The 60,948-nt window shown below is 40.2% G+C and overlaps 1 protein-coding gene across 1 annotated transcript; it reads right to left on the bottom strand.

Annotated features, from left to right (window-relative positions):
• Positions 1 to 301: 301 nt before the first annotated feature.
• On the bottom strand, positions 302 to 40,923 carry LOC121525251 (inactive tyrosine-protein kinase PRAG1-like). Its single transcript, XM_041811136.1, has 6 exons — positions 40,668 to 40,923; positions 30,914 to 31,259; positions 29,069 to 30,816; positions 10,401 to 10,546; positions 7,123 to 7,889; positions 302 to 5,059 (listed from the first exon to the last, which is right to left on the bottom strand). The coding sequence occupies exons 2-6, from the start codon at positions 31,181 to 31,183 to the stop codon at positions 3,905 to 3,907; spliced, it is 4,086 nt and encodes a 1,361-aa protein (XP_041667070.1). The 5' UTR covers positions 31,184 to 31,259; positions 40,668 to 40,923; the 3' UTR covers positions 302 to 3,904.
• Positions 40,924 to 60,948: the final 20,025 nt, after the last annotated feature.

The raw sequence follows: 60,948 nt of genomic DNA, 5'->3' as shown, positions 1-60,948 counted from the left end.
GTTCCAATTTTTTCACATAAAATTTCGCATGAAGCCATAAAATAAAATATTTTAAAAAATCAGTATATTTGCATGCTCATTTGCACATGACATTTTATTTATAGATCTGTTGTTGTTGATCTCCTTGATTTCTCACGCCTTAATGTACTGATATCTTAATTCCATTGTTTTGTTGGGTAGCCTGTCACTGCTATGACAATAAAGCTTCATACTTTTATATGCATTATTATTTAACTGGGGCAATTTGAAGTTCATAAATAAATAAATAATGAGAAACAGAAATAACCAAAACACCAGATTGTACTGTGAGAAAATATATGCACAGTTTATTGATAGATGCAAATAGGTGAGGCACACAAAATAAATCAAATCAATGTATTAGCTGTGAGTCTGATCATGTTTTTTTTTCCTTTTCTCTTCAATATTAGACACAACAGTCAGTCATGGACAGAAACCTGCATACATGCTGGTCATTCCTGCTACAGAGGGCTTTATTAAGAATTTATTTTGGGTAAAAAACCCATACTATAAAGTTTACTCTGCAGCCGACACAGGAGGCAAAATTCAAACAGGCCCAGCTGCAGCTGTGCCAAAACAACACAGAACTCCATAATATGGAAATAAAGAGAAGGAAATCCAGTGACTACTACAGGATAACAAATTATATCATAAATATTTTAACCACTACTCATTTTCATGGCTTTATAAGACCTGCTTGGGCTCATTTTTCTTTTATCATCTACAAATCACTGTACAAAACTGTTTCCAGAACATTCTGTGAAAGGCCAGTTTCACAAAGGACGAATGATCAGTTATATATTTACATTTGGCTTCGGAGTCACTGTAACACATCGGTATGCACACGAGAACAAAAGGCACTATGACAAATGTCAAAACATGACAAAAATGGAGTCAAAGAAAGCACAAGGACTAAGATGAGCGTCTATTCAGTGGAATTAATCACAGCTGTTGTCAAATGTTTGCTAGATCCCATTACTGCTGAGCTGTGTGAGATTGCAAGATCATCAAACTAACCTTTCAGTAAGACACTTCCTCAAAAGTTCTCATAAAATCTGTAAAAAAAAATTGGGGAAATTTAATCAGATTTTTAAAAATCTCTTGTTAAGAAGCTTTTGCACATGCAATAATTTTTTTTCAAGCTTTCATAGAAAATGTCTGAATATTTTCAGAATTTTCACTCGTAAATTTCTGAAACTTTTGTTAAAGTTTTGACAAACGTTTACTGGCCAAAAAAACTGTTGAAAATGTTCACAACTATATTTTCTTAACAATTTGTCAATTTGGGATGAGAAACCTTAGAATAAAAAATAAATCCTCTATAATTTCAGAAACCTTTGCCAAAGTTTTCAAAACTTTCCTCTACAGTTTTGGGAAAACTTTAGGAAACTTAACTTTGGGAAAAGATTTTGGAAACTTACAAAAAATACAGGAACATCACTGAATATGTTCAAAACATTCATTAGTAAACTTCTAAAACTTTTGTCAAAAGTTTTGAAAAGCTTGCACTGGCCCTTGTTAAAAGTCTTGTTGAAAATTTTCTCAACTATACTCTTTTGGAAATTTTTCAACAATTTTTTAAGAAGTGTGATGGTGTTGAGGATGAAAACTACATCCTCTAACATTTCAGAAACTTTTGTCAAAATTTTCAAAACTGTCATCTAAAGGTTTGAGAAACTTTTAGGGAAATAAAAATTTTCATCAGAAATTTTCAGAAACTTGGGGGAGAAGGTTTTGGAATATTTAAAAAAAATCCAGAAACTTCCACTGATTATCTTCAGAATGGCTTTAGTACATTTTTGCAAATTTTGGCAAAAGTTAAAAAGAAAAAGAAAAAACAAACAAACAAAAACCCTTAAAACAATCTTTTTTGATGAAAACTCTCCTCAACTGATGTTTTGGAAATTATCATCAGTTTTTTAAAATTACAGAAACTTTTGTCAAAATGTTCAAAACTTAATTCAGAAGTCTTGAGAAACCTTCAGGAATATTGCTGCAAAAATTTCATCAGACGTTTTCAGAAAACTATGGCAAGAGATTCTGTTATCTTTTCAGAAAAAAAATTGAGACTTCCACTGAAAATATTCAAAACTTTCATTTGCAACTTTCTAAAACTTTTGACAAAAGTTTAGAAAAATTTTCATCTGCTTTTTAAAAAAAGAATGATGAAATTTTCCACAACTACAGTTTTGTATATTTCTGTTAACTTTTATCAACTGTTTTTCAAACAGTATGAAAGAGCCCTCTGAAATTTCAGAAACTTTAAACTTATGTTGAACTTTTGAAAGATTTTATCAGATATTTTCAAAAAATTGGTAAGACTCTGATACCTGTTATTAAAAAAATTCAGAAACTTGTGTTGATTTTTTTGGTGAAATCTTTCATTTGAAAATTTCTGAAACTTTTGTCAAAAAGTTTTGAAAAACTTTTTCAAAACTTTTCTTAAGATTTAGAAGGAACATCAAACTTTTATGAAAAGATATTCAAAACGCATAAGAAATGATGGGAAACTTTCTGAGGAAAAAATAAATAAAAGCGGGAATTCTATCATTTTTTTCTAAATTTGATCCCAAACTGTTGGAAACTTTATCTAACAAATTTGGAATCTTTTCTTGAATATTTTCAAATCTTTTAAATTTCTGAAACTTTTGTAAAAAAGTTTTGAAAACTTAGTCAAATCATTTCTGTTGCAGCAAACTCATCAAAAGATCCTCAAAACTTGCTTAAGAGTTAAATAAAAAACATTCTTCCATAATTTTCAGAAACCTTTGCCAAAACCTTTATCGGAAATTACTGGAAACTTTCATTTTCTGATTTTCAAAAAATCTGATTTTTTTTCTGAATTTAGTCCAAAAGCTTTAAAAACTCAAAACTGTTGTCAAATGATTTGGAACTTTCAAAAGAAAATTTCTGAAACTTTTGTCAAAAATGTTGTCCAAATTGTTCTGAAAGTACTGGAAATAGTTGTGCACTTAATCAAAAGTTCTTTTAAACTTACACTGGATTAAAAAAACCCTCATCTTACATTTTCTGAAATTCAATGAAAAATTTGTCATTACATTTTGTCAGCATTCCTGACACTTATTTTAAATTTTGTTTTTTTTTTACTTTGCCTGAAAATATTCAGAAACTTCTAGTAAGTTCTGAAATCTTTCTCCAGCAACAAAAAAGAAAAAACATTTGTCAAAAATGTTCAGAAAAAAACTTGAAAACTGGTCAGAAAAGTTCGGACACTTCCTGGAATAAGGAAGCCTTTACTGTTCTTTCTATCTAGAGCACTGGTAGCTGCTTGCTGCTTTCTTAATCGTTCTGTAGATTTGAATTGTGTTGTTAACTGTTTACAGCATTTCTCTGTGAAAAAACAAGAGAGAAAAGGTGAAATAGTGAGAGCCTATGAGTGACTTTGTATTTCTAATAACATATCAGACAAAATAAAAGTTAGCTGCACATTTGAATACAACACAGCGTTACTTTAGCTGTCACAGAATGAGGTTATGCTTCTTTTTAGCCTGTTCTGAGTGGGTAAATGCCTTAACTGTTATTTAATAAATACACACAATACACTGTCAGACATGAAACTTTGGTAATTGTGTTAAAGAATTATGAATACTGTCCATGGTTTCCTTTTTTGAACTGCAGTATCAGTAGTCTGTAAGTGAACATTTTAGTGATTTTGTCCATGACGTCTAAAAACAGCTGAATTTTCACAGATCACTATGACGTAAGCTTGACAGTCTGTGGAAGGACACTGATAGTGGATGGCTAGCTTGATGCTAGGCTCTCATGCATGCTGCAGGTAGGTTCACAGTATCTCCATCCCTCATGTCTAGGTATTGATTTTCTACATACAACTACACATCCTCGGCTTCGCTCACACGTTTGGTGGTCACTTCAGCGAGTAGAGCAGTTCAGCCGTGTGGCAGAGTGACAGAGGGTGAGCCGTGGAAAAGTACTGACAACACAACCAGTCCTCCAGCTCTGCGTTCCTCTCCGGCTCCAGCGAACGCTCGGCGAACTTCATCATCAGCAACGCCCGTTTCACGTCCAGCCAGTTGAGCAGCCCCTCGTGTCGGGCTCCGCCGGCAAAGCCTCCTCCCCCGTGTCCGTGTCTCTCCCACTGCTGCTCCATCAGGTCCTTCCTGGGGCCCCACAGCAGGCTCTGCAGGATGCGCTTGGCCTCCTGGATGTGGATGCGTTTGATGGGGTCAGGTTGGAGCAGCAGCTGGGCGAGCCTCTGGAGTCCGGCTGAATAAAGGGACACAGAAGGAATTGGCGGTAAATCCTCGCAGCGGTAGTCTTGTTCCCTTAGAGCTGGTCTGACCTCAAATGGATTTGGCTGGTGGAGAAGCTCGTAGATCAAGATTCCAGTCTGGAATTCGTCAAATTTGCGGTACTGGGCTGCCGAGACGATCTCAGGTGCCAGTCTTGCGTGGTCACGTTTGATACGAGGATCCACGGTGGTTGCTGCAGCATCCTCTGCGGAGCGGCGTTTAGCTTTAGCGAAGTTGCTGATGAGGAGCCGGGGAAGGTGACGCTGGTTATCTGCACTGCTGGATCCATTACTGGTGCTACTGTCAGTGGTTTGTTGGGGGAACTGGGACGGCTTTCGCTGATGGGGCACCAACAAAAGGTTCTCTAAGCAAAGGTCTCGATGTGTGACTCCGTGTTCCTTCAGGTGCTCCAGACCGTTGCAGAGCTGCAGGAGAAGGAAGCAAACGCGGCGTTCGTACACCTCCGGCTGGGTTTTGTGAAACGCCTGCCACTCCTTGACAAAGTCAGCCGCCGTCTGTTGAGGGATCTCTGATGTGATGACCACCACCCGCTCTCTGTCTGCCTGGTGTCCGGATGCAGGCGTAGGAGGCTGAGGCAGCGACGAAGCCGGCGCATTGGAGACTTCTTCAGTTGGCAGCATGCTCTGGGGGACACAAGCGAGGAAGTGGCCGCAGTCCTGCTGCAGGTTGAAGTGAGGCGGCATGCTCTGCTGCACCGACAGGCTGTAGAGGTGGCTCTGTTTGGCCTCCATGGACGGGCTCTTACAGATCTGGGGAGGTAGGACAGAGGGAGGAGGAGGAGGAGGAGGATGAAGTAAAGGAGAAGAAAGGGACAGATGGCAGGGGGAAGAAGAATTCCACACAGAGAGGCAGGAAGGGAAAAGAGCCAAGAAACACAAGAAAGAGATTTTTTGTTAGTAGGACTCCAAGGTAATGCCAGAACAGTTCCTGCTTTTATTCAAGAGAAATCAGTGCTTTAGATGTGTTTTAAAGACAACCTTCAGCTGAAAAACAAAGAGTGAAAAACACGTTTTAAGACACTTGACTTGCTATAACGCAGTAATACTCAACATGTGGCTGTTTTGTGACGATTTGTGGCTCTTTTATGGCTTAATCTGAAATATTATTCCCCCAGAAAACCTTAAAAAAGGGAAACTTTGACCTCAGAAATAATCCATTGCAAGTCACATTAATCAGTTTGTTTCCTACACTTGGATTTAATTGTCAACCTTTATTATTTGTCTTTATATTTCCATTGCCCTTATTTGTAATTTTTGGCCACTTCTAATCTATTTTTACTGCTTTAAGGCTACTTTTGTCACTTCTTTTTACCACTTTTTGCCTATTCTTGCCACTATTATCCAATTTTTGCCCAATTTTCTCCAGTTTTTGACTCTTCTATCCTGCTTTTTCATATTTTTTACCACTCTTCACTCATTTAAGCTGTCTTTTGCCATTAAATGCCACTTTTCCCCCCAATTTTTTCCACTCTTTGCAGGTTTTTGCCCATTCTCCCACCTTTTGCTGCCTTTTACCCATTTAAGTAACTTTTCACTCATTTTTTTGTCGTATATTTGCCACTTTTTGACCATTTTTGTGTCACTTCTCACCCAAATCTGGCCAGTTTCTGTCTTTCTTGCCATCTTTTCTCCTCATTTTTTGTCACTTTTCATCCAGTTTTTGGCATTTTATGCTTTCTTTAGCCTTTTTATCTGCTTTTTGTCCCATTTAATTCATTTTTATTGCCCTTAACCCATTCTTGCCACTTTTCACCACTTATATTGTGGCTCTTTCAAGGTATTATTCAACAATTTGACTCTTTGGTTGTCCAGGGTTGACTAACGCTGCTCTAAAGTAAAGTACATGGTCCTCAAGTGTTTTTCAGAATCAAACATCAGTTTAAAAAATTGATCAGAAATACAACAGTTTCTAGTTGTATTAGGGTTTGCTCTCATCGGGTTTACAAATAAAACCTCTTAATTGTGATTAATTGTGTACTTTCATGAGGTTTCATGGTCTTGTTAGCGGTGTAAAGGAATTCTAAATTAAAAACTGTAGAAAATTAAACTGCACTTCCTTCTATGAAATCTTGAAAAAAGAATGAACTTCTCCTATTTTGCTGAAAAGTTCTTAGCATGTTAAGTATAAATAATACATGTAAACTTCTTTAAAGTAAGCACTGCATAAAAAGCCCTATCTTCAACTGTCTTGGTATTTCCTTGATCCCCTGGGTGTATTTTGTTAGGTGTGAATGTGCGTGTGGCCTTGCAGCGGGTGTTTGTCTGACTGTAAATCCTGCCTGGAATCTGAAGATTAATTGGGTCTTGAGATATTACACAAGAGTGTGGGCACACACGCTGTGGCACAACACTCACTGTGCAAACAGTGGCTGGTTTGTACAGCACATGACTTTTGGACAAAGGTCAATGAGACTGAATTCACGCCCTTCTTCCTGGTTGTTTACACAACATTCCCCGAAGGTTTGTACTGTAATGGGGCCATCCCATGTCTATCCTAAGAACAAGCAAGGCCTACGCCCTGTTTTAATCTCCTAATTCAATACTTAAACTGTCAAATCCTGGCTTAAAGATCAATTTACAACACTGACTGTAGAAATATTCCTTAAACAATGACACAGATGGTCTGAAGACAGCTTAAGCTACTCATTTGTCCAGCGGATAAATCCTTTTCTTCACTCAACTAGAATCTACCACCATAATAATCTAATACTGTCTTCTGTAGCTTGTTTATAAAATCACAGCTCACTAAAACTGTGTAGACTGAGTGCGATGTTTTAAAAGGTTAAAAAGGAGCCTATTATTTAGCAGCGTACCTTGACAGCGTAGGAGTTGCTGGGGTCTGAAGCGCAGGCAGCAGAGTAGTAAACAGCATCTCCAGAGTTACAGCTGGGCTTGTTAGAGGTGAGCCTGAACAGAGACCAGTTACTCTCCTCGAACCTCAGTGGATTCTTCTGCGATCGAGTGAAGTGGTCCTCACATTTTAACGCCAATCGCCGCAGGGACTCGGCGTACAGGCCTCCCAGTTTGGAGTACACCCCCTCTCTACTGTCTATGTTACTCAGAAGAGTCTGAAGCTGCAGGCTGGAGCCCAGATTTGGTGCTAGACCTGGTTCTGAGGCTGGAAATGGCGCACTGAGCTGCGGAGAAGAGGAGCAAGTGATGCTACTACGACAGTGGACGCCCAGACGCCCATGAGTCTTCAGAGGCTCATCCAGAGTACGGGACCTGGAGGATCGGCCTTGCACAGCATGGCACCGCTCCAGAGACTCATTGGAAGAGAATATAGGACGGGGATCAACAGGGCTGGATGGTAAACTGGACCGGGAGCTGCCATCGGCAGGTCGGCACACGTTGCTCTCAGAGCCAGTGAACGGGAGACGTGGGTAGGCTCGGACGAAGGGTTTTCCGTTTGTACTGTCTGGAGCAGACGAGGTGCGATTGACCAACTTCTTCTCCGGGAGTGGAGGTGGTTGGACGCTTAAGCTGTTGGAGGAAGGCGGGTGAGGAGACGCAGGAGCTGAGGCAGCTGGGCTCCTGGGGAATGGAGAGGAGCAAGACATCCGAGAAGCATCCCGGGATCCTGGAAAATAAAGAACAATGTCATCAGCATATCAGCACATCAGCCACTGAAAGAAGAATGATAATACAGTTCAATCTTAGTTTCAGTCAGTTTATTACTAAAATAAGGGACATGAAGTTTGTAAAACCATCCCTTAGTTGAAAAATGATTCTACTTTTTATTTTAAAGTTCCTTTGACACAATTTAAACAAAAAAAAAAAAAAATCCATTCGTGGAATGCTGGAATAACCTACCGCCTACTGATTAAGGTGGAAAGGGCACCAGCTGTCTTGGAGTGAGGCTAAAAGATCGGGAGCTCCCCTACTGACTGGTAGCAGTATAGACCATAAAGCCTGCCAGCTCCATGTTAACAGATGGGACATGTGGGCGGCTGGATATTGGATTTATTCAGATAGACATATAATAACAAATTAATTTTAGCCAATACCGATATTGATACTGATAAATAAAAGTGGTTTAGACCTAAAAATTCTGTCTTAAAAACATACTTTAAAACTTAAGGACTGAGGATGGGTAAAAACTTTAGCTGGTGTAGTTTATTTGTCCTGCCCAAAACTCTACCAAAACTCATTTTTACATATGGCTGATATGTACAGTGGATATAGGCAGATTTTTACAGGCTGATATATAAGTTGTAAAAATCAGCAAAAATGTGCATATCTGCTGATACCCTTGCTTAACATTTTAGGCTAATACCTGCCGATAAAAGTCCTGCTTTGGAAGGATGACCCACGAAATATTCAGCTACGATAGAAAACATATTTAAATAATTTTGCAGTTACAGCCATGAGTAAAAATAAACATTTTTTTATTGATAATCATTCTGATTAAGATCAAGTGTTCCTCTTATGATTAGCATTGTCAAAATAAGCCTTTTGATGTACAAAAAAGCGGGAAAAATCATAGTGAGCAATAGCTCAGTTAACTAATTAAGGCATTCTCAATGTGATTAGCATAGTAGAGGCAAAATGAGAGAAAAGGTAACAAAATTTAAGAACAGAGTCATTAAGACTTCCATACAAACGAATGTCTGCGCCAAACTTGGACAAGAATCAGATCTCTTATGGGCTGTACAGACATGGGGGAACTTTGGTGCTTTATTGGTAGCCAATAAATGCATGGCAAAAATTCCCTAGTTCCTTTAGCCAGATCACATTTACACAGCCTTACTAAAATGATGTCACCAGTGCAATGTTAGATATGTCACATGGTTACTTTGGCTTCACTTTTGTGCAACAGAAGGATGTAATGGCTTAGTATAGCCTCAGAAGAGGCAAGAAAACATTAAAGACTCTAGCATAGCTTCACCCTAATTAACAAAAATCGTCATAGTACTCTCTTTTCTTAACTTTTACTTCAAAGTAAGACAAATGTGTTAACGACTTAACAGTAAAGATGATGTAGGCCTATGTGCTAGGCTATGCTAACTGGCTGGTTGCTGTCACTTTCAATGTATGCCATAAATAATAGTAATCTGATTGGTTTCAAAATAAACTGTAGAGTCCAAACACTACTAAGAGGTTTTTCTTTTACTAAAATCACTCTATATATCTTTTGTTTCTCACTGGTATGAGTTAATTTCTTCCCTCAAAGAGCCCACCCGCTCATAAACCCTCGTGTGACAGCTGCGTCTGTGATTTATTCACTACAACCCGTCTGTCACCGTCTACCGCTCCGCCTGTCTTGAAAAACATACCTCGTATCCTCCTAAGAGCTGGAAATTTCCACAATCCAGGATTCAAGCTGACACTGAAAACATCTTCCATCCAATTATTATCCATTTGTCAATTAAAGACTAAAAGTTGGAGCTTACATCGCTCCAGAGGAGACAGATACTGAGATAATTGAGCGGTGCAGTCTTCAATAACTGCTCTCTCAGAACTAGGAAGACTGTAAAGAAAAAAATACTCTGTAGGATGTAGCCAAGCCCTTTTTCCCTCGTTATCAGAGTCCATAATTATCTCTTCAAACAACATTGGCCAGGAAGTTTGAGTGATTACAAACGTCTGAGTGCCACCAGGGTTTAAAGCGACATTCATTTCTAAACCAAGAGCGCATGCCACTCATTCCCAAACACGTCTTGGGTTTTGATAATTGCAGAAATCATGAGCTCAGTCATGAAATGAACACAGGGTCAAAACAAACCAAAAAAAGAGGAAGGTATGAAGATCAACAGCTGCTTGAAAACTTTGCTGTTTCCTTTCCTCTTCTCACTGATGTTGCACAGTTTCACCCTGGACAAAGTTCATCTTCAGACTTAAAACTGATAAAAACAGCCAGAGGAGTCATCAAACATGACAAACAAATCTCAACTAATGCTAATGCCATGTTGATATAATCTGCAGAAAAGAGGCAAACTGTTTGCATTTATTTAATCTCTTTTGCCTTCTCTATTCCTTTATAAGCCAGCAATGAACATTGCACCCTTTATGCATGTTTTTATTTGGATCTTGCACCTCTAAACTCTTCAAATAAAGCTTTAAACAGCCTGAGTTTTAGTGAAGTACCTACCAGCGTCTGCAGACAGGTTGTCAGAGGAGGCAGTGGGCAAACTGGCACTTCCCAGCCCCCGTAGAGATGAAGTCGGACTCTCCACTGACCCTTGCTGACTGCAGCGATCCAGCTCCATGTTGCTGCCGCTCATCATGCCACACCCTCTGTAACACAGATAAGGGAAAAATTAATATTACAGCACAAAAATGTGGATTTCTATGTCTGTATTCCAGTCTACCTGTGTGCATCTTTTCAGAAACATTAGCCTAACTCAAGCTTATCTTTTTTGAGAGACTGTTTGTGGATGTGGAAGCACTACATTTCCTCTTGACGCTCTCTTATCGCTGCTATGTGCTACCAAATTGTTCATGTGAAAGAGCACACATGTTTTTAGATGACGACAAGTTCTGTCAGGAGTAGTTTCACTTCCTTGTCAGAGTGGCGAGCTTCTTTATTTAGGGTCGATTTCTAACTGCTAGAAACAAATTGTACTGTAGAAGATTTTGGATAAATGACCTTTAAAGTGAGATGTTAACTTTTTTTTAACAGTAGCCACTGTATGGTACTAACAATGTTATTGTGTTAAATTAAATTCCCAGAGATTTCCATAGTAGTTCAATGGGGGTGTCTCAAATTTGCACAATGTCAGTTCATAGAGCATGACTACTTCTACATTTTTTTACTAAAGTGGTCCAAAGCTTTTGAAAATTGTCTCAAATGATGTTACTTGAGTCACTGGCAGCTTGGAGCGGGGATGTAACCAGAGAGGCAGCCAGGGGTAGCATGGACCCCCCTTCAAATTTAGACCCACAAAAAACCTAAACTATGTTTGTCTATTTGCCTTGTAAGAGGTAGAACCTATGTTAAAACTCAATATCCAGACTGTGCCAAGAGGATCTGGCTGCGGACCTCTAAGGTGGGGTGTTTTGGGCTCATATGTTGCACACCTCTATAATGGGGCGACCTCGACTGTGGGGCAGGAAGTGACTTACATTACCCAAGCCAGAACCAAAATGTACTGGATGAAGTACATTCCACGTTCCACTTTCTGTCAGAGGTTGTGGTAAGTGGCTATTTTTCACAATAGCAGAATTTTATGAAAAAAAAAACAAGGCACCTGAACCCTAAAGGTCAAGGTTAGGGTAAGGGGGAATAAAATAAAAAGTAACACACTAAAAACTAAGGAAAAACATGAACAATGAACCCAGAACGCCCCACCTTAGAGGTCTGCAGCCAGATGTGTCTCAACTCTGATGGAATAGGCTGGTCATACATTTTTCCAAGTGTCAATGTAGCATCTTTTACAATGTGTTAATTTTGCAGCATAATAATTTATTTGCATATCTGTTTAATCAGATAGGTGTTGTCGTTGAGTATTCTAGCTTACACTTGCTCTCTGTGTCACTGTGATTTATCTATGTTTTCATATAAAAGCTGCTCTGAAACCAATTGGCCCTTGAGAGATTAATAAAGTTGTTGAACTGAAGTGAACTGAAGAAAGGAGTCCCCCTGCAAAGACTTGCAAACTCAGTCACACTGTTGTGAACCCTGTTTAGTCCTAAGATTTGTGATGTGACGAGACGGTCACTGGCGATGGTCACAGATGTCTGAATCGAGCTTGAATCATGCCGTCTAATGGCGCTGCCCACCATTCAGCTTGCCAAGTAGCAGAGAGCTGGTTTCAGGGTGATGCAAGCGAAAATGTGAAAACAGAAATAGAAAATCTTGGTTTGAAAGGCTGTAATTGCCAACAAGCAGAACATGCCATTAGATAAAATCTGGCTGTGAATTTTGGAAATGATCATATCTCTCTTTCATTTTATTTTTTTACTGCTCACACAGAAACCTCAGTCTGATAAACATTCCCATCCCCTCCATAAGCAGCACACACAAGCAGGATGTGCAGGGCTATACAAGCCAATATGGGAGAAGATTCAAGGATGTGGAAGACAAAATTGTCTTTGGAAAACAATTATTCTCAGCAGCATATTTTGGTAATAACAAGACTGAGCTAGCAAAGCATTTTTGTGTTTATATGTGCCTTAAAATTTTGCTGCAAACCTATGATGGTGATGACTAATGAATTAAGAATGAGCGGGACTGTTAAGGAAACAATCAGTTGTCTTCTTCAATACCAGCAGAATTAACTGGGATGTGTTTAGGATGTCATAAAGTGGCCTGTTACAAGCAGTTGCGAGTTTCATCTTGCTTTGAATCTTTGGTCTGAACTTGGATGTGCATGCTATGAATTAGCCAATAAATGCGCATTTACAAATTAGACAGAGTCCTCAAGCTCACATAGAGCATTTTTTAGGACTCCATAATGTGATCTAGAACATTATCCTCTTTTGTTAGTTTAAAGTAGATGTGACAGAAAGGGTAAATAAGTCAAATTCATTCAGTTACGTGCATACAACCTTTATGCCATAACAGCATGAGTTTGTGTCCCATTTGGGTCACTCCTTTCAAAAAGGTTTGGTCACACCCCTGACTAAGAAGCTACATGTTTTAAATTTTGCAGTTAAAACTCCATGCTTAAGGCTTACTGGCTTGAGATTAGACTGGCACAATAAACCTTGAACACTCACTGACCAAAACAACCCGCCTCCTTCTCCCTGTGTCAGAGATGCTGTCAAATGTTTACAGGCATCTGTGTGAGAGTAGTTCTCCACTCTACTAAAGGTGTGTCTGAACTAATGTTTTGCTTGTCACAAGACCAAAAAAGTCAAACAAAGCCTAAATTTTGGTTTGAGACAGCAGAAAGTGAGCAAAAAATCCAAGCAAGTCCAAAACTTAGAATTCAGGAGTGTGCCTTTAAAATTACAGTGCTCCACTATAGGAATCACAATAAACGTTTGTTTGGCCAAGTACAGGGTAAATTGGTTAAAAAATAAGAGACATTTTGGATTATTTGTGCAACAACTCCCTCTTATTAAATAAAAAATAGCTTGATTACTATAAGCCTTGATTTATATATCATAACTGATTAAATAATGCTGCTTGTTAAAATAGAGCAGCTTGCAAAAAAAGTCTGTGGCTGGTTGGTATTTGAATCCATCCTCTACAGTGGTGGATAGATGAAAAAAGTAAATCCAACCATGATGCATAAACTGTAATAATACTGAATGCTTTATTGTCCTTATCAGCACACTTTAGTTAAGCTACTGCAGAATCTCCCTGCAGCCACAGTGATGTCAAATAAGTCCACCACTGCTCCTTAATGTCTCATTTCATCTAAAAACTCACAGCCAGCTCAGAGGACAAGTCAAAACTCAAGTGTACCTTGTGTTTTTAACCATTGCATTTTCTATACTTCCTGTATTATTTTTCTTACAATCCATAACAACTTCCTTTTCCCAATGAAAACACCATAATCTTCAATCTAACTGGAGCTCCTCATTTCTTTCAAATAAAAGCATATCTGTATCCAAACAGACAGTTAACCACCGACAGTACAAATAAGTGAATTTACAAAAATTGAAAAAGGGGAGATTAACTACATTTAACTACAGAAATTCTGAGATTAATCACAATTTAGATCTTTTGACAGCCCTAGTAATTTAGTTGTGAAGATTTAAGAGCAAAAGATATGCATTAATATCAGGGCTGAAGGATTTGCAAAAATAGTCGAATTGTGATTTTTTTCCCCAATATATCGATTTTAATATGCAGTTATTTTTAGGTTCCTCATCTTATGTGTTGTTCAACGAACACAAGCAATAAATCATTCTAGATTATAACCTACACAATATTAGGCCTAGATCAAATTAACTGGGGATAAACAATTTTTTTAAAAAGTATTGCAATTTTTGCTCTAATTGCTATCAGTTGTCATATTAAAGGGGATTTTTATGTTGTTGCTTGTTTTGATTAAGAAAGCACAGACAAACAAGTTATTAAACTGGTATTTTAACACATTTCAGGCTAAAGAAATATTGCATTGTCTGCAATTTGAAAATTGCAGCAGGCTATATTGTGATTTAATCTAATTTGCAATTAACTGCCCAGCCCTAATTAATACAGAAGATAAAGATGTATTGACTCTAGCCCACTTGCTTTAAAGAGTGAGTAGATTTAGAGCTAAAACAGGAAAAAAAACACATAATCTCCTTCAAAATAATCTTAATTTGTAGCCAAATGGAGAACAGTGACAACCAGTCAACTCAAACCCAAATCTATGCAGAGTCAGTCTTATAATCAAGTCTCATAATGAAACAATTATGTTTTGCAAAATTCATCCCTGGTACAGGTTTTATCAATAAACAAATGCATTGTTTAGACCAAAACCAGTCTCTAGACATGTTTACTACTCCTGTAAATAGAGCATTTACATATGTGACAGAGGATTCTTTGTGTTTTGCAGCCATTCTCAAATGGACACTAGAGGAACGGCATTTTTGCATTCAAGCATTGAGGTTGCCTCCTGGTTTAATGTCAGCTATTAGCTCACATTAATCACATTTATGTTAGCTAGTCATAAAAGACTAAGTGAGGCTTTAGCATCTAATGTCATGTCTTTCTAACACCTGGGTCTTCTTGTTTCATGTCGTGCCTCTAATACAGGCTGAAAATAAAGGCTCTAACCCCACAAAAACAAACTGAAACTACTCTACCTTTTACTTCTAAAAGGAAGGTTAAGATTCATTTTTTATTCACAAGAACAGAGCTTTGTCTTCCATCTTGATCAGTTGGCCGTGATGGCCGCTTATACTGCCAGTGAAAAATGCATGAGCGGACTCCCTAATCAAGGTGACCAATTAGCTTGACTGACAGCCTTTCACTTGTCTCATTATACTCGCTAATGGCTCGGGGAAACAGGGTCCAACCCCATCCCTTCATCTCTCTTTCCTCCCTTCCATCACAAAATGACTCCTCTCCCCATTCATCTGCCGGCCCCTGACTTCCATTCGGCCATAAATCAGCACAACAAACAGATGAGGAGGAGAAAAGGAGAGGGGAGACAAAGGGTTAGGTATTCTCTTTGGGCACTTAGCTAAAGGATCATTTTACAGACCAAAGAGCAGTGATGAAAGGCAGTGGAAATGCTGAGGCAGAGGAGAAAGTGTAATGGCAGCAGGGATTATGAGTACATGTGGATGTGTGCACGTCTCACTCTAGATCTCACAGAGTTGTACCCAAAACATGAGATTTTCCTTCCTTGGTGAAAGAATGTTATAGCTGATGTCCTGGAGGAGGACGTACATGGGGGGGGGGGGGGCCTCAGAGCAAGGGCGAGCTACAAAAAAGACCTTGACTTTGATTAGGACAGCATGCATGACCCTAAAGGCATTTAAGACTGCAGTTAATCATTACCCTCATTACCTATTCATTGGCGGATTATTTTCATGATTAACTGATACAGAATAGGCTATTTAAATAGAGATGTAGCAAGACCTCTTAATATAATTAAGAATTGGTACAAATATGGACAATCTGAGAGAAAAAGAAACTCCAAGACTCTTCTGTTTCACATGCTGAGGACTTTATCTGCTTTGGCTTCTTTATGGTAACAAATGGTGACCCAACTTTAAAAAAATGATGCAGTTTGGACCTAAGATAGTACAAAACATCCCTGTATATCTTCACGATGATTGTTTTTAATTATGGGACTTAATTATAACACTATAAATGTGCAAAAATTGATAGTTTGGAAAGATGAAATATCCCCTAAATATTTGCTTTTGAGTAAGTTACTAAAATATTTACCTTGATGTGAAATCAGACAAAAGAAAAGCACAAAAATCCCTGTTTCTCAGTATTTAACCACTCTCCATGGAATGCCTGGTTTTAGCCTAATCACCCATTAATAAACATCTTAGTTACTAATTACCTCAAAGCAGACTTAATCTGTTCCTCCACTGATACAAAGCCTGCATGAGATATCATAGTCGACCCAGTAAACTGGTTGGACAAAGTTTGTGCTCTGCAATCAACCTCGGCAACGACAGCAACCCAGATTTAGAATGTAAACAATCACGCTACAGCAGATCTGTTGACATGCATGCTCGCCTGACATGTGTACAGTATTAATAAAGCCGTGTGGGTCAGTTTTTAAAAGGGATCAGACTGGGGTTACAGCTAAATAGCTACGGATAGCAGTGTGACAGCGTAAAACGAGACCTGAAATAAACTGCAGTGTTGTTGTTGTTGTGGTGGATCAAGTTCACCAAACTGGTTTCACTTCCTGACTCTTATTCAAAGCCTAAATATATAAGAATGTGACATCGGAGAGTACTGAGTGTCCATTTTGTGGTGAGGTCAAATACAAAGACATGCCAAATGCACAATGTGTAAATTCTGTTTCCATGGGGTGCTTAATCAAAACAAAAACAAAAGATGAGGAGAGGAGACGCTGCTCAGCTTTAACGCCTCTGTTGCTTATGTCTCACATTGAACTGATGACTACGAAAAAATCTACTCAACATAAGATGCATTTACTGGACAGGAAACCACAGTTTAAGTTTCATGGATTAATTTTTACAAAGGGAGAAAAGCAGTTAAAAGTGTCATTTCTGGTTAAAATCACAAGAGAGCTCTAAGAAGCTTTTGTGAAATTCATCCACAAAACAAAAACATTGAAGCACTATTCTAATACATAATCCTTAACTGCAAACTCCACATGCTCTGCAGTGTTGTGTATATGCAGTGGATATGGTCTAATCATGCATGACCCTTGTCCTCTGGATGCATTTCTGAAGTGCAGCTTTCAGCAGCTGGAGATGAGAGACCACAAGATCATGCAAAAGCATGGGAATTGCATGATAGTATGATAATAAAGTCCAGTATGAAAGAAGCATGTAAACAAGAAATTACTTTGCATCTTTGAGGCTGCTTCTAGGGATGCGTAGATACTTGCACAAGACCTGGGTATTGGTGCCAGTGCCAAGCCTAAGTTCTCAAACTCAGAAACATTGCAGATTTTGTATTTGACATCATTGCTGATGTCAGCCTTTTATCATGTGAGTATGTAGTCAATGTCGGAGCGTCTCCAGTTTGTAGATATTTTAACATAAATGAGGATGACAAAGAGGAGGATTTTCTCATGATAATAAAAACTATCAAAATAATTTCAAGAACAGTTATGGCATTAAGTACTCATATATAGACCTGGTGTTGGTGAGTACCAAATGTAAGTACTTGTACTCGTACTTGTTCTGGAAAAAAGTGGCATCCTAGGCGTCTCCTAGCCTGTAAATATATAGTGAATATATCAAGTTAAAAGGTTTAAAGCAGGGGTCATCAACTACATTTGTACAAGGGCCATCTTTTTTCTTGGAAGATGTTAAAGCATCTGGACTTCACAAAAACTGAAATTGAAGAAATATTTTGGTTCAGTTAGCATATTTTTTTTCTTCAAAAACACAATACATTTTTTGCTTTGGCAGTGAGATCAGTCCCATTCACAACAACTGCATCTGCCACTAGGGGGCGTTTACATATATCTGAAGCTGGCATGATGTCCATAACTGCTTGATGCTAAAATGCTGAGTTGTGATGGGTGGGAAAATGGGCAGGAAGCCGGTCTATTGTTGACTCTTTAGCAGGAAAAATTAAACTCTCAAAGTGCCTGAAGTGGAGAGTTGATGTGGAAAATGACTTTATGCTTTAGTCAAGAACGGTCTAATGAGTTTGTGTTTATCATGCATCATGTTCACTACTAATGACTGATGGATGGATCTCTGTAAAATGGATCAAACATTAAGCTGATGTTTTAGAGTCTATGGGGATATTTTCAAACAACATACCCTAAATAGCACAAAATATTTTCCTCTGCACATGGGGAGTTGTGGCGGGCCTGATGTGGCCCCCAGGACGCTAATTGATGATCACTGGTTTAAAGAATGGTGTCAACATAAAATCCTCTAAAATTTTTTGTTCATAGCATCATATTACCTCTGTGACCCTAAGACCCACTGATGACCTGTGGCTTGTACAAACACAATGAGACGTAAAGCTGATGTAGCAGTGAGATTAAAAAGCAGAAGTCTGCGCATTGTGTTGTGTTGTATGTCGATATATGTGCATTCTTGTTACCGTTTGTGTCCATCTGCTCTTCATGGATTAACACATTTTGTCAGTGGCCTCAACTGAAAATTAAGTCGGCACATATCTTACAAAGAGCAGAGCTAAACAGAGCGGAGTGGCACTTCTAGCGAAGACGGACCAGAGCGCATGCTGTTGAATTAAAAGGACTGAGTATAAATAGAGCAACTTTCTCCAGGTTGAACTTCATGTTCTGATCGCTACTCAGACAGAGTATGTGGAACTTGAGGGTTATGGAGTGCTTTTATTTCTTTTTTTGATTTAACAGTCCATAATTCAAACCAACAACTCTTCAAAATGGATAGAAAACACAGTCAATGGCAGAGATAGCATAAGCCGCACCAAACGTGAATGAGACACAGCAACAGAACAGCAGCTTTCAATGACAGCTACTTTTGTGGAACATCCGGCATTTTCACAGCTATAATAAACATAACATGCCTGTCATGGCAGCCATGACACGAAGTGGACCAGTAAAACTTAAATCTAAGAATTAGGTATCGTAATACTAAGTTGAAAACATATAAAACATGAGAGTAGCCATTTTGAACAGATGTAGATATTTCAGTGCAAAAAATGTACATATTGCACCTTTAAAATGACAATTCCTTTCAGTTGCAACGAACTGATCAAAGATTAAAAGTGCAACACAACTTACTCGAGTTAATGTTGACTCATAATTCATGCAGAAAAGCAGGCCGACTCAGATTAAACCCAGGTGGAATATAAAGAACGCCTTGAAAACCAAATGCGTCCCTCCCAGTAGACATGTGTAACCTTTAAAAAGCTTTCTATATGTGTTTTCTTTGTACGTCACAAATAGCACAAAGAAGAAAGGCGCTCATTGTGTCTGCACTGTGATAGCAGGATAGTAACCATGGCTATACAGCCTTATAAACCACATCTTTGAAACAAAGCTCCATTAATGTTTGACACTACTCCCTGTTATCTTCCCCAAACTGCTCTAGCCTTATCTACTTCTCCCTCAGCTATCTCCGACCCTTATTCATTACAGCCCACTTTCATTTATTTGCACGGCGTCACGTAGAGAAGCAGCACGCATTGTTCTTCATCAATTTCACTTCCTCTAATCCTCTTAATCTTACAACTAATTTAATCTCACCATCAGGGTAAGATCCTATAAAAGAATACGATAATTAAAGTAGGGAAGGATTAGAAGAAAGGGCAAAAAAGTTTTCCCAAATGCCATCTGTCAGTCTCTGCACATCTTCAGTTTTAACCACTGAGCTCCTGATAGAGCTGTAAAAACAAGCTGAGGCCTGTGGGTACCAAGGAAAGCGCTGTGGTTTATTACGTACTTCCTGAAACTAAATTAACTCGAACACCTTCCTGTTCACAGAAGAGCATCAACACTTCCCCTCACCTTTTGGTAAAGTTAATCTTAGACTGAGAACTCGGGTGGTCATAAAAACCTGAACTTAAAACTTCCACCTGATGCTAGGAAAGTCAAATCATAACAGTACCTGCTTTGACAGCACAGCAACAAACAAACACAAAAATAGCAAGCTTACACCTGCACCTCTCTATATATAAAAACCTGCAACTCAGTAGTGTGGTCAAAATGTTGGTGCTTTCAACCTGTGGCTCCTTTATGATAAGTTGTCTTTTTTAGGTCTAAAAGAGCTTTAAAAAATATACAAAATGAAAAAGGGAGTGTTGTCAGCAAAATGACTTAGTGTATGCCCCATATTCAGACAGTTTACCACATATTGACAGTAGTCAAGCAGCTGGCCCCAGTAAAACTACCAGCCATTGCATGTAAGCTACATATTGCTGTCATTGGGCCAAAACCTTGTATCTCCATTTTTCATGATTTTAATCTTTTTTATATAAATCAGTGCTATTGGTCACCCTTTACATCTGTCAGTGGCTTTTTAACACATTTTAAAGCAATAAAAATTGACACAAATATGCTGACTATGACTCTCAGTGCTAAATGAATTGAAAAATACAACATTTTTTCCATTCCCTGAAAAGTTGTGATTTTCAAGATAGGGGTTTTGGCTCGACACCAGGAATATGAAAGAGCTAGAGGACGCAAGAAAGAGAGTCATCCATTGTTATGTCTTTCTATTAAGTTTACTGGATGAGTCTTGAGTTTTATGAACTGCCAACTCAGTGTTTCCAAACCATTTTTCCTTGGAACCCCCCCTAAATGTACTTAAGAAAAGCGGAGCCTCCCCAGGACCCAAAAGTGAAGAAAAAGTGACACATTGCTGTCAAAAATCAACATCGATTTTAATCATTTTACTGATTAAACCCTACAAAAAGGCCTATGAATGCTTTTCTTATCTAAAGACCTTTGTAAAAATACCTAGTAACTGCTATGTCATGGTTTTAGTCATTATTTGCAAATCCTTTTTGGTAGCCTCAGATCAAACAAAGCCCCACCCCTCCTCCCCAGGGGGTCCTGGACCCCAGGTTGGGAACCAATGTGCCAACCCATATTTTAAAAGAGCAGAAACACAAACACTCTGGAAAGAAGTCAGGTGTGTCAAAGGGCATAATTTTGGCTCTTGAAAAAGACGTTTTTTTAACGTTTTCATTAATTTGTCTCCTGAGCAGAGCGAGGTTGAATACCACTGCTTTAAAGTGTAGGAAATGTAAGAAGTAGGTCTAATGGTGGAGCCTAAAAAAAGACTAACTTATCTGCTTATTTGGCCCACATACAAAGCTGATTTAGGGAGATCAGCTGATACCAACATCAAACCAACAACATCTGCAATTTTCCCTCCAATTTCAAGGACCTCATCATTGGAACAATCTACTGATTCGTATTTGAGATTGCATCATCTTAAACCCATTCAAGAAACAGACTATTTTTGGTGGACCAGATCTTAATCAGCCTCTGACATACTTGTCTTTTTCACTTTTTGCTTTTGTATTTGTCTTATTAGCATATCATTCTTACTATATTTTACTAGCACTTTTTCTTTAGTTGTACTATTTTGATGTTCATTTGAATGTTACATTTATCACTTAGGAGGGCCACATGACAAGCCCGTATAGGCTTCTTTGGTTTCTCCTGCACATTTCTCTAATTATTATGACAAAATTTTCATGCTCTGCATGTATTGTATTATTTGTTTTATTCTGTATCTTTTTCTTTTCTTTTTTCACATGCGCAATAAAAAATATATATTGTGCATCCTTGATCCTTTTCTATTCCTCTTTAAAAAAAGAAACAAAAAAATCTCCTTTGATGACCAAAAAAAGTACCAAAGCGATATCAGGGAAGCTGCAGCCTTTTATTAATACAATTTATGTCTTTTTAAGACCCAAACTAAGGCAAATAACATCCTGCACAACATAGCATTGGTTCATTTTGGATTTCATGTTGAGCCACAAGGCTTTGATTCCCATCATACCAGTTAAGATAGAAATCTTTTTTTAGAAGTAGCCTGATAGCGGTTGTTTGCCAGACATTTCCTGTATTTAACATGGTGAGGGCAAATTTCCTTTGACTTGCATTTAGCCATAATTTTCTCCTTCATTCCTCTGTTGGAGGTTTGGGGATGCATACGTGTTGCACTGCAGTAAGTGCTGTAAAAGCTGTCGCATGGCCACATGAATTAGAAAATCCAACAAATTAAAAAATGCTAACAAAATAACATTGATTTAAATAGCACTCTCAGACGTCTCTCCGTCAACGTGCCATCTAAATTTTAAGATTTTTTCAAGAGTAAAAATAAGACTGTTAAAGACATTTGATTCATCATTCGACTTTTGTGAAGTTTATTCTGTAGGAACCCCGTTTAAAAATGTGAGTTTAATAATACCAGTTTAAGAGAAAAAACATTATCTAAATTGCACTAATAAGATTGCAACTTTTGGCATTATTGTGCAATTTAGACATTGTGCAAGAGTTTGCTTGCACTGCTTCATAACAGAAAACAAGAAATTGCACAATACTTAACTGTACTTTACTGCATAAAACTTGGACTTCTGTGGCCATGGTTGCAAAACAGATATCAAATCTCATTTTTTATACAGTTTAAAATTCTAGTATTGTGACAATGCTGATTTCGACACTATCACTTCCTCTCCTCTCAGTCTGTTTGTAAGAGATGTCAACATTTACATCTTTACAAGGCACCAGGACAACTTAAGAACCATCAGCTGGCCTGTGAAGGAGCACAACTGGTGTCTCTCTAGTGTCCAGGGCTTTTGGTCTAAATATGACATCTAAATATGAAGATTTTTACCTTCTTTCAAAGATCTTGAACACCTTGACACTATCAATCACAACACAATTAGAGTTTATGTTGTTTTAAAACACAGTCCATTGAAAATCATACATTTTTCCAGCCTCACTGAGGGCTTACGTAAGAGAAAGACGCCATCAGGTGCCTACCTCATGCTGGAGAGGTCCTTGTCAGGCCGCCGGGCACAGAATGCCCCTGGATCAGACCGGTGTCTCTCTAAAGCCCCTCCATGTGTAGTAACAGAACCCTGTCTCCACACGAGTCATATGTGTATTTAAAGTGTGCCTCAGCAGGAAAAGCAGCGCTCCAAATTAAATCAACCATATCTCAGATATAGCATTCACTCATTGGCCTATGAGTTGTATTTTAGAGCGATTCTAGGTCTGTCAGGCAGCAACAGGATGCTATCTCTTCAGCAGCACGGACGGGGCCGTGACAGAAACGAGGAGGGAGGGAGAAGCAGCACGACTTGGAACGATAGTTTAGCAAGCAAAAGGCAATTCACACCCAAGTGGACTCCAATCACATGGCGATCTATAAATTCTGCTTCTATTGGTGGCCACTGACTGCCAGACTGGGACACTTTGGGAGTTGCCCGGGGCAACAATCTGTTCACCAAGAGCCCCTCCTGTCTGGCAACCTTCACTGACCGGGTGACACGCCTTCCCACGTTAAAGCACTTTTACATTCAGAGTCACGCATGGTGTCGGCACATGCACAGACACACCTCCGGTCATGATGAAGAGGTCGACCTGTCTGCAGGAAGAAAAGAGAGGAAACGTGCTGTTTTCCACTGCGGTCACAGGCCACAGGAGGCAGACTTCTCAAACCATCTGTGGCTTTTAAATGATTCAGCACATCAAAGTGCTGCCTCATAAGGCGCATGAGCACGTGTGTTTGTGTTATGATTTTTTTTCCACATTTAAAATCCCTCTTTCTACCACTAATGCATGCTGATTGCTTTGCAGATATTATCCACAGTGACTCCTTATGGTACTTGATCATTGAGTTTCAGTGCATGGTGACCGGGGACACTTGTTGATAAAACACATTAAACCCAAAGATAAACTTGGAACACCAGAAAGCCACAACTGTCGCTAGCTGGCTCAAGGCGTGTTCCCACATGTGTCTCAACAAGGTGTATTTTTATCAGCGCAGAATGTCGGCAATGTCATAACAGGAGAGATGGGCCCTTACTAGAATTACCACAGACATAAGGGCCCTTGAAATTCGATCGGCAAACTGTGTTTTTCACAGTAAAACACTCCCACTCAGCTTCTGCTGACTCCAGCAGCTTGAGACGGTGGAACATCTGTTTGTCTGAGGAAGTCACGGCTGTGTGTTAGTCTTTATCACGCCGCCTCAGACAAAGCAAAGTTTATTCTGAGGACTTCATTTGATGTTTTAATAACTGCAACACAAGGTCCCTTCTCTGTTTCTGCTTTTGGCTGCTGACTCAGACAGTGGAGTGTATTCTTAGGCTAGTGCAGACTCAGGTCAAAACACGTGCAGACATAACTGCTAACAAACAACTACATGCGATAGGTGCCAGACAGAGTTCTCCCCATGCTTAATCCTTTAAGACAGTGGTTCTCAACTGGTGGGTCGGGGCCAAAAAGAGGGTCACAGAGCTGTTTTCAGTGGGTTGCAAATAGGGGTGGGACAAAAAATTGATACACTGAAATATCGTGATACTTCCTGGCGCGATATTGTATCGATATTTTAAAATTTAGTATCGATATTTAATTAACTAGCTAATTATTCACTTTGTTGGTGAGGTAGTTTGTGGTGTAATTTCACCCCCTGACCGCTAGTTGGCGGCAGGCATCACTAGCTGGCAGTTGACTCTTGCCTCTTCTCTCTTGAGACAACGAGATCACATGAGACTTCCGGTCTGTGTGAGCCGGTTGCTTGTACCTAGCCAGCAGAGTGACTTCTGCTGCATTCATAGTGGATGTGTAGACTTATTTTGGCTTCCAAAACATTAAAGACAGCACAAACTTACACAGGAGTTAGACAGTCGTTTGCAAGATGTGCCATGCCAGAGTAAAATACTGAGACAACACAACGAATCTACTAGTTAGGCATTATTGCATTAGTGCTACAGCTAATGGCTAACGTCAACAAACAAGCCTGTTGAAGCTACCGCTGGTCTCTACTCATACAACCATAATCACAGTCGTATTGTTTGTAAGGACCTGTCCCGTGTAGTGTCGTTAAGAATGACGGCTTCGGTAACACAAGAAAGAAATACTGGCCTGTCACGTCATGCCCTCCGCAAAACACAGTCCATCAGTCTTAAAGCTGGACATGACGATCAGCTCGTCTCCCATAATCTCCCTCCGCAAACACATTATGTGATGATGTAAAAAAATTATAAAATATGAAATATAAAGGATTGGAGTACATTTGCTCTATAATAATTTATTCCCCTTTTCTTAAAAAAAAAAAAAACACAGTAGCATTTTAATTCAGTGCAACAAATGGGGAAAATCTTCATCTTCAGATTGAACAAAGATAGGTAAAATGCGAGATGATGCAGGACTATATATTTTTTAAATAGCTTAATTCTACATTGTTAAATTCGATATTAACTTAAAATTACATAATAAGTTATACATATATATACTACACACATATGTATAGACTTTATGCACTTCATATTCAGTATTTAGCTCAGTCTGTGTCAAATTCTTTGAAATTGATACTAAATTGTTGTGAATAAACTGAGAAATCCTGCACTTGACCATTTTATAACTATTTTGTATTCTCTAGTTAGACATATTTTGTGATGTATCGTTATACACATGTGATGTGTATTTTTCCTGATATAGTCTGTAGGCATCATTATCATTCATCTTTTTCACTGGTGTTTAAAAAGCTAACTAAAGGTTGCAAAAATCGGCAATATCGTAGAATCGCAATTTAAATCGAATCGGCACCTAAAAAATCGTAAAAAATCGAATCGGGAGAAAAGTGAATCGTCCCAGCCCTAGTTGCAAATGTGTTCCTAGAAACATGGCTGTATTCACTCTGTTTTGCTGTAATAGCTAGTAAACTTTGATTATTTTCTTGAGATCTTGACTTATTCATCACATTATTTTTAAAATAAAAAAGCCCATGTTCTCATGATGTTGATTTCTCAAAATCTCTAAAAACCAAATAAAATTTTCATTATCACAGTAAAGCTTAGGTCAGGCCCAAAAATTACTGCTGAACCTCCCTGAGCCCATGCACTTTCTCTCCAAGCCCAGCCTGGACCACCCAATTAACTGTTTTTATGGGCCCCAGCCTGATGTAAACCTACCTTTTCTGGCTGTTATTATGTATATTAAAGTTTAAACTATAATTCAGTTTTGTTTTAATACCAGAAATCCGTCCAGATAAGAGCCTAATGAGCCCAATGCAGAAGCATGTATTAGAGATTTGGCCTATTTCTTGTTAATGATATTTGGCGCGGTGAGGATGAGGAGCAGACGCACAGAAGTCACTGTTCACTAAGCATGCAGAGCTTTTTGGAGAGCATCAGTCTGTTAACAGGGACTACAGTCTGCACTGTTCTTTGCTCTCTTTACTGGTAAACTTAGCCACATTAAAACAATTTGGTGTCTTTTTCCTCCACCAGTGCAAAACTGCATAATCCCTCTGCCTCATTATTGACTGTTATTAGGTATATTAAAGCTTAAACTACAATTCAGTGTTATTTTAATGACAGACATCTATGCAGAAAAGAGCCTAATGAACCCAGATTATAAGCATGTATTACAGATGTGGCCTATCTATTGTCAAAGATAAAGAGAGCAGTGAGGATGAGGAGCAGACGCGCAGAAATCACTGTTTACTTGGCATGCAGAGCTTTCAGAGAGCATCAGCCTGTTAATAGAGACCACAGCTTACATTCTTCTTCTCTCACTTAAACTGGGTTTATTTGCTTCTTTTTTTCTTTCTCCTGTGGGTAATCGCACCCTGTGCTCCATCTCCCTCATGGGGCATTTCCACTAGGACTTTTGGCCAAACCAAGCCGTGCTGATGTACTTTTCCATAACCAGTTTGGCCAATCAGGCTAAGCCAAGCTGTGCCCAGAATGGTCCTGCTTGTAGGCACGTTTAAGTAGCAACCGCTGCACCAAACTTTAAAATACTTGCCAGATTACCAATAGAAGAAGGAGAAGAAACTTTAAAGTAGAAAAACTGGCCACCCCCTGAATGAAACAAGACAGCTAATTAACATCATCAACTCAAAATGCTCAAACGCCGTAGATGCGTCCTCAAATGGGTAGCTTGGCTGTGTTTGAAAAGCAAATCCGCTGTGGGACTGCCATGCCGAGTCAAACCAAGTAGAGCCAAGCTGCTCAATGTAATGGAAAAACCCCATCAGGCGACCCTCACTGCACTATTTCACTGTGAGCTCATGGAGTGGAGCAGGCTCGCGGTGCCACTTTTAGCAGCTTTTCTCCCTCATTTTCTTGGAAACATACGTTTAAAGTAAACTGATATAATGTTTAGTAAATAAACCACTTGGACTGTAGTTTTTATTGAAAAGACTTCTTAATCAAGGACACATGAGCAGCGGAGCCCTGCAGTCTCTAGTTGTTCCAAATTAATTATTAGAAAAATAGACAAAAACTAAAAAAATCTAGGGTCCAATGTGGTTATCCCGCCATGTCTGACAGGCCAACTTTGACTCCCTTTGAACCTAACCTGGCCTGGGTCCAAGGAGAGGAACAGGGATCCTGGTCTGACCCAGCTTCAGGCTGTGGGCCACATTTGGCCAGCCTCTGTCTAAGGTAGAGATGCTAGCAGAAAACTGAAAAAAAATAGACAGATGCATGTCCACTTCAGGCTTCTGTAGTGGTGCACTTTTTTAACTTGTTTGCTTGTTTGTTCATTCATGTTTCGTGCCTTTTGAGGCCTAAACAAAAGCATTTTTCAGTAATAAATCTGAGCTTGTGAAAACTTTTAAATTTTGTTTTTTCAGTAAGAAGGTGTCAGTGGATCCTAAGGCTAGACCAATTGAAAACCACTGCTTTAAAAGGTAGAATTAAACTCCTTTATCAAGTCTTCTGTCAAGAAAGATGGATGGATTCATCAACGTCATGTTAACATAATTAATTCACAGCAACTCATGAGAAGCACTTCCATTTTTCACCAAAAGATGCGTCTGAGTGTCTCCCAATGACAGCTTTGTCCCTGCGTGACAATATCAATGGAACAAGGCCTGTTTTTTTGTTTCTTTTTACAGTTCTGTCTATTGTCCCGCAGCCAAAACAAATTTACAGCAATGTGACACAGCGGGGGACTATTTAACAGACCCATTTTCTGTGTTAATTAGAATTGAAAAAGTCACATTACTATGGTGAATAGAACAAGGCGTGCATTGAGGACTATGCCGGAACAGTTTGAATGATCACAAGGCGCAAGAATGGAGGCTGATTCAAGGAAGAATAATGATGCTGTGAAAGGAGCAGGCACAGTAAGATTCACACAGATGACTGCACTAAGATGCATGTGTGCAGCTTATATTCCATAAGGTGCCTTAATACTATTTATAGTTTCCCTATCAGAGTGCAAAACACATTTCTGCATTTGAACTAAGTGTGTTATGTAAGTGCTAAATTATAGAATATAATGAAACCCTGGTGTCATGTCTGAACTACAGTTACATCAATTATAATGCAAGTCACAGGAAGGGGACTGCAGTGCAGGCATGCAATATGTGCTACAATGAGAGGTTTTAGTTTGATAAATGAGTAGCATTCATCTTACTGTGAGTGTATAGAGCACTATGAGGTATAATTAAACCAAGATAGACTTCTTATTGTACAGTTGCCTTATCCTAAACAATATTTGGACCAAGTGCTTCTTAAAAAAGCTGGTATACAGTCTGGTAATTTCCTGTATGCAGCATATAGAGAAGTGTAAGAAATGTACAATCAATATTTGGGGATTTTGTTAGAAAAAAGCTGTACAATTTATGCTGGACGCCTACATAGCATTCTCTAATACTGAGAAATTTACAACTGAGACATTAAAATCAGCTTGAATCTACAAAAATAAAACTTCCATTTAACATAGCTGACTTAAAAAGCAGTGTCATGCTTTTAAAGTGGAGTCAACTAATGCTGAAAACCTTAATTTCTAAAGAAATTGATTGTAATCAGATGACTACAGCCTTCCAATAACCACTGCTTCATGAATGTGCCCCTTGGTTGAGAATCTACAGCAATGTCATGACTTCATTCCTACACTAAAACTGGCATCATTCTAAAATTTCACTCACAACATGATTACTAAAAAAAGATAAATCAATAACTGAGACATTCACCATTATAGTCCCATCCAGATATGACCCTAGTGGTCCAACCAGTTGAGGGATTAATAATTAAAAGCCAAACAAAAAGTTCTTTGATAGTCTTACCTATGCAGCTTCTTAGGTGGGGGAGGTGGTGGATTGGGTTCATTGTTGGCAGGTCCCTTTCCTGCTGCCAGCAGCTCTGATGAGCCACCATGCAACGGTTGCCTGGCCGGCATGCTCCCGTTATGCTTGCACTCCTCCTCTGCACCGGTGACTGCAGTCTCCCCCTGACAGGCACCATTGTTGGGGACAGTCGGGGGGGCCGTGCCTGGCTCTGTCATCGGAGGGGGGCTGCTGTGGGCCTTCCAGTCCTTGGCCTCCTTCCAGACAGCGGCACCATTGACTAGGCCCGTCACCCGAGAGGTTGTCTCAGAGTTGGCAGCCGGCTTCTTCTTGTCCCCTTCTTTCCGCTCTCTTTCCTCCTCCTCTTCTTCCTCTTCGATTCGACAGTTCCAGCCAGAGTTGTGGTGGTGCTGCTTGTGCCAGCGTTCGGATGCAACAGTGCTGGGGCTTTCGGTGTTGACTTTGAAGTGGCCCTCTCTGGTCGCAGTGACAAGGAAAAGCATGGGGAGCTCAGGGAGGGGAACTGGCGAGGAGATGGAAGCAGAGAGACTGGAGGTTCCAAGTCTGGGGAGTTCTGGGAGAGGAACAGGGGAGGATATGGACGGTGAAAGGCTGGAGGTGCCCAGCTTGGGGGAACGGCTCGTTCTTTTTGGAGGAATTGGTGGGCTGGACTGGGACTTGGGTTGGAGAGTTGGGGTAGCTTCTGTGGTCAAAGAAGGTGCACTGTGGCTGGGACTGGGCCATTTGAAGGCAGGGCTGCTGGGGTCTCTGCGTGCTGTGGGGCTGAAGTTGCACTGGGTACTGACGGCTGAATCTGGACTGCTCAGGTAGAAAGTCCTATTGTTCTCCTCTGTGTGAGTGGCCATTACAGTAATGGTGGCCCTTTGAGTTTCCCCTGTAGGCTCAGAACCCTTCGGTGAGGTCTTAGTGTGGTTGGGAGACTCTGGATTGGATTGTACCCCATTGGATTGCCCCTCATTTCCTTGCGGCCTGCGCTTTTTCTTGGTGCTTTCTGCATAAATGGGTTCTGAGTTTGGCTTACCCTCAGGAGAACTTGGGGCTGACTCTAAGCTCCCTGTGGCTGATGGGCTTCTGGGGCTTCCTGTCCGAACTAGTTTACCTCCTGATCCCTCTCCACCCGGAAGTGAATCTGTACTACTTCGATAAGAACAAGTTGAATCGGATAGGCTTGTCTGTTGAGACAGGACAGGAGGAGACTGGAGGGATGGTGGAGGATTGTTACTGGTGGTGTCCACGCTTAAGGCAGTGATTGAGGAAGTGCTGGAAGTCTTAGTTGTAACAGTAGTAGTACTCCCACCACTGATACCATTAACGTGAACTATGGCAGGATTGGAAGGGACGATATCCGCAGGAAAAGGTATCTCCACAGATGTCTGATTGGACTCCTGATGATTTGTCTTGGCAGAAATTCCATTGTAAGTGCTCTTGGGTTTAGCTGTGGTCTGCTGCCTACAATTGTCTCCATTGGCATTCTTCTTCAAACTCTGAGAACTTCTACCCTCCTCCTGAGTGACGAAGATGTTGCTGATGATCATAGAGTCTTTGGGCAGGATGGTAGGGGATAAAGAAGCCAAAGAAAAGCAATTGTTGAAGTCCTTCTTCTTCTCAGGGCTCTTGATAACAGCATCTCTGTGAGCCTTATTGCAGCCATTGCTGTCAATGTAAAGAGATGATAAGTCCAAGAGCTTCTTCAGGCCTAACCGCTCAACTGGGCTCTTTGTGTTCTCCTGTAACACAACAAAGGACAAATAAACAGTATGCATTACACTAGGCAGTAATAAGATTCAGTGGTCGTTAAAGGAAAGGCAAGTTTGCGAGAATCACCTGCTCGATGTTCATGTTGACATCTGTTATCGACTCATTGGTGTCGAGGCTCATCATAGTGGGTTTGACAGCGATGGTTGGCTTGCTGTATGGGGAAGGCAAAGTCACTCCAGCTTCTTCATCACTTCCCAGGCTGCTCTTCAAACAAGCGGCTGGCACACTGCCACCCAAGCTGCCGACAGCCTTGCGGTGCGCACTGAGCGGGTGGAAGCAGTTCTTACAAGAGCCGGGTTTCCACACGTGTTCTGCAAAGTCACTGCACGCTGACATCTTTGGACTTCTAAATCAAGATATGGTCAGAAGTGGATGTTCACTGATCCAGAAGAAACAGCGTGAAGTGTCATGGCTGGCCCAAGCGAGGTTGGAAGAGGTTGATCAAAGGGAAGTATGCAAAGAAAAAAGAGAGAGAAGAAGGGGTACACTGTTAGCATAAAGCACAACTTTTGCATATGGTGAATCACTAAAGGCCTTTGTAACCAGGTTATACTGTTTTTATTTCTAATACATGTGCCTTTTCTGAAAACATACCCTAGCTTACCTGGAATTTTCCAGCCAGCCCCCCAAAATTTCAATGTGCGAGCAGGAGGGCGTGATGTTTTTTCATTTTAAACAACCAGTGAATATAGCATTGGACTCTATAGCTTCCTTAGCCATCTTGGATTTCTGCCGTCTTTTTTATGCCACCCTCCCTTCTGACAGGGAAATGTCACTATTCCATGGGACGTGGATTTTTAAATCCGTTTTTATCAGGTCAAATGCTTTTGCATCTTGCATTAACTTGCACACTCAAAACGACCTAAAACCATGTTTTATTTAAGCCTAATCCTGATACTACTAGACATCAAACGTATTATGTTTTTTCTGTGCAATGAATGAGCCTTAGAATTTAAGGTGGAGCAATTTTGGGAAAATGCATGTCCTGACTTTTTGTTTTGAAATTCGGAGGAAAAAAAAAACGTGTTTGTTGCATAACTGTGAGTATGCATTCATTACAAACAATGTTATCAGTCCCTCTAGGTGCAATTACTTTGGAGCATCTTGCACATAAAAGACATAAACAAACACAAAGTTGTCTTAGCCAATAAAGCTGATCGCGAAAGCCTTTGGTGTAATGGTCAGACGGCTGAATACTTTTGTCCACATAGTGTGTCAATGTTACACCATTGCGTTGGTGCATCCCCATGGAAACGAGTTACAATATCAAGTAGACTGACTGATAAACAAAAAGCTTAGATTGCACAATTAAATTTACAAGTAAAAGGATTTTTTTCAAAGTGCGATTAATCTCAGAAATTCTGATGGAATTCTCATTAACTCACTTATTTTACACGTGTAACTTTTATTTTGGATTTTGTACTGCTTTTATTTTGAAAGGTAGATTGAAGATTATGGCATAAACTTAACCTTAGAAAAAAGAACTTGTTATGGATTTAAAAGGAAATAAAGTAACAACAAAAAAGTAAATATACGATAGCATAAGGCACAGATGACTTTGACTCTTCCACTGAGGTCTCTGTGAAATTTTTAAAATGAAATGAGACATTAAGGAGCAGTAGCTGCAGAACAACATTGCAGTGGCTGACCTAAAGTGTGCTGAAAGAGCGAAAAAAGCAAGCAATCAATGCCATTCAAATAACTAATGCACTATTTATGTACCTCAATTAATCTCAATTAGTGCATTAATGCTGACAGCCTTACTTCAGCTTAACAGAGACTGTGAGACTTTCTGAGTCAAGATGACTTTCAAAATTCACAAGAAAAAAAAGCTAATCTGCTTTAAACTGTCTAGATAGTGTTGAAGGTATCAAGGCTGGCAAGTGTCTTTAAGCTCACAGAAGACCCCCATTAAGATTTAAGTGTCATCTGTGGTTGTAACTTAAGACGACCTGCAGTCTGCAGAGCTACTTGTTCCCATGGCCTCCTAAATTAGAGGGTATGTGGTTTCTGTTCAACCAAAGGCCCTGCCGGTGTGAGCCGTGTGACATAAAAGCCCTCCAGGGTCCTCTGCAGCCCCCGACACGCAAGAAGAAAACGGAGGAGGCCTCAAGCATCCCGGAGGTCGGTATGTCAGGAATGTCTAAGGGCGCAAGTCTCACAAGGGTGAATCTCACACCCACGACAACCTCCCTTCCCCCCATCCACACACAAACCTCCCGCTCCACATGTGTCCTCCTGCTCTCACAAACAAACTGACCCACACGTACACCTCCTTCCTCTCCCTCCTGTGTGTCCTGTTTAACTGCACTGACAGTGAGAAGATCAACACCGTTTCATAGAGATCACTGGTTTCCTTGCATCTGGGTGTCCCTCTTTTATGGTCTTTACACAGCTTTAATTGCCTTTCAACAAGGTGCTGCGGTGACTCAGAGCAACATTAGACCCCCATCTACACTCATTATCTGCAAAAAAAAAAGAGAAAAATCAAGGAGAAAGGGGGATAAATATTTACCTTCTGAAGACAATGAAAGTGGTCTATGTAAGCTCTAAGGCAGACTAAATATTACTGTCACATTTTGCAAACTTTAACCCAAAGTTTCACCACATACCTTACATGAATTTGTTGATAAAAACACCACAACAAAAGACAAAGCATGCTGCAGACACATTTAGACTCCTGGTAATTCATGGCTCCAGCAACACCCTTGCCATCTACTAATCCTATAAGCACCAAGAGATTTCCTGTCGGTAAAGATAATACATGTTTACATTTTTCTTTGTTCTGTCTGACTCAGTTCAGGCAGGAAAGCACCCACCAGCTCACTGTTTGTTTAACCGTTCCTGCGACAACAGAGGAAACCGAGTCTTGCCTAACATCTTATGGCACCGTGTATGAGTCATGTGAAGCGATGACTGATCAGAGACACTGATCATTACACCAGCAGTTTGAGAAAAAAGGCTGAGTGGCAGTCAAGGGCATGTCTAAGGGGGGTTTATGGTTCAATTGTGCAACAACAAAGCACAGATAGACTGAGGAATGGTGTGGAGTGTTCACAGGACTTTGCTTGTTCAACTTTCCAAGGAAGGACTCATTTAAGAGGGAAGGAGGGGGGTTTATCAAAAATATACAAATTTTTCTGTATTTTAAAGCAAAAAAAAAATTGTTAAATTTTTATTCTCTGACAATATTAAATTCTGAGGGTGAGGAAAGAAAACAAACTATTATTCATGATTCAAAGTATCAAAAAGCACAAAAGCTTTAAGTAAACTTCCTATTTTTGACCTAAAATCTGGAGTGAAAAGAGCAGGTTATTAGAATGCAACTGGTTTGTGGTATTATAATACTCATGATTATAAATAATTGGGGCTGTTTCATAATATGAGGCTCATTTATTGAATTAAGGAACTTAACTAACTTTTACTTTGATTTCTTTCCAATATCGCAAGTTTGATGTACCAAAACTTAATAACATAACAAACATCTGTTTCATAAGACACCTGTACAGAAAGGGAATGAATGAATCAGTCAACGTTGCTGTCAAACTTCTGCACAGTCTCAATTTCGCAATAACATTGGCAACATTTCAGCCAACTGACTTCAAAGAAAAGGTTGTAAAATGTTACAATTCTTTGGGACTTTTCAACACTGCAGGTCACAGAAATACCAAATATGCATTATTTTAATCATCAATAGTATTAAAAATTAGGGACCCTGCACAATAATGTTTCTTGACGATATTCAACATGTCGATATTTACAAATTCATTTTAGCTAATACCAATATTGATACCGATATGTAAACGTAGTTCTGACCTGAAACTTAAGTCCCTAAAACAAACTTAAACATTTAAGGAAAGAGAATGAACAACAAAAAACTTCATCCGATGTTGGTCTGCTGGTTCTGTCAAGAGCTCAACAAAATTATTTCTACATACAGTCGATGTTTACAGCTGATATCAGGGATGCACACGGTTAAACGGTGAAATTCATTTCGCAAATTAGCTGCCGCCAAATTTACGATTTGATTTTTTATAAACACAGGCTTAAAACTCTGGTCTATAATGCCCTTTCAAACTACGATGAACCTCCTGCCACTAGAGGCTGCTGTAGTTTCCGAGATCGGCGCTGCCATGCTGGCTGAGCTTTCCCTCTGCACTTGGATGTAAATATGAGAAGCCTAGCAGTTAGCGTGGAGCAGGAAGAGTGCAGGTTGAGTTTTTTAAGTATTAATGAAGTGGAATATAGATTGTTGAGGGTTGAACTCACATTTAACAACTCAACTAAGGTGAAAAGGCCACATATTAAAGCATAATATTACTCTGCAAAGAGGAACAAAGGCTGGTGGAGCTAGCTGCTAATGTTAGTGGGTGCAATGTGAGCTTTACATACTCTGCACAGCGTGGCTAACACAGTGACCCTGTGATGAGTTTAACTGTTTTCTAATTATTTTCTTCTCTTTAGACTAGTTGGTTTAACACAACTTAAATGAACGTTTAGCTCATTAAGGGAAAACAGACGCGTAGGAACATCCCTAGCCGATATGAGCCAATATCTACAGCCAATCTATCCATTCTAAATATTTGGAGAAATATTATATTAGTCAGTTTTTACTTTTATAGCGCTAATTTATAACCTAAGTTATCTCAAGACAATTTACCAAGAGGGGAGGTCTAGATTGTTCTACTGTAAGATCTCACACTAATCACAATGTGTTTGCTGATCTATCACAAAGATGAAATCTTTGAGAAAACTTCAGATTTTCAGTCATATTTCTGATCAAAAGCTACAACAAGTAAAAGAAAGTCTGCACAAACACATAACCTTGCCATCATATCTATGTAATGCAAACACCATGCAGAAGTTTTCCTGCCCAGCAGGTATCAATATTGTTTGATTTTGAGCGTAACATATGTAAGTTTAAATCAGTGTTATCTGGGCAATGATCATTTATCAGCCTAGCCAATTATAAGGGCCAATAATCAAGACTAGGCAGATTATCTGTATTGGTGGTTTATTTTACTGATGGCTGTCAAATGAAAAGCATTATAAAGTGTGCAACTCTGGCTATGCAGCAATGTGTTTCTTTTCCTCTTTCTCCATTTTTACTCTCCACTTTGAAACTTTTGTTTCAGTAAGCATATTTTGTGCGTAGTTAAGATTTTTGTAAAGACTAGTGAAAATATAAGAATTATTGCTCAATATGCATGCATGAACTGTAAAAAGGAGAACAATTTTCAGAGATAAAAGCTCAGCCTTGTTCCTGCTGTGCATATTCATCTTTACTAATATGAAGCAACCTAGAGTTTATAATGACACATTTACATCATATCACATCCCTGATAGCATCAATTTTTGGACCACTTTTGGCTGAGATGAGTCACGGCAAACCACATAAGGGCCAAATCATAACCACATTGGCTTCAGAATTGGGAGGAAATTCTCTTCTCAGAAACTTTTGTAATTGAAACACTTTGCCTAGATAGCAGTATGTACCAATGGGCCATGTGTGGTGTGTAGTTCGCAAACATGACAAAACAAAACCAATAACACAAGCATTTTACCATACCTTTGGTATTGGAGGGAATTTCTCTGGCTCACGTGGGAGGAAGTGGCCTAGATAACAGTATAATCTCAGTAGAGACCTAGCTTTGTAATGGTTCAGACGTGGCTTTTGGACACTCGAGCTGGATTTGGGCTGCCATTCAGTTCTGAATGTGGGCCACATATTTGCTGTTCATTTGGCCATATCTGAGTCAAAGCATTGCTATCAGGGTTGTTGTAAATCTAAGATTGAATTCACTGAAACTTCAGACATAAACGCTATCAGTATCAGCCCTGAAAAACCAATATCAGTCAACTCTATGACAACCCCAGTTGACACTAGACAATGGTTGCAATCAATAACCATGTCAAGTTGTCAATACTAGACCGCAACCAGCACTAATGCTGGCAATAAACAGCTACATAACTGGGGTGTGAGTTTTCCTTTGACTTAAAAGCAGGATATATTGGGAATTTTAGTCAGAAATAACCATGCAATGCCTAGAACAAACTAAATTTTTGTACTTCTAAATCTGACTAATATGTTTACATAAGGCCTCAATCACATTGCGGATTTGGGTTTCTGGTGGATTTAAATTCTTGTTTAGTGCACAATGCTTTGTGCGAGAAATGTGTTTGTGCAGTAAAGACAATGTGCAGGAGTCTGGCTGCCTTCTTGATGAATGAAAACATGAAATCCCCAAATACTAAGTACCCATGACTTGCATTTTTTCCCATTTTAAAAAGATGTGCATCAATATTGCTTGATTTTTACCAGAACTATAAAACAAGCTGAGCTAAGTGCTTGAATTCCCTCCGATCCAGTATGGATACCACCCTTGAAGGGAATCCAGGCACCCATCTCAACATGCACCTTATTCTCGCTTCTTGTAGTTCATGCTTACATGTTCATGCCCTTTTTGTTTGAGCAGAGATAGACCCCCGCTGCCTACATTCCCCACACCTTCTCAAGCTCAAGGTCCAATATTTCTCACTTGGAAGATCACACACGCTCATGCCAGAAGTTCAGCAGAATTCAAAACCTGCCTTCGAAATAAAACAGAACATGAAAAATATCTCATGAGAATGTTAGATGTGAGGGACTTTAGGCAAAAAAATCCAAGACAGTACAGGTGGGTGTTTTCATGATGAATTTAGAGTATGGAGCCAGTTAATGAAGAAGTTATACATGTTAGAGTAAAAGCCACATGCCCCTGACCTCTGTTTATTCACTGCACATCACAACAGCCTGGCCACTAGATGTCCCAAAAGGCAAATTTAATTTCACTGGGAATTAAACCTCAGATCCAATGGCCTCTTCCCAGTGTATCCCTGGGTATAAAGGCCAAAGCTGTATGTCGGTTTCACTTGAACATATAAAAGTAATTATTAGCTTGGCATTACTGGGCTGTATTGCATTGAAGAATGCAGTCAGGCTACAATGTCAGACAGGATGGCTGCAGTTTAAATAGCCCACAGATATGGAGACTAGGAGAAGTAATTAAGGTAAAGGTTAGAGGGCTTATCAACTCTCAACAGCTGGTAAAACTGCACTTTGTGTGAATCCCTCTGCAGCAGTCACGTTTGACCCCCTTAGACTCACAGAAACGCTTCGACACGCGAGCAGTTTGGGCAGCTGTAATGAAGTGTAAGCCTTCTTAAGTATTCAGTTATTCCAGGTATACTAAAGCTTACATTACAGCATAAACAAACACAGTCACCGCAGTTATTCAGCTCTTTATTGTGAGCGTTAGTGTCGTCTGTGGTCAAGTATTGATGACGTGACATGGTTACTGACGGCTGCAAGTGTTGGGTGTCAAACAGGGGTTGTCATGGACAACAGAATTTTAAACGTTGATAGATACTAGGAAAAATCACATAATACTGATTCCTGCTCTGGTGCATGGTAACAAAAATAGAGGACTTGGCACCCAAAAATGGGTGATTTCTTGTTTTTAATGATCAAAAGCTGCAGGACGACTGCACTGCATCGGAAATGCACAAATATGATTTGCGCAATGTTTTGAATTTGTGCAATCTAGTCAGCACTCTCACCTTCTCTCTCCTTTTGCTTATGCAGCTTATAGATAAAATACAGCTAAAGGTTTTCAATTTTCTTAAATTTTTGGTGCATTTTTGGTATCATAGACAGGCCTGCCTTCAGATTTCACTGGGACCCTGACAAACCCAGAGAATGGGCCCTTCCCAGTTGTGATATATATTGATAGTATCAATGTATTTGTGTTGGATCAGTAGTCTTGGTGCCACTTTTAATCAATTTTTCACACTTTTTTCTGCCAATTTTTGCCACTTTAAACCCATCTTATTCATTAGTGACCCCTTTTCAACACATTTTATGCCTGTTTTTGCCACTCTCAACTGTTTTTTACAACTCTGCGCCTATTGTTGCCATTATTAAACCCTTTTCACCAGTTATAGGCCCATTTTAGATGTAATTCACTATTTTTTCTCCTATTTTGCCACTTTAAATTAATTTTTGCCACTTAAACCCCTTCTTCATCAATTTGTGTGCCTGTTTTTGTCAGTTTAAACCCACTTTGCTACTTCTTCATAACATCCCATCATCTTTTCTGCCATTTTTACCATGTTGAACCCCATGTTGCCACTTTCGCTATTTTTGCAACTTTTAACACAGTCTTTAATCCTTTTTCACAACCTTTTCTGCAATTTTGTGTCACTTGAAATTCATTTTGGTCACTGCTTACCCATTTTCACCACTTTTTACGCCCATTTTCGCCAGTCTTTTTTGCCACTCTGCCCCCATTGTTGCCTCAGCTAAGACATTTTTGCCATTATTGACCTTTTCCACTACTTTTAATGCATATTTTCTGCCATTCGTAACCCCATTTTACTACCTTTTCTGCCTGTTTTGACCACTTTAAACCCATTTTTGCCCCTTTGCGGCTACTTTTGCCTCTGTTAACCCATTTTTGCAGCTTTGTAATCCTATTTCACCACCTCTCCTGCTGATTTTTTTTATGGTAAACCACATTTTGCCACTTTTTGCACATTTCTTTGCCTCTGTTAACCCACCTCTCCGCTTTGAATACATTTTGCCACTTGAAAACCATTTAAGCCACTTTTATCCAATTTTAATTCTGTTTTGATAAAAGGGTTTTACATTGTGAAAAAGGCTTTACACTACAGCATAATTACATTAATTTAAAAAAAATATGTGTTCCTTTTGTAAGGGAGGTTTTTGATCAATATAGATATTACAGCTTAACTTTACAAGGTACCGTAATTTTGCTGACCCCCCCATTTGGTGGGGCCTCTGAAATCTTGACCCCAGTATGGACAGCCTTGATTACAGGTAATTAAAATAATGTCAAATGCACAATTTTCTAACCAATGGCATCAAAAGTATTGAAGATTTTGACACTTTTGTGGGATGCAGTTTCAAAAACATTGGTCCAAAAACGTTGCTAATGTTTTTGTGCAATTTTGACAGTTTGCAGAAGTTTGCCTGCAATTTTTAACGCTGATTCCTCTCCTGCGTAACTGTCTTATAGAACTGTCTTTTATTTCATGTAACGGTACTTTTAAATACTGTCTGACATGTTTAAACACGCAAAACCAGAAAATAATCGAATAATCGGCGGATTTTCCTCTAGAAAGTTCTTTAAACTGAGTGAATAAGGCGCATATTTTAAAAACCACTCCATTCATTCATAATAGAAATAATAATACAGCTTATAGCCGATTTACCGGCTCTAATATCCAGGTCAAATCGATGTTTTAGTCGCCTTCACTGAAACCAAATTCTTTATGACCAACATTTGTCACGGCTCCCTCACTCACAAGGCTCATTCATTGAGGGGGGCGAAACCTGTTTTTTTTTCGATACTCCGGAGGATTTCCGCCAAAACTTATCCACTTTTAGCATAAAATGTTAAAACTTCCACCTTAAAACGTTAAATTCATGTCGCACAGGCACCTGCTATCAACACAGACTTCATAAACCCCACGTGTTTCGGTTTAAACCCTTTTTAAGTCTGATAAATGAAGATATTAGCTAAACACTTGTTTGCTTATAATGGTGGGTTCATAAAGAGGAAAATGCTTCATGTCCTAGCGCACTAAGGGGAATGGCTCATTTTATCACCTGCATTTTACCACACACATACCGGAAATGTAACTAAAACTTGTCTAAATGTGGACAAGTAAACCTACAAAAATAGAGTTAAAAATGGAAACAGTTACATTTACCCGTGCTAAAGTAGCCAAGGTTATCTCGTGCCCACTGCCTGCTTACCTGCTCGGACTTTCTCTTCCCTGGCAACACAAAAGCTCTCCAAAAAATACACCAAAAACAGCAGCACAGGTGTATTGCCGCTCGTGTAATTCCCCCAAAAATCAGATATCCGCGTTTCTTCGCGTATCCCACATGCGACAGGTTAATAACCAGAGAGGAGGCTGTAGAGAGCTGCAGCAGTCTTTTTCCAGCTCCTGCCGGGCATGCTGCTGGCTGCTACTACTATGACTGCTGCTGCTGCTGCTGCTGTTGCTGTTCGCTGTGCAGAGGTGGAGAGCTGAGGCGGAGCAGGAGTCCTCTGCTGCAGCAGCAGCGGCGGCGTGGGGAGAGCACAAGGAGGTGGGAGGAGCTCCTAACCAAGCATGCAGTCTGGACAGCAGCCACACAGGCACGCTCTCATTTAGGCTTTTGTCCTACTAGCTGTCATTAGAGATTTTCTTCTGCCACTTTGGCTCTTCAGCCTACACCTTAATCTGGGATACTGAGCATGCTACAATTTGATAACAACTCCAGACTCTAAAAAATTACAGGTTTATACTTATGACTCAGTATGGAGAGGATTTAGCCTATAAATGGTGTTCTTTGATTTCCAGGCTGAGGCAGAGCATTACACATAAATTACGCGTTATTGGCTATACCTTTGTAAAAGTGCCCAATTTGGGGCCTGATTTGTCCCCCAAAATATCAAGGGGAAAGATTCCAATTTTAAGTCTGTTACTACAGATTAGCTGGCCAAATAGTCCCTAGTATCAGCAGGATTATTTCACTGCTCCTGATCAACTCAAGCTTCCCTGATCTTGAATTGTAATAGCCCTCACTCATATAGCTGCAAAATAGGGGGCCAACTCCATATTAAAGTTGTGTATTTGATTGTGGTGTCATTACAGTCCCCGTTAGTGTAACGCTCTTGTGGCCGAATACTTTTGTCCACACAATGCATCTGCAAAAACAAGGTACATAAGTCTATCTTTCAATCATTTTCTGTCTATTTTGGCCAGGAGAAGCATGCAGCTCATGAAGTTAAAAGAAGAGCCCTCTATTCTCCAGATTCTCTGTGCATGAGATGTGTAAATCTGGCACATAAGACATGGGGCTCATGCAGCCAAGCAAGCATGCCGAAAGTGAAAAGAAGCATCCAGTACGTGACTGCCATGCACCCGTTCTGTAACGGCTGTAATACTCAGCCATTAAAATGACTGTCACGGAGGAACGAGGGACGCAGTTAATTTGGTCATGTCTATGATGTGCACCCTGAGCTTTTGTAAGCTTGCAAAGCAGATGGATACGCCCGTTTCCGTGTTTCTCGCTGGCGAATCAACCTTGCAAAGCTCCCATCTGAACCGTCTGGGCCCAGTTAGAAAGTGACAGGACCAATCAGCGATGAGGGGCAGTTCTTTCAGGCATGGCAGAGTCATGACCAAGCAGCAACCTCCGGTCCTGAAAAATGAAGCCAATGCAGAAGTGCAAAAAATTGCTGTACTGCGAGTGTCCACTTGAGGTTGGCTGCAGGAAAAACGGAAGTTCCGTCTGCACACATGTTAAACAGCTGGTTTTGACACAAAATAAACTGGTTTACAGCTTGGTTCAAAACACCAAACGTGTCTCATTAGCTAGTGTCTTATTGTGCTCCCACTGAATTTTTTTGTACCACGATCATTTGGATTATATTTAGGATAAACCTCACTTCACGGTGATTGGCACGTCTCATTTGATTGACAGATAGCTCGGCTGGCAGAGGCTATGTTTCTGTCAACCGGAATGCTAGCTAGCAGGCTGACAGGAAGTCACGCTTAGTGGGCGGGCTGATAGGTTGATCTAAAGTTCGGTTGAGACAGCTATTTCAATATGGAAGCATCCACGAATGGGCTTCAAAAGCTGTTTGAGTCCGCCTATTGTAAGCAGACTACTGACGTCACACGGGATTTGTCCAATTCTTTCTACAGTCTATGGTCGTGACGTAAGCAAGCAGCAACAAGAGGCCAGTGCAATTGTGGCGGAAGAGCTTAGCGTGAATGCTGCTAAAGCGCCAGTTTTATCAGAACTTGACAACATTTTTTCGTCAAAAGAAGAACAAAGAACCGCAGTGAGTTGTTTTCTTTTCAAAACTGACAAAAGTCGTGTACTGACATGTCTACAGTAGCCATGGTTTGCGTTATTCCTCAGTAGCTGCGCGTGCATACCTCGGTCGCGGCTGCGTCACATGTTTTGTTGCTCTGATTGGCCCATAAAGATGTGACAGACAGAACGTTCATCCAATCGCACGCCGAGTGTTTTTCAAATCCTCTGCCCTTTCCCAAATGCTTAGTATTGAAACACATATATCTGGCGTGTCAGGTTGGAGCTTTTGCACATGCATGAGCAATGACACAATGCCAAAGCCCGCCTGTTCCATGGTTGCCAGGGCAAGGGAAGAGCGAGTGCTCTCATTGGTCAAACAAAACTGTACTTTGGGAGTTAAGCGTGCTCGGTACGGATCATGTGGACAAAGCTTGGCGTTAAATCTACTTTTAATGTGCAGGAGTTTCTGGACAGTATTGGTGATTAAATGAAGTAAGCACATTATTTCTCGTAACTGGTTATTGTCTTGGAATTTCATTGCTGCATGTATCAATACGAGGTTTATATTGAAGTATAAAGATCTGGTATCCTTTGCTATGAGAACAAACCTAGTGGTTTTGTATCTACTTTTAAAATACCCATTTTAGCATTCATCACAGTAAATTCTAACCAAAGTTAAGAAGTTGCCCCTCAAGGCTACAAAGAATGTACAAAAGAAAGCAAACCCTCCATTTGGCTGTGCAGATTAATTCTGAAAGCAATCAGTCTCGATCAGAGGCCCTTTCATGTAGGGAAGGTGGATGTTTACAAGATTTCCGGGTTTTTAGCAGCCCCTTCCCTGCTGCTACCCCCTGGACTGCTCCTGCTTCTGTTCATCATGCCTGGGGTGACAGAGGAATAGAAAAACACTGGCCCTGTTACTGAGCCAGGCGGGACCCCCTGCTGGTTTCCATTACAGGCAGCAAAAGGAGAGGCAGAGCTCACAGAGTGACAAACACAGCCGCTGTGCTGGATGAAGGCAGCCATCCGGAGAGATTAACCTTTTGACTGAGCATCTTCCCTTGTGTCTTACTGAGGAATAACACTAAACCGAGGTGTTAAAGTTGCCTTTTTGACTTATTTAAACAGAGCACACTCAGATTCTGCCCCTTTCTTCCCTTATCAAACCTTACCTTTTGATTTTTTTGCTGTTAGTCTTAAGTAAACAGAAACAACAGGCCTAGATAAGATAGCTGATTCCCCCGAAAATGGAAGAAAATTTGACACAGTAAAATCAGGAAGTCAGTCTCTTTCCTTTTGAGGCCTCATGGTCCTGTCCACTTCATGTGAAAGCACACATCTATGCATATGAATCAACTGGACGCAGAACCAACCAGTTTCCTCAACCTCACGCCAAGATTTACAGCCAAGCTGAGACAATCAGCATAAGTGGCGAAGCACGGGCTGGATCCAGGAAAAGTGATATCTTTTTACAAGACCACCTGTTGAATCTGGAAAGAGTCACAATCCCATCAAGAGGATTAAGAGTTTGTTGCCTTGCATCTATTTTTGGCAGTGCAGAGCATGCAATAATTTGGTTAATGGGGTAATTCAAATAGCTTGTGCTTTGCATAAAAATATAGGAGAAAGAAGCCTCTAGAAACATTCTGCGATTTAGTAATGATGCAAATAGTAAATTATTATTTCAGTGTATATTTACTTCCTGTTGTAAGAGGCATGCCATATTGTGCAGACTTGTCAGGCAACATTCATTACAAGTCATTACAGATAAATAAAGATGCTTTAAGATTGCATGTGTGGCATGGCACATATTTGTGCCAATCTTTCTTGTTCAGGCAAATTTTAAATCATAGTTGGCTTTTGCACTGAATCCATGCTATATCCTCTAAACAAGTCATATAAACCCTTGCAGATAGTTGAAAAAGCCGCATTAACTTGCCTCTATCGCATTCCAAATACACTTCTGCATTTGAAATCTTCTTGAGTTCCTTTTTCATGTATGTGCAACACAGTTAGATGTTTTCAGTCAGGTTGGGTCAGGTCTTAGGAGGGAGAACAACACATGGGGAGAAAAAACCTGGTCCATGTCTGCATCAGGCCCATGCCCCACCAGATATCTTCCTAGCTGACCCTTCCTGACACATGCCAATGCCCCAGGTGTCTGAACCAGGGGAAGCGCAGCCATCGTTCGGGGACCAGGCAACTGACCTTCCCATCCCTGATCTCCTGAGCGTGTCAGCATAGATGCACAGTCTTGCCAACAATACCCAAAAATGCAGAAGAGAAGTTGTCACAAAGGTGTCCAGGAAGCATCTCTGACCACCAGTCAACATCCCGACCTCACAAGAGTAAAGTGAGACCAGAAGGACCAAGAACCAAATGACTCTGACTTTCATCGGCATGCTTAGAAACCAGGAATGCCACACTGTCTTGCCCAGCATTGTCCCACAGGCAGATTGAGGTCAGTCTCACAGTCAGCGGATAAATAGATTACGCTGCCAAGGTAGGTGAACTGCTCTACATATTCCATGTTCTCAACATTTGAGAGACAGATTTGATGGCAGCATCCATGCTCAGATGACCAGTTTCAACACTACATTTCCAGCACTTGCCTACTGCCAACATAATTGCAAAATTCCTTGCGAACATATTAACTATTACATTTGCAGGGATTTTTTCCAAATCCCTGGCATTTAGAAATTTGAATTGTTTTCCACAGTTGTAATATGGACATGGAAACTAAGCTAAAGCTCATGTCCCAACAGAAAACGTAGTTTTGGCGACTTTTAGTTCGCCATGAAACAGGAAGTAACTTTTCAGAGTCTGTTTTTGACACATTCTAATCCACTCTGCAACCTCCAGTCCTCAAAAATGAAGAGCAAGAATAGTGCCAAAAAAAGAAAAAAAAAAGCAATACCGCAAATGTTCACCTGAGGCTGGGTGCAGGAACACCAGAAGTCCTACACACCTCACATGCTAAAAAGATGTTTTTTACACTAGAAATTTACCGGTTTGCAGCCTGGTTCAAAAAACCAAACAAGTCTCATTGGTTAATGTCTTCATGTGCTCTCACTGTACCGGGGGTTAATTTTTTTTTGTACCACAATCATTTTGATTATATTTAGGAAACCTTGCTGCGCACTGATTGGCGCATCTCATTTAATTGACAGATAGCTTGACAGGCAGAGGCTACCTATCTATCAATCAGAATACTGGCTAGCTAGCTGGCAGCAAGTCAGGAGGTTAGGTTGATCAAAAGTTTGGATGAGACGGCGATTTCAATACGGATGCTGCCGCGGACTGGCTTCAAAAGCAGTTTAAGTCCGCCTATTGTAAGCAGACGGCTGACGTCATACAGGCTTTGTCCAATTCTTTCTACAGTCTATGTTTAAGACTCTGGGAGAGAACTTCCTGTTTCATGGCCAACAAAATATCACCAAACTATGTTTCTTGATGTGAGTTGAGCTTAAGCTGAACTGAACCACTGGCAGTTATAAAAAGGCTACAACAATGATGACAATTCAGTTTTTCATGTTCACATTACATTTGTAGGAGGTTAAATTGATTTTTAGAGATAGGGATGTTTACCTTCCTTTAGACCTAATAGATCCCTACAAATGTAATAGTTATTACATTTGCACCTTCTTGGATTGACTTTCATTTAAGCTTTGTGCAGACTATGGAGTCCATCCTGCAGGATGGACTACTTAAGACACCAACAATGACTTTCTTCCTACTTACATCTTAGCAGCTGAGAGGATGCCACGTGTCCAGGCTGTGCAGAAAAAATGTTTTTTTGAAGAAGACAGGAGACATGAGAATTGCCTTTACAACTCTGCTTGCTAAGAGGTACCCTGAACTCAAGCATGGGTGCGTTCACATTAACATGGGCGGTGCATAATTCGTCCCCATTTATCTAGAGTCAAAAATCTCCTCTGGTGCTTGATCTATGTATATCTGACCACAGCATGATGCAGATGTTTCGTTTAGACCATAGGGGACTGTGTTAGAAGGTGAAAAAGGAGATATGATATGTCACCTTTAAATCACTACAGATAAATGAAAAAGACCTTTCGCTTGCACTCTATATATCGCATGCCACATACACGTGTGCACTACTTTCCTGTGCTGGCATGCGGCTGAAGTTGTCAGGCTGTGTACATGGTGTCCTATAAAACATTTTCAAGTTGCTCATCTTTTATAAGGCTCCCTTAAATTATGAAGGGCATCACAGCCACTTAATGTTAATCTGGCCAGCCATGAGAGCCTCTGCCACACTTTGCACACTGATGAATTAGCAGTTTGTTGACTCTCTGCAGACTGCTCTGAGTTTGTATGTGGGGAAAAGGGAGAGAGAGGGAAAACGTGCACACTGCAACATGAGGATGCTGCTGGAGGAGAGCCAATCATAAACCGGCGAGCCACAGATACAACGTCAGGATGCTGAAATATGAGCTGCTCCCTGACAGCTCTGCATGATGTATATTGTTTTCATCTCTCCTGATTCCCCAGTGGTTTGGCATAGAAAGATAGATTTTGGCCCTGCATATATGCATCCTCTGCATTGCTGGGATTAAGATTGCTCCACCTGCACCCTTTTTGCTCAGATTGAATGAATTATTAAAAGGACAATCATCTCAAATTAAATTCAGAGAGAGGAGATGAGGGTTTTAATGCAAAGTAACAGAAAATGGACTTGTGATGACTGAACTCAGGTAAGATAGGTCCAACACTATCTCTCCTTCTGAGTCCACTGTTGGTGTGGATAAGCAGAGTAATATTAAAGTGCTGAGGATGGATTCCTCCAAGCTCAGTGGAGTGAATATCGCAGACTTGGAGTAAAAATGAATACAGAATTATTTTTTTTTTGCAGGTTTTTTTTTTGTTTTTTTTTGCAGTTTTCAGTCAAAATTTCTCTTCATTATACTGGAGTAATTTTCCAAATACTCACTTTTTACCCTCTTTCCATGTTCCAGCATGAACTCAGATATAAATGCAGTCTCAGGCATTAGTGGATCTGATTACACATTTGTGGATCTGAGTACACATTTGTGGATCTGAGTACACATTTTTGGATCTAAATACACATTTGTGGATCTGATTACACATTTGTGGATCTGAGAACACGTTTGTGAATCTGATTACACATTTGCGCATTTGAGTACACATTTGTGGATCTAAATACACATTTGTGAATCTGATTACACATTTGTAGATCTGAGAACACATTTGTGAATCTGATTACACATTTGTGCATCTGAGTACACATTTGTGGATCTAAGTACACATTTGTGGATCTAAATACACATTTGTGGATCTGATTACATATTTGTGGATCTGAGAACACATTTGTGAATCTAAATACACATTTGTGAATCTGATTACACATTTGTGCATCTGAGTACACATTTGTGGATCTAAATACACATTTGTAGAACTGATTACACATTTGTGGATCTGAGTACACTTTTGTTCATCTGATTACACATTTGTTCATCTAATCACACATTTGTGCATCTGAGTATCCATTTGTGGATCTGATTACATATTTTTGTGGATCTGAGTACACATTTGTGCATCTGATTACACATTTGTGTATCTGAATAAACATTTGTGCATCTGATTACACATTTGTGCATCTGATTACACATTTGTAGATCTGAGTATCCATTTTTGGATCTGATTACACATTTGTGGATCTGAATACACATTTGTGAATCTCAGAAGACATTTGTGCATCTGATTACACATGTGTAGATCTGAGGATCCATTTGTGGATCCCAGTACACATTTGGGGATTTGAGTACACTTTTGTGAATCTGAATTCACATTTTTTGGATCTGTGTACACAACTTTCATCTGAATACACAATTGTAGATTTGACAAAAAAGTACTGGATCTTGGCATACATTTTTGGATCAAAGAGCACATTTGTAGAGCTTACTACTCATTTGTCGATCTGAGTACATATTTGGGGATGAGTACAGATTTGTGGATCCATGTACATTTGTTGATCTGAGCACACATTTGTAGAGCTTAGTACTCATTTGTGGTTCGGTGTACACATTTGGGGATTTGAGTTCACATTTTTGAATCTGAGTTCACATTTTTTGTTTACACATTTTTGATTAGAGTACACAATTGTGGATCTGACAAAAAAAGATAGATTAGTGTATGCATGTGTAGATCATTATATGCAATTACAGATCTAAATACGAATTTATGAATCTTTGCCCTTGTTTGTTGATCAGTGTGCGCATTTGTAGATTAATACAGATCCGAGTACGCATTAGTGGATTTGTGTACACATGTAAGGCTCTAAATGCAACTCTTTATTTCAATATGTATTTGTTGATCTATTTAACCTCCTGCAAATATTTTAGCAAAAATTCCTGCTCCACCATCCCAGCTCCATTCAGTCAGAGCTCGAACATCATCATTCATCAGCTAGGGAATATGAGAAAGTCCTGGGTAATGGAGATTCTGGATTTAAGACCCATGAATCTGTTCTGTTTTGCCTTTATATGATCTTTAAACTAATCATTTCCCCTCAAGTAAACTGTGTGTGTTGTTGTCACATGTAAATCCTCTTCACATTGCATGATCGCTAACCCAAAAGCAGAAGTTCAGAGTTTTTTGCCCTTTCGCTGTGTTTGTTTGGACTAATTGACAAACCAGGTTGTAGCACTGCTCAGGTTTCTGCCTGTTTCTCTGTGACACTTCCCTTTTACCACAGGAGGCCCCATAAAAGATATCCTGTCACCACACCAAAAGGTCTTTGTTTGCATTTGGCCAGCATGTGAAGTAAAGTCAGTCACAGGAGATACGAGACTTCCCATTTGTAACTCAATGCTTCTGTCGGTTTCTCTCCCACTGAAAACAAAAATTCTTAAAGTTCAAGGGGACTTGAAACATTTTCAGCAGGTGTTTGAGATGAAAGATGAAAAATAATCGTCTGTTTGCTGTTTACTGCTTGTCGGAAACACTACAAAGAGCCAGATTGTATGCCCGTTCCCTCAGGACTCGCTTTCTTCTCCCCACGACGTCGCTCTTAAAACCTCAACATTCAAAGGTAACCCCCTCATGTAACTATACGCCTCTGAGAGCCAGGCACCAGGAATTAATTCTGTGTGTGAGTGTCAGGGAGAGAGATGGGGTGTCAGATTTAGTGCCTTTTCTCTTCTGGGTTTCCATGGCAGTTGTGTGGTTAGGAATGCAAAGATAACACAAGGCAGAGCCGCACCTCACACACACAGAGTTAAACAAAACCCACACACACAAACCCACCCTTCTGTATGCTTTCTATCACCCTCACCGTCCCAGATGACGAGATTTCTCCGCTGCCTCCATCGCTGCATTCCTGTACCTGTCTCTGCAGGCTCACCTGGTGATTATGAAACTCATACACAAACCCCTTCACATGAATTTCAACATCAATAGGACACATCATTTGTTTATGGAGATTTCTGACGTGATCTTGCCTTAAATTACACAGATTACTCATAACAGTATAAGACACTGCAAATACATTCAGAGCCAACATTTTTTCTTAGATCCAAACTTAATCTACCTCAGGTGGGATAAGAAAGCAGTAATGCAACAAATAAGCTCAAAGCCAGACAAAAAAGATAACTTTAAACTCTTGAAGAAATAAGAACAAGACTTCAGATTAACTTAAGATAATATATACTTTATGTTTTTAAAGCTTCTACATGCAGTTTACCTCTGATTAGAAATTTCAAGCTTTGGTCTAGGCTCTTATCTCCAGTGAAGGCCAATCTTAATGCTTCAGCATACCAAGACATTTGGGACAATGCTCTGCTTCCAACTGTATGGCAACAGTTTGGGGAAGGCCCTTTTCTATTCCAACATGACTGTGCCCAGAGGCGTAGCTAGAGATTTTGGGCCCCCAGAAAGGACCCCCCCCCCCCTCCGCCCAGGCGGTGCTAGGTATAAATGCACCAGACGTTTCCGCATCATGATTCCGCATCAGTTTTTGTCCGTGCAGCCGTCCGCGTGGAAAGCATAACCGAGCCTTAATGGTCAGGCGGCCGAATACTTTTGTCTATATAGTGTATGTTATGAAGGGTTGCATGAAGAGTTCTGATTACAGTTTGTCAAGGATGGATATCAGGGGTGGCTTAGGGTGGCCATGGCTTCTGTAAGTCTGATAGGACAAACCAAAAGTCTGAATGACGAACAGCAAAATTTCAGGGTTAATTCAGCTCTCAAAGTGTTAAAGGGGACATATCGCAAAAATCACTTTTTCAGGCTTCTCTAAGAAAAATATGTAGCCCTGACCTGTCCACAATCCCTTCAAGTCCCTCCTCTCTTTCTCTGCCTTTCAGAAAATGTTTGTTGAAGCAAGCCATTCATAGATTTCCCCTCATGATGTCATGTGGGGAGTTAGCCCCGCCCCCAGGTTCGGTTGGCCCTTCCAGCATGGAAGAAAGTTTCGCCCTCCTCCACTGATCCTCCACGGAGCTGGCAGCTGACAGGAGGATCAGGAGAGCCACATCCATTCCCCGAGAGGGGCAGAGTCAGACAGCTCATTAACATTGACAGCCACAGAAACAGCTCGTTCCGAGCAGGGCTGCAACAGAGGGGTTTTCAGACCTGCAAAAATCCAATACTGGAGTGGTTTTTCAGCAACAAACGTCACAAGCATGTTTTGGGGACGTCTGAGACCAATATAAACTTGGCTTAAAAGGGTAAAATATGTGACCTTTAAGAAAACAAAAATTAGCCATTGACACCATAAATCAAGTGTTTATATATTTGAGATCAGCTGATCTCATGCAAGCCCTCATAAGCTGACGGCCAGCTGATTCACACTCAACGTCCTATTGGCTAATCGCAGTGATTTTGCCATATTTATAGTGCTCGAGCCTGGCTATGCTTTGCTGCTCCCTCTGCAAGCTGCAACCCTCCTCCTCCCCAGCTCCTCCTCTTTGCTTAATTAGTTTAATTTTGTTGTTCTGCTCTGGGTTTATTGCTGCCTCTCTCAGCAGCAAATTACTAACTGCTAATAAAGAGAAATTCATAAACTGCAGATTGGTTTCGTTTTTCATTTTGCAGCCTAGTTTAAGATATCCCTTCTGCTGACTTTGTGCACACTTTTCTAGTGAAACTGTTCACTCTGAGAGCAAAAACCCCTCCCAGTCCACAGGGTCAAAGCTGTTAGATTTTCGTTATCAGGCTTTCATTTCTTGTGCGGTGGTGAAACAGAGATTTTCCAGCTGGACAGTTTGTGATTGGCTCTCAATCTGCTCCACACATGTACCTCACTAATACCTACTGACCTGTTTGTCCTGGGCTGTGACTGCTGCTCTGCTTGAACACTTAACACACATCAACACAAAAATGGATGTTAGTTTTCACAGAAGCACTCCCACACATGCCAACACACCCACACACCATCTGCCAGATGCATTAGCAGTCTACAGATGCCCAGGTCAGACCTCAGCCTCGGCTATCCTAGCAGGGCACGGGGACTGTGTGAGTTCAGGGGTTCATGGGGGGGCTCAGATCATTTTAACAAGTCGGCTAAAGCCCGTCTCTCTCAGAGGGGATTCTTTATCTCTCACACAGATAGGAGGAATTGGCTAGATGAAGGAGATTTGTGCCAAAAAAATAGAGCCCTTAGTAAAAGCTGAGCCAAAGCACACAACACAGAAGAAAACCAACAGAGTTTTTTGTTTCTGAGTTCACAATTTGATGCCTAAAGGTAGAAAAATGAACCTGATGATGGTCTGTTATGTTTTCTGTGGTGTGCTGCTCATACTTCAAATTTATATCATTTTATTTTATCTTCTTTTAGCCAGGTTAGTCCCACTGAGATCAAAGGAGACCTGAAAATCCAGCGTGGAAGCATAAAAATGCCAAATTTCACAGTGATCGAATGGTCAGGCAGAGTGACCAGTGGGTAAAGCAGTCCACCCATGCACCAGCTCTAGAGGTCAAAAAGTCATTAGCTCTGTCCTACATACCAGGAATAACTGTTTTTTAAATAAGACACACATGCCGTGAAAGGTCAAAGCCTTGGTATTCTATTATTAAGCTGCAAAGTGAAGGTTTAATTCTATGTCATTATTCTGGCGCAGGTATTTCGGTAAATACTTCTATAAATGGTGGTTTAATGGACGACTGTGTGAGAGTGCACATCCAGGCAGTCGCTCTGAGTGGGAGGAATGTCACAGACTGACTGTAATCACAGCTCGGAGGAGGATCAATCATCTGGAAACCTCCAACGCAGACAGGAGGAGACTGCAGAGTCACACTGTGGTGAGATATCTGTGAGATGTCAGATTTGGAGACAGCGTATGGAAGTCACTATGAACAGTCATCTATGCCTCACATAATTCCTTTTTGGGATCAGGATATGTAAAATAACCCAAATAAATGTGTAATTTACCCTCTCTTTCTGGGCCCCTGAAAAGCTCACTAAATCAGTGATTTATTAATGATGTACATTTATGTGTTGAATCAGTAGCAGTGAGGCTGGAAGCCTTTCCGATAGTTCCAGCAATTTGGAGCTGAAAAGTCTGCCAAGCCTTTTTGGGTTCTAATGTTGAAATGTTTATTTATGCTGATTTTTAACCTGTTTTCACCACATTTTAACCTATTTTCACCATTTTGCCCATATTTGCCACTTTTAACCAACTTTCTCCTGTTTTTCCTGCACATTTTTGCCTCTTTGACGCCTTTTTGCCCTTTTCTGGCATCCTGTTGTTTGTGAACATCATGGCCAAGCTATGGAGTCTGACATAACTTTCTGCATTACTCAATTCAATTTGCTCATTCACATTGTTAACATTACAAAAACAGAAATTCTGTTCTAAGAAAAGAGGTGTTCATTTTGAGAAAAGGCTTAAAAAAAAAAAGTATTCTCCTATGTTATGAGTGGCTTTGATTTATGTTAATAAAGTAACAGTGCTGTATATATATATATATATATATATATATATATATATATATATAAAATTAACAGCACTGGTAATTACCAAAATCATTTTTTATGTTTCTGCAATGGTTAATACACAAATATTTAGAGGCTCTTTAACCGAAATGATATTTTTAATGCCAAAATATAAGTATTATTGTTATCCATGAATTTTCAAATTTACTGATTTACAAAAAAAACCCTGAAAAATAGTAAAGCACATTATTATTTCTTGATTAATATGTCAAATTATAGTTATTTATTGCATTCCTGAGCAGAAAAATTGGTTTTAGTGGTTGAATGCTTGATTAATGTCTGACTTCTCAGAGAAATCCAGTGAGCCGGTTCAAATTTGGGTGAATTCAGTTTGAAATCCCTCATTCCTGTTCAAAATGGTAAAACGTGGAGAGCTCACTGAAGATGAAAGAGTCCGCATTAAAGCACTTCATAATGCTGGATGATCTTTGAGACAAATATGACAGGTGGTCTAATAAATTTGTGAAGCACTGTACATACAAATGAACACACATTCACAACTGTATTTATATGATATAATATATATAATGGGTAAAAACATGGGCTAAAACAGGATAAAAGTGGCAAAAATTGGCGAAAAGAAAAAAAAGTAGAAAAATAACTGCAGAAAAAATGTGCAAATATGGGCTAAAGGGTTAAGAAAAGTTGTAGCAATGGTTGGAAAGGGCAATAATTGGAAAAACGTGGCAGAAAGATGTGGCAATAATGGATGAAAAAAGTGGTGAATTTGGTTTAAAGGTACCACAAATAAATCATCCAACACCAGAACCCAATAATAGCCTGAGACACTTTGAGCTCCAAAATGAGGTAACTGTTAGCCAGGATGCTAGCACCAATGATGCTGATCCAACACACTGTGATGTTAATAAATTAACACTGGGAAGGGGGCATTCTCTGGGTTTGTCAGAGGCCCAGTCTAACTTGGCCTGAATTGCAAAGGATGCATATGAGGCCAAGTGACCTTGACCTTTGACCTGTGAGCTCCAAAATCTAACTAGTTCATTCTTGAGTAAGATTTAAGATGCATGCTAAGTCTGATGAAAATCCATCCAGGTTTTTATGATGATTACACAAGAATGGCTGAACAGACAGATAAATGGACAGCCTGAAAACATAAAGCCAGCGTCACCTGTGATTGTTGATTTGATTACTTGAAATAATTAGAAGCTAGCCATGCCAAATTGAAAGCCATCTCTTCCCAGAGGTTTTAATGACATACTTTGCATGGAGATGTGAGCTTTGTGACCCCTCTGCTGTCACTTTCAGGCCATTTAACAAAGAGGTTTAGAAGTGTCACTCTAATTAGCCCTAATGTGGATAATAACACCTCTCTTCAGCTTGTTACACTTATCCACTTACAGCCACGTGTTGGGTGAGACGTCACCAGAGATAGACTTTGTAACGCTGCTCTGTGGGTTTGAACTTCACAGGACCTCTACTCATTCCCATACTGACTCCTCTTTAACTTCTCTGTTTCTGCAGGCTGTTTTGAGCCTGAAGAACAAAAGAGGAAATGAAAGAAGGATGAACCTCAGTCGAGTCAGAGTGAAGACAAATGAAATATACAGTTGTTGATTCACAGGAGGTCTCTTTAAGTCTCCCTCACAAACACTCAGAGGACTCCACACAAAGCCTCCTCTCAGTGAAGAGCCCGGGGCGCTGTATGGAGCCGAGCTTTAAGGGGATGAGTAGCGTGTGAATCACACTCGGTTCCCAGACGCACGTTGGCTCTAGACTTCACCTCCCCCCTCCTGTTTGCCTCTGGTGACCTCTGGGAGGTCAGCGTGTCTTTATATCATGTCAGACACCAAAGGCGTGAGCCCCGTTCAAGGAAGGAGTTGTAGTTAGCAGCTTTCTGTCTTCTCGTGTTTGCCGTTAATCTAATGAGAGCTGGGCTGTGTTTATGTGTGAGAACGCTTATTTTTATGTTTGTATGGGCGTGTATGAGCACCACATTATTCTTTATAGGCTTTCCCCCCTTTTTTGCAGATCTTCACACGTTTTTCTCTATTTTCCAGGACTGTTTTTCATGAATGTCGTTCGGAAAGGAACAGAAATAACCTCTATGTTGGCTAAACTGTGTTACAGGCGACTGCATGAAAGCCCCCTAAATTTGCAAAACATGAAAACTTCCCCCAGGCAAAATTTGTGTGCACTTAAGCTTTGAAGGATCGAGTCTGGATGCAGACATGACCTTCCCCTAAGATTCTTAAGGACTTATTCTGACTACAATTTCAGACTAATTTGTAAAGTAACTAAACCCCAAAGACCAAGATAAACTGGGTAAATACATAACCTGAGTGTTTCACATCACTGTGGAGGAATTTTAGGCCAGGATAGAATTGTTTTAATTCAGCCACACTGGAGAGTTTGCAAGCATGACCGGCCTGTTAAAGGTCATGCCACAGCATCTCAATCAGACTTAAAGGCTAGACTTTGACTAGAGGTGGACTTCCTAGTGTGTGTTTTGGATCATTGTCCTGCTGTATAACCCAAGTGCCATTGAGTTTGAGGTCATGAACTGATGGCCGGACATTCTCCTTCAGGATTTTCTGCTAGAAGTAGAATTTATGGTTCAATCAATTACAGCGAATCGTCCAGGTCAGACCATCACACTACCACAGCCTTGTTTGACCGTTGGTATGATGTTTTGTCTCGTCAGTCCACAGAATATTTTCCCAGAAGTCTTGTGGATCAACAAAATGTTTTTAGCAAATGTAAGATGAGCCTTTGTGTTCTTTTTGGTCAGCAGGGGTTTTGGCCTTGGAGCTCTGCTAGTCTGCTAGTCTCTTCCTTATTGTTGAATCAAGAACACTGACCTCAACTGAGTCAAGTGAGGCCTGCAGGTCTTTCAATGTTCTGGGTTCTTCTGTGACCTCCTGGATGGAGTGTTGATGCGCTCTTGGAGCTATTTTGGTAGGCGGGACACTCCTGGAAAGGTTACCCACTGTTCCAAGTTTTCCGCATTTGTGGACAATGGCTTTCATGATGGTTTACTGGAGTTTCCAAACATCAGAGAAGGCTTTATATCCTTTCCCAGACTGATAGATGTCATTGACTTTGTTTCTCACCTGTTCTTGAATTTCTTTGTCTTAAAATGTGTTTAATGATCTGAGCAACACACGGTGAGAAATATGCAACAGATTCAGAATCAGGATGGGGGAAAATTCTTCTTCACAGCACTGTTACTTTAACTTGAAGACCACTTCAGCTAAATACCTATGCACAGGGGGGCACAAGAGTACATCAAAGGATCTCACATCTGGTCCTACCATAACAACCAATATTGACCATGCACAATTTCTACAACCAAACCTCTATGTATAAAAACTGGTGCTGCCAATTGATTGAAAAAAATAATCAAGTTAATCACATCACTATACTGTTATTATTCTTGATTAATCACAGCATTTCTTTAGTTTTAGTAATTTTTAGATTTTTAAACGTTATTATCAAGTGTTTATTTCATTATTTTAACTTTATGTTCAGCACTTTGAAAGCGCTTTTTACTAAAAATGTATTATTATTATTATTATTATTATTATATTATTATTATTGTCGTATCGGCGTTTCTGTGTGGATGAAACGCCGATACGACAAAACTTTTGCGTATACACCTGAATTTGTCTCCGTATGGACTGAGCCTCAGTTGCCTTTTTATCTGTCATACAGTTCACGGATTCTTGTGACAGTAGTTCTCATAGGTGTTCTGTGGTATGGGTCATCAGAAGCGACCTGGATGATGTCTTGAAGGAGGAGGACTACGGGTATAGTGTTGTGTTACACTGAGGTTTTGAGATTAACTTGCGAGAGGAAGTGTGAGTTTCCCTTGCTAACATCTCAGATGTAAAGCTGGACAGAGGTTAGCCAATTTGCAAAAAAAAAAAAAAAAAAAAAAAATCTAAAAATTCAGGAACAATTTCAGGAAAATGTCCCTCCATGTAAAATTGTGAAGACTGAATATCCTACTATCAAGAGTACATAATGTCATCAAAAGATTAAGAGAATCTGGAGAAATCTCTGTGCACGAGGGACAAGGCCAAAGGTCCCTACTGAATGCTGGTGATCTTGGGGCCCTCAGGCATTAAAACACAAATAATTCTGTACTGTGTCTGTCAACTGTGCAAGTTTAAATTGTATCATGCAAGGAAGAAGCCAAATGTAAACACGGTCTAGAAATGCAGCCGTCTCCTCTGGGCCAAAGCTCATTTAAAATGGACTGAGGCTGAATGGAAAACTGTTCTGTGGTCAGATGAATCAAAATTTGAGATCCTTTTTGGAAACTACAGATGCCATGTCCTACAGACTAAAGAGGAGAGGGACCATCCATCAATTAAAACCCTTCATCTCTGATGCTATCAGGTTGCATTAGTGCCTACGCCATGGGCAGCTTACACATCTGGAAAGGCACTAGCAATGCTGAAAAGTATATGGAGGTTTTAGAGCAACATATGCTCCCATCCAGACAACGCCTCTCTCAAGAAAAGGCCTTGTATATTTCAGCAACACAACAGCATGGCTTCACAGTAGAACAGTCTGGCTGCTGAGCTGGCCTACCTGCAGTCAAGACCTTTCACCAACGGAAAATATTTAGAGCACCAGAAAACAAAAAATCAGGCAAAGAAGACCCAGAACTGTTGAACAGCTAGAATCCAACATCATACAAGAATGGGACAACATTCCTCCCAAAATTCCAGCAACAGGTCTCCACATGTCTGATATTTTGCTTGTGTTGTATTGTGAATAAAATATGGGTAGATTAGATGTGCTAATCACTTCCATGTGCTTTCATCTAGATTCTACACAGCCCCATGAAAACTGAGGTGTAGGCAGAGGAAAAAGAAAAACTTCAGAGGATAAAAACAAAGTAAATGGAGGGCACAGCCAGTGGGAGCAGCAGCAGATTGCTGCGTAATTATAAGAGCAGATGTGGAAAAGAGACACGTCTTATAAAGTCAGAGACTGGGTGTGATTCTCCTCTGTCTTAATCTCTGCTTGTTAAATCTGCGGCTGAACACGCACGGACTGAGAGAGATGGAGAAGTGGAACAAGAGAGGAGAGGAGAGGGCATGTGCTGTGAAGTGGGACGGAGAATCAGTAAACAAGGCAGAGATATTCTGGGTGTGCAAAAATAGCCAGTCATGTTTTCAGAAATAACTTTTTGCCCGTCTGGGGAGCAGAGATGAAAACGGCAGATTTGGACGGCTTTACTTCTTGTTTTTTAAAGAGGTTGCAGCTCAGTTCACTCGAATCTCAACTTTATCTGGACTGGATTTCAAAGTTTGAGTTTTTTCATCTTTCACTGACCTGAACTGACCTGCATGTACATCAGTGTGTGTCAGAGTTATTTAGCGATACGGAGACATTTTTGACAAAAACACCTCCATCAGTCGCAGTTCGATCTGATCTTTATCTACAACCGTTGTCATGCTGACATACAATCCTGAACTGATTCTCAAAGTTTGAAGGGGTCATTTCCTTTAACAGTCAAATAATATTTCCAAACAGTACATACCCATGGTTCAGGAGCTCCCTCTGAACTCTACTTCTCAGATCAGGTTGAAGAATGTGCAACATTTCATATCTCGACAGCCTCTCAAATGTAACTCAATCACTAAACCTTGAAATTCCTCACCGGTGAGCCAGCCAGGTTGAGTTACAGGAAACCTGTCAGTCCACTGAGTCTTCTTGTTTGCATTTGTGTTGATCCAGAACCAGAGACAAAGGATGTTTTAAGTCAGCAGTCTCTGTTTACAGGAATAAGGATGTTACTCAGTATGTTAACAGGGAATTTAAGATGAAATGGTTGATTTGTTGTGTGCAAGTGCAGCTGAATTCATCTTATATTGATCATCTCAAACTTTGACTAACGCACTGAGATTTTGTAGTTGGACATTGATTTGCACTTGCATGCTTGAAGTACTTGGAAATGACTAACTATATAAATAAAAGTATTTCGCCACACCTGCTTATCATGAATTCAAGTGTTTCAATCAGACTTGTTGCCACAGGTGTACAAAATCAAGCGTCTAGCCATGCTGTCTCCTTTTGCAAAAATTTGTGCTATATTGGTCGCTCTGAAGAGTTCAGTGACTTCAAGCGTGGTGCTGTGACGGTTGCGACCTTTGCAATAAGACAGTTTGTGAAATGTCATCCCTGCTGGATGTTCTACAGTCAAGTGTAAGTGATGTTAGTAAAAGTGGAAGCGTTTAGGAACAACAGCAACTCAACCATGAAGTGGAAGCCCATGGGGTCAACAACTGTTAAGGAATGTTATGGAAAAGTTGCCAATTCTACTGATACTGTAGCTGAAGAGTTCTGGACTTCCACTGACATTAATGTGAGCACAAAAAATCTGTGACGGGAGCCTCATGGAATGTGCTTCCATTAACAAGCAGCTGTATGCGAGCCTAATATCACCAAGTCCACTTCCAGGTGTCGGATGGAGTGGCGTGAAGCATTAGTTCTCAACCTGGGCCCCCCAGGGGGGGCGCCAAAGATCTTAGGGGGGGTTGCAAGGCCTTGTCTGCTCTGAGGCTACCAAAAATAGATTTGCAAATATTGACTAAAACCATGCTAAGCTGTTACTAAGTAGTTTATACAAAGGTCTTCTGATAAGAAAAGCATGCATAGGCCTTTTTAGGCTTCTATCAGTGAAACAATTAAAATCTATGTTGATTTTTGATAGCAGTGTGTCACTTTTTCTTCTCTCTTTGGTCCTGGGGAGGCTCCAAGGAAAATGATTGGGAAACACTGGCATAAGGCACTGACGCTGGACTATGGAACAGTGGAAGAGTGTTCTGTGGAGTGATGAATCACGCTTCTCTGTTTGGCGGTCTGATGGTTAAGTCTGGAGTTGCTGGATGCTGGTAGAGCGTTACCTGCCTGACTGCATTGTGCCAGCTGTGAAGTTTGGTGGAGGAGGGATAATGGTATAGGGCCGTTTTTCAGGGTTTGGGCTATAGGCCCAAAGACCTTTTGGACAATGCTATGCTTCCAATTTTGTGGCAACAGTTTAGGGAAGGCTCATTTCTATTTCAACATGCCTGTGCCCCAGTGCACAAAGCAAGGAGTTTAAAGACATGGTTTGATGACTTTGATCCCTGACCTCAACCCCACCCAGCAACTTTTAGATAAACTGGGACAGAGGTTGCGAGCCAGGCCTTCTCGTCCAAAATTAGTGCCTGACGTCAGAATGAATGGGCACAGATTCCCACAGAAACAAGAAGAGCCTTCCTAGAAGAG

This window comes from Cheilinus undulatus, linkage group 17, assembly GCF_018320785.1.
Source record: "Cheilinus undulatus linkage group 17, ASM1832078v1, whole genome shotgun sequence".
Lineage (NCBI taxonomy): Eukaryota > Metazoa > Chordata > Actinopteri > Labriformes > Labridae > Cheilinus > Cheilinus undulatus.
Note: the sequence above shows the minus strand (reverse complement) of the source record. Positions and strands in the feature narration are given on the sequence as shown.

Coding starts and splice junctions, on each gene's coding strand:
- LOC121525251 (XM_041811136.1), bottom strand. CDS start 31,183: ATGTCAGCGTGCAGTGACTTTGCAGAACACGTGTGGAAACCCGGCTCT. Junction 10,547..29,068: donor CCACCTAAGAAGCTGCATAG/GTAAGACTATCA, acceptor TCTGTGTTACAG/AGGGTGTGGCATGATGAGCG. Junction 7,890..10,400: donor CAACCTGTCTGCAGACGCTG/GTAGGTACTTCA, acceptor TTTATTTTCCAG/GATCCCGGGATGCTTCTCGG.